We start from the raw sequence: 56,593 nt of genomic DNA on the forward strand, positions 1-56,593 counted from the left end.
CTTCGTACCACAAATGAGCGCGTGTCCTGTAACGAGTGACTCTTCCTTTAGCTTCATATGATGAATGTTACCACCACCAAGTTGGAATGGGTGGTATAGGATAATGAGGATATAAGAAAACTTGTACGAAGTGATTGCAACATGAGTAATAGCTATTTCTCGACGCTCATGGTTTGGAACTGGAGGAGTTCTTAATGGCAAGTGAGTAAAACAACTCCCAATATTCTCACCAAATGTATGAAGTACAAGATTGTACCTTGATGCGATGACAATTCCCAAAGGTATAGCGTCCATCCAATATATTTCTGGTGCCCACTGCTCGAAATAATTCAATGAGAATAATAGATTGGTTACCAAATTTGGATCTAGATAAAGTTGATCATATAGATCCTTATTTTGTTGATTCTCTTCTATAAGCTCAAATCGTACTTGAACCCAACCTTCTTCACCATACCCAATTAGTGCAGCTATTGCCCTGAATCCACAATGACCATTAGGTTGAACATCAACAGTGTGAGAAATATAACGCTGCAGAGGCACAGGTAATTTCTCAATATAAGTATCACGGATGGGTGGAACTGTAAAGTGAGCATGGGTCGTTTGAGTATTGTGAACCTTCGACCCTCTTCCACGTCTTCCTCTCCCTTGAGTTGTTGCAATCGGTTGAGAGACCCTAGATCCTGAAGTGGATGCTTCTCCGAAAGAAGATATGCGGCATCCACTTTGCTCATCTCTACCCGTAGGTCGACCTCTATGTTTTGTGTTGTATAAAGGAGCTCGCAATGTACTTTGAGATGGATCAATCATATCAAGAAACTTGTTGGAGATGCGAGCTATACCAATACCTCCAGATGGTGTATCTTCACTAGGAACATCATTCTCAATTGACCAATTATCTGAAAATAAACCCAAATAGTCATCCATATTTTCAGGAAGAGAGAAGGAGAGGCTGAGAGGGAGATAGCAGTGAAGGGAGGTGTGAATGAAGAGTGACTAAAAATGAAGTGTGAGAGGAGGATTTAAAGGGAGAGGTTTTAACACGTGTCAAGAGTTGAAGGGTGGGTAATTTAAGGGGAGGGGAGGTTCTGACATGTGTCAAGAGTTTAAGGGTGGATAATTTAAGGGGAGGGGAGGTTCTGACATGTGTTAAGAATTTAAGGGTGGGTAATTTAAGGGGAGGGGAGGTTCTAACATGTGTCAAGAGTTGAATGATGGATAATTTAAGGGGAGGGGGGATTCTGACATGTGTCAATGATTGAAGGATGAGTAATTTAAAGAAAGTGAGAAGTTTTGACATGTGTCAAGAGTTGGAAGTGGGGTAATTTAAAGGGATGAGAGGTTTTAACATATGTCAAAGGTTGAAAGGGGGGTCATTTAAAGTGATGAGAGATTTTGACATGTGTCAAGCGTTGGAAGGGGGGTCATTTAAAGGGATAAAAGATTTTGACATGTGTCAAGGGTTAGAAGTGGGGTAATTTAAAGGGAGGGGAGGTTCTGACATATGTCAAGCGTTGAAGAGGGGTAATTTAAAGGGAGGGGGGTGTTTTGACAGGTGTCAATGGTTGGAGAATGATGAATTTAAATGGAGGGAGTGTTTTGACATGTGTAAATGGTTGGAGGATGAGTAATTTAAAGAGGGTGACAGATTCTGATATGTGTTATATGTCAATGGTTGGAGGGAGGGATGATTTAAAGGGAGAGAAGATTATGACATGTGTTAATAGTTAGATGCGGGTAATTTAAGTGTCAAATTAGGAATGTAATTTAAAGGAAGGGAGTAATTTAAAAATTATATAAAATAAAAAAAATTAAAAAATTTGATAAAAAAATAATAAACAAAATTGATTAAAGAAATAAAACTAAATAAATATTAAAAAATTTAAAAAAATAAATAAAATTAATTAAAAATAAAACTAAATAAAAATTAAATAAAATTAAAAAAATATAAGTATTAATGAAAAAATAATAAACAAAATTAATAAAAAATAAAACTAAATAAAATTAAATAAAATTAAATAAAATTAAAAATATATATAAGTATTAATGAAAAATAATAAATAAAATTGATTAAAAATTTAAACTAAATAAAAATTTTAAAATATATAAGTATGAATGAAAAAAATTTAAAATAAAATTAATTTTAAAAATAAAACTAAATAAAATTAAATAAAATTAAAAATATATATAAGTATTAATGAAAAATAATAAATAAAATTGATTAAAAATTTAAACTAAATAAAAAATTTAAAATATATAAGTATGAATAAAAAAATTTAAAATAAAATTAATTTTAAAAATAAAACTAAATAAAATTAAATTAAATAAAAGTTTAAAAATATATAAGTATGAATAAAAAAAATTTAAAAATAAAATTAATTAAAAATAAAAAATTAAAAGTAATTAAAAATAAAAAATATATAAATATGGATATATAAGTATGAATTAAAAAAATAAAAAATAAAATTAAAAAATAAAAAAAACAAAAAAGATAGAGGGTAGAATGGTCATTTTGCCGATTGCCATCCTTCCCTACTTTTGTTCCTCCATTTCAAACTCAGCCTACCATGCTGCTACCAACGCGTCTTCCTCTTCCACAATGCACCATGGGGTATGAACCCTAAGACGAGAGCTGGTGGAGGAGCCCCAAAAGCTTTTACAAATTGCGAGTTCCCTTGCCGATTCGCAACTTCTCGCCATGATCTGTGCTAAACCTTCGATGGAGAAGGAGCAGGAGTTATCTACTGGTGCGAATGTGCTACAACTCTTAAACTAACGTGGTTCTCGATCGATCTGTGATGACATCTTTCGATGACTACTTTCTCTTCAATTTACGCCGAATGCTGCGAGTTCTCAATACATTTGCTTTATTGATGCAGACTTCCGTGAATGACGTTGACTCCAGGAATTCCATGTGTACTGTGATTTTATGGATCCCTTTTCTTATCACATCTGGAATCGAAAATTGTTGTTTGCTTCTATACTTTCATTTTTTTTTTTTAAAAAGAGTTTTAGTGTATTTTTTTCCTTCTATTTTATATACAAGCTTCAATTGGTAGGCTATTTTTGTTTTGCTATACTCACTATGATTCCAGAACGTGAATGAGAGAAATTTTTATGACTGTAGGCAGCCGACAGCCACCATGGTTTAATGGTTTGGAGTTGCTTGAGGATGCTAAACAGAATAAGCATGTTCTTCCCAGTGGCTGTGAAGGGTAACTTGAATTGCTAATCTTGATAGTATCATTCATCGTTTATATTCAACTATATACTTTTACTTGAATGTAATGATAATTCTAAGGCTTTATGAATGGTTTGATCAGGATTGACATCCTTCTTGAAGGTGGTTTTCGCATTGGTCAGTTGACAGAAATAGTAGGGCCATCATCGTCTGGTAAAACCCAGGTAAGAATGTCTGTATTTTGACATTCATACTAATTCTTTGAAGTACTGGCTGAAATCTACATGCTACTTGTGATTGTTTTATATTTTAGGTTTTCTAGTGTGCGGTTGTCTGTGACTTCATAGGAACTAACTTGTCCATCGTGTTATGCAGATATGTTTGCGCTCTGCTCTGGGTGTTGCAGACATGAATCTGGGTAGTGTTTTCTTCTTGGATACTTGTAACTCTTTTTCCTCAAACCGCATCGCATCCATGATTAATCAACATACTGCTACTTCGGTTGAAGAGGTAGTCATCCTTCCCTTTTACTCATCTCTTCAGAAATCTGTTCCCTTGACTTCATATGGCATTGATAATTTTGTTTACTAACTGAATTTTCTATTTGAGGAAAAATAACATGCACATATGTTACAGTTCATATAAATTATAATACATTACTCATTTCTTGGTTGACCTTAACCTCTAATTTCCATATGTAGGATGAAGAAACTAGAGTCAAAAGGATTATGAGTAGAATACTTTGCCAGTCAGTATATGACATATTTGAGTTGTTGGATATTCTGCGGCAACTTGAAAACAGACTAAGCTATCAGGTTGTGTTGGTATCATTTCAATTGTGAATGATTTTATTAGTGCTGTGGGTTAAATACATTAAAAAAATTTATGAAATGGACCAGGAAAAAAGTAATGGAAACAGTATACGATTGCTTATCATTGATTCAATTGCAACTCTCATAGCACCTATTATTGGAAGCAAAAATTCGCAAGGTATACACTTATTTTACTATTCTGAATTGGATTAGATGCATCTTATTGGAACATGTTTGCTTCACAACCTTTTTCTCCCTAGAATTCCTCCATAATATCTTGCATGCTAGTTTGTGAAAGTAGTAAATGTTTTTTTATCTTATCAGGATGATAGTTTATTTAGCTTTCCCATACAACCCATTATTATATTAGGTTTTTCTTTACCAATTATGATTTCTGCTTGAAGGGAGCCTTGGAGCAACAGTAAAGTTGTTGCCGTGTGACCTGGAGGTCACGGGTTAAAGTCTTGGAAACAACCTCTTACAAAGCAGGATAAGGCCGCGTTCAATAGACCCTTCCTCAGGACTCCGCATTGGTGGAAGTTTCGTGCACCGGACTACTCTTTATGTAGGACAATAGTGTTTCAGCAAATTCTTTCGGATGTCAAAGACGAGTTGCTACTAATTTAGATCCCAATAGTTGGCTGTGCAAGAGAAGAATATCAGTTTTTTGTACCTAATCTTATTATTTGGGGTTAAGTTCAGATCAAAGATGGCACATGAAGGAAATTCTGATAAATGATCACAAATCTAACTAGAAGTTTCTCAAAAAATTGCCACATAACCTTATTTACTGAGTTGATTTCAAGTATAGTAAATGTAGGGTTTTACTAGATTATATTGGAGAAACTATTCCCTAAAGAGCTGTAGAAATTTCTTTCTTACAAGGTGTGTAAAAGAGGACTTCTAGACATGAAAATGAGTTTATTGACAATTCTTTGTATATATGAGTAATGAATATATTAATGAAGATCAAAATAACACTAATTTTTTACTCCTTCCTGATTGTCAATGAAAATGAAAATAAAAATAGAAACGGCGATCTCGCTATCAACTTTATGTTCTTGCAATATTTGTCTATGCTTGTTGCCTTTGGGAATAATATCCATTTGTGCTCCCACATATCCTTTCAGCTGTGATGGTTCAATATGACAGATGAAAGCTGTATTTGGTTAGAATAATAACTAGGATGACCTCCTTTACATAAGTAAATAGACTACTCAATTGTGAGAATACTTGGATCTTCTTAGTTCCTGAGAGCTCAAGAAAAATAGAATAACAACAACAACAAAGTCTTGTCTGTGGAGTCGGCTATATGGATCTTTCTACGTCATTGGACTCTATCCCCCACTATATCATCATCTATATTTAATAAATTTTATCTTGTCTTTGTTTTCCTTGTTTAATATGCATATTTGTCATAATTTTATATTGCCTAACTGGAGCACTTATTGATCATTTAAGTACATATTCATAATATTTTAAATTTGTTTCTTGAAGTTTTCCTTCAATAGATATTACTTTGACATTCTCTCTAATATTCTCATTTCTTATCCTATCCATTCTCATATGTCCATACATCCATCTTAATATCTTTATCTCTACAACTCTCATTTTCTACTCATGCTTGAGTCATAGCCCAACATTCAATTTCATATAACATAGCAGATCTAATCGTCGTTTTGTAGAACTTCTAGTCTTAGAGGTACTTTACGATCACAAAGAACACATGATGCTCTTCTCCATTTTAACAATCCTACTTATATTTTATATAAAACATCTCTCTTAATCTAACATCCTTTTGCAAAAATGATCCTAAATAGTTAAAACTCTTGATTACATACAATTCGTCATTTTCTATTTTAACAATTACCTTATTACATTTAATATTGCTAAACTTAAATTTCATATATTCTGTTTTTACTCTACTAAGCCTAAAATCTTTCACTTTTAACATTTCCACTAAGATTTGAGTGTAGCATTTATTCCTTCACGTGTCTCATCTATGAAAATAATACCATCTGTAAACTTGATATAACCCTATATTTATGGAAAACACTTTGGTTAATCCATTTGAAGTCTTAATTCTTATCATTATATCCTCATTTACATCCTTAATTAGTACAATGTATGTTATCTCTCTTTTCTAGAGTTCTTCATATAATTTCCTTTGGAATTCTATCATAAACTTTTCTAAGTCGATGAATACCATGCGTAAGTCTTGTTTTTGTTTTTGTTCTTGATACTTTTTTAATTAGTTATTTGAGAAGATGTATTGCTTGTATTGTTAACCTTTTAAGCATAAATCCAAATTAATTTTCAATCACATGGTCTCGGTATGATTCATTAGTTTAATGTCTCTATAGTTTACACAATTTTGTATGTCTTCACCCTTCTTATATAAAGGAACTAAGGTACTTACCCTGCACAAATAATTTTTTTTCGTTTTGAATATTAGATTGAATAATTTTGTAAGTCATTCAATACCTTATTTCCCAAGGCACTTCCATACCTTTATCGGAATATCATTTGGCTCGATAACTTTTCCATTTTGTATTCTATTTAAAGCTAATTCTACTTTTGAAATTGGAATTCTATGACAAAATAAATTTTTATATTCATTTGACTTATTTAAATTACCTAAGTCGGTTACCTAAACCTTCATTAAAAAATTGATAAAAATACCTCTTCCATCGCTCTTTTAATAGTATCCTATTATATTTATCTTTAATACATCTTATTTAAATAAGATCTCTTGTCTTTTTCTCTCTCGCTTTAGCTATTCTATAAATGTCTCTTTCCCCTTATTTTGTATTCAATTTTCGATAAAACATTTAAAACTTTTATTCTTGGGTTCATTCATTTTTTTTTTGTCTTTTTCTTGGCTACTGTATACTTTTTTAAAGTTTTTCTTGCTCTTACAAATTTATAATACCTTATAGGCTATTTATTTTTTTCTTCACTTTTACTTGTACTTTCTCATTCCACTAGTAAGATTCTTTACTTGGTGGTGCACGTCCTTTTGACATTTTTGACTATTATTTTCAACTTAATGTCATCTTATCTCATATCATATTCAAGTCGCCATGTATTTTCCTAATACTTGTACTCTATCCTCTCCTTAAATATATTTTACTTCCATCCTTCAACTTTCACTCCTTAATTCTAGAAGCCAAGAAGAATAGAAATGAGAGCAAAATTCTTCAATAATTATTATGATAAAATTGAAGATGAAACTAGTGAGACATGTTGTAGAACTTCACATAAGTCCATAATAGCTTGTAATAAATGCCTGATCTATAATGCCAAATTGCATGACTCAAGACAAGATCTTCACATCCTTAGCTAGTTTAATTCTCATTGGATTAAAAGACCTAGGTTTCATTTCAAGAGAGTATAAGAACATGATTTTATATTCTACCTCTAATAGAGATTATGATGCATGTATATATAATCTCTTACGCTTAATGAATATATTTACAAATGATTATGAGACTAAATATAGATCTATTATTTCTAACAATCCCCTCAAGCTAGAATGTATATGTATCAATTATGGATATCCTATTATAGAAAAAAAAATTAACTCCAATTAAATGGATTGGTAAGAATATAGGTAAACTAATTCCTTGTTTGATCTAGAGCATTTTCTGTTTTAAAAAAACTTTTCTTGTTTCCTATAAAATAGAATAAAAGTTGAAAAGAAAAAATAAATAGTTAGAATTAACTTTTTTTGGGCACATTTAAATTTATTAGAAGTTAATGATGTGATAAATATATATTTTAATTTTTAATGACTTTATTTTGTTTTTTGAAAAGTGTGTAAACAATCATTTGCTAAACAAGGTTTAAACTTCTATTTCAAGAATTTTCTTAAATAGCAATGAACTTCAATATGTGTTAGTGTCTTGATCACTTGTAAAACAGATGACCACTTGATTAGGTTAGTGCTTTTAAATGTCATGTCTTGAGGTATCCTACCACTTGGATGAATTTTGACAATTCTCTAGAAAAATAGTATCTATAATGATGATTGTAAACAATAACACATAATGTGATAATTATATAACATAATTTGCATTTTGTTTATTTCGAAAAGCTCAAAACCTTGTTCAACTTATAAACAAGAACATCTTGTAAAAAGTGAAAATGCTATATAAAGAAGTACTTTTCTATAAAAGAAAATATAACACAATGTGTAATAACAAAATACTATACACAGAAAAGTGAACAAACTATTTATTCTAACTAGTTTCTATCACGTTTGGGTATCTCCGAACAACTCTATACTTTGGCTGAAACTAAACTAAACAAGACCCAAAATCTTGGCTTTCTTGTAAAGGGGCTTAAGAAAACATATTGTAACACAATTATTAAGTGGGTACAATAATAACAACCAAACCTTTATCTTGCAAAATGAGGTTGGTCATATGGATCCTCCTACACATTAATCATCAAATGTTGTAATTCTCTCAAGATTGAGATGGATAGAAACATTTTGTTTCCTTTTTATTTTACCTAAGTTGACTTACCAATTGACTCATGTCTCAGTCAACTAAAAAATACATTTAGTTGATTAGATCATCATCAGACCACTTCTAAAGTCTTGTTCGTGCTCAACCTAGTTATTATCCGTACTTAAACCTAGTCCCACGGATACTCCTTTGTACAATTGTATTTAATTTTCAACTTCACCTGAAGTTACATCCCAAGAAGATCCTCTTCCAAGACTTCACATGCCAAGAAGCCTTACTTCTAGATCTTCCTCATCTACTAGCACCCATTCGTCCTTGACTCAACAGTAGTTTAATTTGCCAAGCATTGAGTCATCCTTGATCTATCGAGACTTCTTTCATTGCACCTACAATGTCTATGCCAAGTATCTTGTACTTGCATAGTTGATACACCAATTTAGTAATCACAATATAATCTAATTTAAACCTTTGCCAAATATCAAAATCTCCTACATAGTGGCATGATTGCTCCAACAATATGTTCTCTAGACATTAATTTGGTTAGTATTTTGGGAGTTTTATAAAAATTAAACTAATTATTTGTTACAGATTCAATAAGGAATTCTTTGATTGGATAGTCTTTACCTACATGTTAATTTTATAAATCACCACTTAATTCTTCATTAACATGTGTAAAAAAACTAAAATTAGACCATTGATAATTAAAATTATTTCTCTAGGATATGTTATATGACGTTAAGACGGGAGGCTCTAGACTTTTAAGCTAGCTATTGTAGTAAACAATACGATGTAATTGTGATAGTGAATGAATATGATGTAATCACAGTAGTGAGCATCTTTATTTCATTGGTTTGAGTCTTCAATCTGCCATTACCAAAATTTGTGTTGATTTTTGCCTAGATTTTAATCTGATTTCTCATCCACGGACAGTACTTGCCATCTGTTTAAAGTTGCTGAAGCTCATAGTTGATTCTTGTATGGGCTAAGAGCCAGGATGCCTTCACTTCTAATGTGCAAATTGTTCATCCGAGAATGAGAATGTGACAACTATGTATGCCAGTGAAAGTATTGGTGTTTTCTGAGCAAAGAATTCATATTATAATGAACATTTCAAGTTTATATTTTGATTGAATGCAGGACGAATGTTGACGATATCAACTGGTATTCTGTTGAAAAGGATAGCAAATGATTACAATCTATCTGTACTGGTAAGTACTGAAAGTAGTTATGATGCTGCATTTTGTGCTTCGCTTCAAAATTTTGCATTTTCTTCAGGTTGATATGGTACATGCAATTCCATTATATTATCTGTATGATCTGATTTTGCTAGTTGATATTTCATTCATCATCAGCCAGACTATTTGATGCTTCATTCTTTAGCTTGACCTATTTTTTTCTTCCTTTTCCAATTTTCATTGATGTACAGAACAAATTCCTACTTATATTGAACTCGTTGAGTGTTGCAATTGTGAAGAATACAAACGATTAAGTGATCTAAATACAAGCACTATGATTCCTGTTCCAGGAATATACACCAAACACAAAGTTCAATAGTATTGTTAACTGAAATCAAGCATTTTCTTTTTTTTTGATAAAAACTGAAATCAGTCATTGATTGGATTCTTGATAGGCCACAGCAAAGGCTTCTCCTTGTTGGGAATTTTTGTCAGAAAATCCAAGTGATCACATTCTGTCAGTCCTTCAACTTCTGTTAGACCCAATTTCAAACAAAAAGTGTCAGCTACTTTCCTTAAGAGCCCAGCCAATGCCCCAAGTGCACAATATCACCACACACCCTTTGCCTACTATTGAAAGATGTCACTAAAATGCTAAACAATGCTTGCAACTTGTCCTCGGTTAACATTATCAACAATAGAGATGACCGTCACACAAACACAATATTTATTTGAAAAACATATAAGCAGAGACTATAGCAAAGTTTATAATAAGATGTCTATTATAATGTTAAAGCACACATATAACAAACTTAAGGAAAATTAGAAATGTCGTGCAGAATTTCAATCTCAGATTTAGCAATGTCCTATAGCAACAATAGAAGCTGTAAGTTGCCCCCACACGCTGACACAATTGACACGTGCATGTGGCGTTGCTGGAATAGGTCATGGGGGCGATTCCCAGTGCGTGTGAAATCATGGGTCACCTGACCCCATGCAAACGGCCACTGTGCTAGGCGAAGCCCCCCGTGACTTACATCCTTCCAGATCGCATGGGGTAGTCCTGGAGGGCCCCGGGGGTGAGGGTTTTTTGCTACAATAGTAGCTTTGTAGCTGTAAGTTGTAATGCCTAATGACTTGTCTCAAGATGATCTGGGGATGAGTGTAAGATGCAAATTGTAACTCATACTAGTAGGATAGTTTCTCAATAAAGAACAAGGGATAAAAATTGATAAAGAATAAAAGAAGGTGAATGCTATGTTATATCTTTCAAGTCTCTACATGAATGCCAATCTCTGTATCTTGAATCTGTAAATTGACTAATAGATATAAGTTCATGCTCAACACTTGAAATTTGGCGAATCACCCAAATTGACCTAGAAGGCTGCTTTGGAATAAAACCAAAACTTTGCAGATTCTTGTTAAAACCGACAGGCTTAATGGTAATAATTGTGCTTCTCATATACCTTTTATGATCTGTTTATTTGGCATTAATGACCCTAGTTATCATAGGCTCATTATTTCTTCATTCATACAATCTCTAATTAGAAAGCAACTCACTGTGATAGACTCACAACAACTCTAACATTTGGTAGCCATAAGTTTACTATTAGCAACACCATAATCCTCCAAGTCAAACATTTCATAATCTCTAGTTAGGCATAATCAATACCTAATCGCCATAATCCCCTTGCAATCGCAATATCTATAAACATGTGATCTCTAAAAACCTTACCATCACAAATGATAACTTCTTTGGTCATATAGTCACAACCATGATTTCCGTGCCTGCTATACGACCTGCCGACTAACACACGAGATGATTTCAGATTATAAACCATTATCTGTAGTTAGAAATTAGCGTCTTGTGCTAGCTGACATATTGGATATGAAATACAAACATTGGTGTTGTTATAAGCATCATCTTCACAATAATTTAATAAGAATCACAAAGTAACAGATGTATTAAGAGCATCAACTGATTGAGCACTAGCAGTATCTGTTCTGCTAGTATCAACTGATATAAACTTGATATCCATGACTTAATCACATAATTGAGTAGTCACAGAAGAGACAACTCTAAAGAAAACTTTGAACAAGAAAATACCACATAGTGATTTTGTTTGTCTCAAAAATTGTAGACAAGGAGCACAAAAGGTTCTAGTCATAATTATAAATGTTATCCACTAACAGATCTACTTGTTTAAGGCATACAAGAAACTTCACACAATCCTTTGATTACATCAAGATAAAATCATTTGGAGAGCAGCTTTCACGTATACACTAGACAGCAACTTCAGTGCATAAAGCAGCAAGGTCAGCCCCAACCTAGCTATGTGTCCTTAGCAATCCTTTCCGAATCAACCTGCATTATATAAATCAAATTGCATAAGATCCACATGCACTGCCACATGTCTATTAAACAAGGTAACAACAATTGGCAATGGTCACTTACATCATCAGATAGCTTCATGTTCTTAGTATGGAGGTCAATTTAAATAAAATACAATATTTAAACATACCATTGATTATTATGTCACCGATGTTGTCGAAGAAGATGAGTCCATTATAATGATTGAGAATTTCGACAAAAAAAATGCAAGTTAAATAAATACTTTATAAGTTTATAATTATAAATAAAAATCTAATTATATTTTTCTTAAAAAGAAAAACTTACCGCTTTCAAGTTTTTCCACATCCTCTAAAATTTCTTGAGTGGTTTCAAACTTATCCGAAGCCAATCTTGAGTACAAATAAACTTTCTACCATCTTAGGAGTCAATGAACTTCTAAAACAATCAAATACTTGACCATCGGTACTGAAAGCTGATTCTGAAACAACTGTTGATATCGGAATAGCTAATACATCATGAGCAATTTGAGCAAGTATAGGAAATTTGTGGCAATTTTGCTTCAACCATCCCAAAATATCAAAAGTATCACAATACTCTTCAACTATTTCATTAAGATACTTGTCTAATTCTAATATATTGCCATCACCAAAAACTTGTGCTTTTTGTTTCTTATACTTCGCAAAGATTGATTGTCTTTTAAAATCACTCATATTTTTTGAAGCATTGTCATTGTCAACTGATTCTAAAATAGATGGAACTCTTGAAGTATTATATTGAGGTTCTATTTTTTCCTTATAATTCTTGTAGAAAACAAATAAAGTGTCCTTTATTTTCTTTCCTACTCTTGCACCCTTCTCGTCTCCATATAATTCAATCAACATAAATTCTACAAAATCCAATTTATGCTTTGGATCAAGCACCATTGCAATATAAAGCAACTTATTCATTTTCTCGAGATCTCCCAATACTTGTCAAATTTATTTTTCATTCTAATTCCCATCGATCAAGATCTTCACTTTCTTGCCGCTCCTTCAAGATGGTATGAATGTAACTAATCCCATGTAAAGTATTGGATGTGACATACAAGATCCTGAAAATTTTAATGTTAGCTCATAAAAACTTGTAGTAGAGATGCAAAAAGTCTAACATTATTCTAATCTGCACTTGTTGGCCTCCCATCAAAAGTCTTCAATTCTCTTTTAGGTTTACCATTTGATTCAAGTATCATCTCTCCATTCTCATTCAAAACAGCATGCCAATTTGAATATTAAAGATCTAATTTAAAACATAGATCTTGTTCATCAAACCTACCAAAAGCTCTTTCAAATTTTTGACATGTATTCAACATCAAGAAAGCCAAGTTCCATTTGGTTGGTACATCTAAACATAATGAGTTCTTGCTTTCAATTTTTTCAATCTCTACACATTCTTTGAACTTGTTTAATTGGTTGCTTAATATTATTAATTCCATTCCTGATCACCTTCATCACAGATTGATTTATATCTTTTAAGCCATCAGCAACAATCAACTTGATTATATGAGCTACACATCTCATATGAATATATTCTCCTTTAAAAATAGTGGAATCCCAATTAGTCAGCTTTTTTTGAAACTATTGATAGTAATATCATTTGAACTTGCATTATCTGTTAACTCCCCAATCCCTCAAGCAATTTTCAATGGCTAAACTAATAGTCTCGCCTTTATGACTTGTAATTTGACAAAAATTGAGAATTCTTTTATGTAAATTCCAATTTGTATTAATAAAATGAGCTATTAAACACATATAGTTGTTTTTTTGAATCAATGTCCATGTATCAGTGGTCAAACAAACTCTTTGTGTTGAATTATGCAACAAATTTTTCCAATTTTTCCCTTTTTCCCTTTCAACTGTATAACTCTTGGAGGAATTTGAAACTTTACACATACCATGGCCATAAATGTTTTAAATCTTTTTCTTTCTACAAATTTGAAAGGGAATTCATCCATTATGATCATTCTAGAGAATACTTTTCTAGGTGCATCTTAATCAAATTTCCAAGAAGTCAGACACACCTCACCCTCTCTTGAACTTAGTTGTAAACTAATTGTGCTTGAGTTGTTTCAACAACATGAGGGTGTTTTTTCTATGAGGTAATATGAGATCTCAAGCTTGTTGTTTCATTCTTGTATGTATCACAAAAAAATTATTTATCACAATATTTGCATTTGGCTTTCCTCTCCAATGCATCATTAGTAAACATTATGAAATGATATCATACTTCACTTCTTGATTTCATTACTTTTCTCTTGGTTACTTTTCCTTTAGAATCTACGGTAGTTTTTTTCCCCACTGAAGGATCAATTTTAGATTGTGGTATCGAACAACTATTATTGACATCCATATTTGATGAATCTCCTTGCATTGATATCAAACAAATACTGACCACAGATGCATAAACACTGTTCAAAATATTGCAAGGTGTGATAATACTATTTAAAATATAATTGACTAAAACTGAAAGACAAATATGAAACTCAACTATGACTAAGCGTGATGATACTTATTAGGATATCTAGACACGGTTAAATACTTGATTTCAACAAGGAATTGATATGTCAGTACAAGATCAATGCAAAGATTACTAATTTCAAAATATTGAGCAAGTAGGTATCATAACTTTCATACTTACCCACACTGGTTGGCGGTCACTGACTATTGTGGCGTGAGGACGAGGAGACTTAGGAGGAATGAGCAAGAGACAACTAGAAAACAAGAGGAAAGGAGGGCTCGAGCCTACAGTAAGAGCAATACGAGGGAGGGTAGAACAAGGCAGTCCGGTGGATGCGGAGTCACAGGTGCTAGCGACGAGAGGAGGGAGGGCTGAGCAGGGCAGACCGACAAAGATGCGGAGTCGTTGGTGCTTGACGATGGGAGGAGGGAGGGCTAAGCAAGGCAGACCGATGGAGTTGCAGGTGCTCGGCGGCGAAAGCATTTGGAGCCATCGGCGGGGTTGAGGCCGGCGCCAGCAGCGAGTGCGACGAGTGTGACGGGAGTCGGGAGGAAAGTTGGGAGCAGATTGAGTTGCGAGCGGTGAGTGAGGAGATTAGGGATTTAGGATTTACGTAGGGATTTAAGTCTGGTTTGGGTAAAAAAAAATTGATTTTTTCATTGTAATTGAATAAGGAACTTTAAAACCGAAACCGGACCGATTTAATTGAAATAACCTATATTTTTTTTAAAAAAAAATGAAATTTCAAAATAACCGAACTAAATTTTTAAATTCGGTCGTTTGTTCAATTTAACCAAATTTTTGCTCACTCCTATGCCACTGGGTCTAACCCGTTGTGTTTCCCAATTTACTTAGCGGCGGTCCTTACGGGCTGGGTCGTTCACCTCTAAGTTAGTGCTGGATTAACATTAAAAAAAAACATATTAGAATTAATATCATATCCAAAAAAACATAATTCAACAAATACATCTATAGGGTTTTGGATTTTTTTTAGGATTTAGGAAAAAAAAATTTCTTTAATATATAAATAAATATATAATAATAATAATAATAATAATAATTTAATCAGATATTCGGGTCGGGTGTGAGATAGGATTCTACGAGACCCACCGCATCTATACCTAAACTCGAAAATCCCCATACCCGATTACCCATTATTTAATCGGGTTCAAAAAAATCACTCCATACCCTCCTTGGTCGGGTATCACATCCTCCACCGGCTTTAGAGGAAATTGTCATCCCTAGTTCTACCTTATCTATTTGTTAAAATTGATTTAATATAATTGATATGAACTTGGACATGACTTGAAACATAACAAGCCAAGGATTGATTTAGCTTCTATATTCTTGCAGTCATAAGTGGATACAATTTGGTCCCTCCTTTCTTAATCCTATGTGGCTGCATAAGCAGCTTATGTAGAAGCTTTTTATAATATTGATTGCTTTAATATTTTAAGCAGTTGATCTATCTTAGCTGAATCATTACAATACATTTAACATGTAGATGACTGCTTTAATTGTTTCAGTTGGTAATGAAAGTGAACAGTTAATAAAACACATTTTTTGTATTCTCTTATGTTGGCATCTTTTACAGCATTTATCTATATTTAAGACATACAACAGCTATCCTGAAGATTCTAACCTTTTATTTTATGATGTTAATAAGGTAACTAATCAAATGGTTGGAGGACAGCGGGGACATCTGAAGCCTGCTTTGGGGGAGAGTTGGAAGAGCATTCCACATGTGCAGCTATTGCTTTCTCGTGATAAAGGGAACACAATTTGTGGCATTTCGATATTAAAGCACACGACCATTGTAATGTCTCTTTTAGTGCTTATGTCATAATTATGAATTTGTTTATTTATTTTTAATATGTTTTTAAGGTAGTGGAATTCTCACTTATTGCTGAATACTATCAAAAGGTGCTCAGATTAGTGTATAGAACTAAACTCATTTAAGTTGCATAAGCACTTAACTAGTTTACTTTTTGGTTGATGACCTTAATAATGTGTAAGTTAAGATAGAATTTCATAGGAGGTGCTAGGCGAGTCCCAATAACTCTTTTCTTTTTTTTTTTCAACTAAGGTGTTAGGCATGCCCCAAGTTTTCCTAGGAGTAATCCTACCTGAAGAACTAAATTTTACCTTTGTAACAAAAAATTCATTTTATCTGGATGTCTAAATTATTGCAACATAGATAAATTAACATGTTTGCTCTTTCTCCCTTTTTATGCTTATTTATCAGAAAAATTATTTGTTATGAAGTTGGTGATCTTGATTCTCGATGCAATGATGGATCAGAATTTCAGAAGCATTGTGACCCTTCTCCTAACTTATTTCCCCATTCTTTAATGCTCTCCCTAATTTAATTTTCTCTGTCATCTCTTCTTGTGAAAAATCTTTTGCATCTCTGCAAGGATTCTCGCATGGTTATTGCTGCTTTGGTAATATTTTCCTTTTGGTTCTCTTAACAACGAATAGCTTTATGAATATATATTCTTTCTAATGTTATTAATATTCTTACAATTCCTACTTCATGGTTATAATGCATACTTAGGAGTTATTAGGGAAATTATTTAGGGTTTTTCTTACCCTAGCTAGTCCTTTCTACCTATCATATTATTCATTATTATACCTTTATATTTTAGACCCTAAAGTATATAGAATTTGTAATGTTTTCCTGACATTCTCCATCAAGCAAATCCTAAAATATCATGGAAACTTAGCGTGTAGATATATTTGATTCTAGGCAAATATGCTAACTAATCACTAGAGTTGATCTGCAAGTTGATAATTTCATTGGACTGCATTCTATCTCTAATATAGCGACACACACTTGTCTAATATGGATCACCTAAATAACATGAATTATAAGAGGTGAATATCAGAGAATAAGTGTGGTGAATAACATGTTTGTCTAAAATGCATTGATAACTCATTGTATTTATATGATTTATATATTAGTTCCTTTACACACTGGTGACTCATGTTTTGGGGTTTGGTGACTCTGTAATAGTGATTTTTTTTTTTATTATGGTCTCAAACTGTGGGTTTGTTAAACATTTTGATATAGTTTTTAAGTCATGTAGATTTGGTTTCTTTGGATACAACATTTCAATTTCTGAAAACCAATTAGTTATAATTTGACCTTAAGGGTGCGTTTGGTTCAAGTTATCATGTATAACCTTGGTTATGTGATTACCTGGTAATCACATAACCAAGGTTATGGGGAATAAAACATAACCAAATGTTGTTTGGTTCAACCTAGATAATGCAACAAAAACTTGTTTGTTTGAAGGTTTTAATGAATACCTTAGTTTAATATTTTACCATATTACCCTCAGTTACAAAATCAACTATACATATTATTATTATTATTATTATTATTTATTTTTTTATGTTTTTTTAGTTTTCTTTTTCTTGTATATTTTTTTTACTTTTTTATGTGTTTTTTTTTATTTTTTTTAATGTTTTTATATTTTTATATTATTAATATTTATATTTTTTTAGTTTTTTTACATTTTTAAATTTTACTTTTTATTTATTTATTTTATTTTTTTATTTTTTTATTTTTAAAATTTTTTATTTTTAAAATTTTTTAAAAATTTAAAATTTTTAAAAATTTGTTAAATTTTTTAAATTTTTTTTAAATTTTTTATTTTTAAAAATTATTTATTTTAAAATTAGTTATTTTTAAAAATTTTAAAATTTTTTAAACATTTTTTTATTTTTTTTTTACATTTTTTAATTTTTTTACATTTTTTATCTTTTTTCCATGTTTTTTCTTATCGGAGGGTATTTTTGGTAAAAAAATTCGTTAACCCCGGAATCAAGAAAAACCTTAGTTTTCTGAGGTTTTCCGATTCCGGGCTGCATGACCCTTTTGCTGATGTGTCAGGCATGGAACATTACTCGAGAATCATCGAATACCTAAACCAAATAAGGTTTTTGTTGATAACCTTGGATGGATAACCAAGGTTATCAAGAATAACCCCGAACCAAACTCACCCTAAGGCTTTTGTGTTATGACTTGTATTCATTTCTTGCAACCTAGTGTTATGGGTGATTACAATAGTGGTGGTTTGTTGAATATAAATTAGGGAAGGCGAGCCTTGGCGCAACGGTAAAGTTGTTGCTATGTGACCAAAAGGTCACGGGTTCGAATCCTGGAAACAGCCTCTTGCAAAAAGCAGGGTAAGGCTGTGTACAATGGATCCTTCCCCGGGACCACGCATGGCTGGAGCTTTGTGCACCGGGCTGTCCTTTTTTTTTTTGTTGAATATAAATTAGGGTGTGCGATTATTATGTGCCATGTTGGTATTGTTGCTATATTATATTAATTGCATGATTTGAATATATATGCAAATGTTGAAAGTCGGGAACCTCTAATGAAACTTTTATAAATTTTTATGTCAGCATTAAAGGAATAAAATTGCCATGTGATGTGAGATAGTCTATCTTGAAAGAGCTTCCTAGTGAGCTTTCCGGTCAGTAGTAGTATATGCTCACAGTCTAATGATGGCCTTAACCTTTAAACAAGAGACTTTTCTTTAGAACATTTTCAAGATGCCAGAACTCTCAAGCTACCTCCTAATGATGACTTGAAGGTTTAAGAAAATGACTGATTCACTATTGCAATAAAGATGTTAAGTCTTGTAATTGTAAGAGTTTTTCAATTACTTTTTTCGTTGGTTCCTATACTAATTAGCGATTACATACTAGGTTTAAAATTTCAAGTTGTGTCGGAGTTTTGGTTTATAATTGGAACAATATGGTTAAATGCTTATTATTGAGATATATTTGAGATATTGAATGGTGAGTTTAAATTTTAATATTATCTTGTGAAATGATTGATGCTTATTGAGTAAAAGTTAATTTAGGCTTAATTGAAGTCCACCAAGTAGGCATATCTTGATCAAATAGGTTTAAACTATATTTAATTTGGATTTATTTTGATTAGTTTAAAATTAAATCAATTTTATATATAGAATAATTTAGTTCATTAATAGTAGTATATTTTATAAAGTTAAAAATTATATTATTTATATATTTTTATCTTTTTTGATAATCTTTTTATTTTTTTTCTCTATGAATACCTCGTGGATGGATGAAGAAGGGAAAAAGCATCTTAAAGTGTTTAAAATGTTATTTTTTTCTTTATTTACCTTGTGAAGAGATGAAGGAGAGGAAAAAAATTAACTTATATTTTCTCTTTGTATACCTTCATGGACGGATGAAGGGGGAAATAATTAATGAATGAAGGAGGGAAGAAATTAACATGAAGAAAAAAAATTAACAAGAAAGAAAAAAATTAAAAGGGGAAGGGAATAGAATTGTTTTTCTAAAATTAAACAAGTAAAAAATTCTAAAATTAAACAAAAAAGGAAATAAAAAAATGTAGGTCATGGAGACCCTGTAGCGGCCTTCATGAGGTTGCAAAGGTTGCTACCAGGTTGTCGCGGGGTTGTCGTAGCCTTTGCTACCTTGCGAAGCGCTGTGAGTCGCAATGGTTGGTAGTGCCAATGTTGATGTTGGTCGGTGGATGGAATGGTAACATCTGTCTGTGTCGATCGATATGGCTCGAGATTTAATACGTTCCATATCGAAGGGACATATACTTATTGGATCAAGAGAAGCGTGCTAGAAGGGGAGTTGTGAATAACATAACATCATTTAAAAATAAAAAAACTTCATAAGAGTTATCTAAATGTAGTGTGAAACTGTCTTGAATACTTTGAAGAATTTTTTTTTTGAGTTTTTTTAAAAATGCTATGGAAAAAGTGTTCTCAAACCTTCATGTAAAGACTCAAAAATGGATCTAAAATATTGTGATAAAATTCCTTTTAAAGTGTGAAAAGAATATATAATGGAAATGTTGATTTTGAAAAACTTGCATAAGTAGAGATTTGTATTTGAAAAACTTGCATAAATGAGATGTAGAGAAATTCATGCGAGTGCTTAAAGAAATACGAAAGCAACAAATAAAAGAAAAGAAACTAATACAGGTATTTTATATGGTTTGAAACTCTAGTTTCTACTATAGGACCTATGGACTAGTAAGGTGAGTTGTCCCTCGAAAACCACTATACTTTTTACTTCTTGGAAACCTTATGATGGTAGAGAAACCTTTTTACAAAGCCACTTATAGCAAAAGAATGAAAAAACTCGAAACAAAGAAAACAGTTGGACTAGTAAAACGAAGACAAAAAAACCTGCAATGAAGAACTCGAGTGCCATAGAATCTCATTCAAGATGGATCACTTGTGGCTTTTTCTTGAACGTAGTAGAATGTACGAGGGATTTTCTATTTGAGCTACCTTTGCTTACTATTTATAGAGTTAGATAGATCACCATTAGTTGACTAATTAGTATTGATAAGTCGATCCATCCATTCTTGAACTTTATCTGCAGTGGCCGTTATCTGATTGTTACTGCCTCCAAAGGAGTCTGTTCCATTATCAGTTGACTCAATTTGATTATCAATTGACTCCATTAAATCAATCTTGATGCATTCTTTGTTTCATCTGGATTTGGACTAAATTCATCTGTTGATTGGGTTATCAGTCGAGTCAAGTGCTTATTCTGCACTAATCGATTGCACTGGATAGAGTTGTGACCGAATATGTGGGATTTCGATCTTAATTTGTTGTTGATTGTGTCCTTTGTCGTCTTTGTCATTAGTTCCAAGTTTAATCATAACTAAGTTTTTGGATCTCAACTAGGTCATTCACTAATTGTGTCTTTCACTAATTGTATCATTAGTCGGCTCTTCCTTTGTCATCGGTTGACCGACCCAAGTCATATCCTATTTAACGTCTACATTAATTGAATTTAAACATCAATCCATTAGATTAGACTTGGAAAATAATACGATCTGTTGTAAGTCTTGGTCAACTATACAAATTAGTCAACTGCTCATTATTATCAGCCAACTAGTCCGTTGACTTTGACCTTGAAACACTTAAGTTTTCGCCGGTAAGAAAATTACCTCGCCCAAGATATCGATCACTTTCTCACATTTCACTTGCTAAAAGATTGCCTTGTGGACTTCTTCCTTGTTAGGTATTCGATCGTCCTCGACCTTGTTGGTGCAATTAGTATTTATATTACGTAAAGGGTTAAGTTAGAATATGTATTTAATAAGTTTGTGACAAGTGTATACAAGAGCATGTCACACGATAAGAAGAAATAGTGACATATTAAGAATGATTGGATGTCTGGCAAGATGAACACTCTATAGATCAAGGGTGATTGAATGTCTGGCAAGATGAAGTGCTGATAGATCAAAGGTGTTTAGATGTATGACAAGATAAAGTTCAACACATTAAGAGTGATCAGATGCCTAGCAAGTGTTGACAGATCAAGGGTGACAACAGGCTTGACAAAGTGAGGAAGACTCCAAACAAAGGTTCTTGAGAAGGGTATTCTCCAATGAATTAATAGATTTCACTCGTGCAACAATGAGTGTGAGTGCACATGTAAAGTTAAGGAATTGAGGGCTATATTAGACAGGGACGAAAGCTTTAAAAGTGACTTAAGTCAATGCTCTAGTCGACTGAATTGTGTTAACCAGTCAACCAATAGTGAGTTGACCCAGCAAACAACTTATACTATGTGTTAATCGATTGAAGAGTTAATTGAATGAGTCGATTGAGGAGTCGTTAGCTAAGGGAATAGAGCGTACCATTTTTATCGTCTCTGTTCACTAGTAAATTCGCGATTCTTGAGACAACTAGGATGATGGTTAATCAGTTATAACAAAATCATTACTTAAATATATCAATCATTTCTAGAAGATACAATTGAAGGTGAAGGCAGCCAACTAATGGCTACAAAGAGTGGATTAAAATGATGGGTAAAATTGTTGAGCGCCAGCGACAATCTACTAACACTGAGGAGCAGTTGATTGATACATGGTAGATTGGATAATTCTAGAAGACACTTGGAAATTTGGTTAAGGCCTGTAAATATAGGACATGTTGGCTACGAGAAGCATTCAACTTACAACAAAGCTACTCTTCCAAATTCTCTACTCAAGTTTTTTCCCTCTATGTGATTTTTTTCACACTGTTGTAATCAAGGCATTGCTCTAGGAAAGGTTTTGAGAAGGAGAAAGCTAGTGAGATTCGTGGAGTGACCTATCGAAAGGTCATAATTGTTGGTGCAGTTTGCCTATGTGGCAAAAAAGGTGAAATCGCTCGCCCCTAGCGCTCCCGCCGCACCCGACCCCAGGCCATCAAGAGGGAGGTAAATCATGGCAGCCGAGAGGGCAAGTGGTGGTGGGGTGAGTTGCACAAGGTCCAGAGATTTACGCCCCGACAACCCTGCGGTTCGACCCCGCGACCTCATGTGGCAAGCATGCCACCACTTACTATCTCGGATGACCCGTGGGGTCTGGTGCAGTTTGCCTATGATCCTACAATAAGTTGTGGAGTAGGAGCTTGGGAGCGCCGAACCATATAAATCATTGAATGCGCTTTGTCTCTCTCTCCTTTTATTCTTTTTGGATTTCTTTTATTGTGAATCGCCTTTGTTTTTTTTTTGTTGTGGAATAATTTTTCTTATTGTGTATAGGTTTTATTTAAGGCTATTCACCCCCTCTAGCATTTTTTCGATCCTGTATTATCTTTTAGGCTTCTCTTCTAAGCTAGGTATTCAGTCATCCTTGACCTATCAGACTTCATTATCTCTATAAGGCATCATGCCCATCTTGACATGTTGGAACTTCATTATCAACCAAGTATTTGGTCCATATTGACCTACGAAGGCTTCAAATGAGGAGGTATGTATATAACTTTCCCCTTCGATAAGTATGTGATCGTCAATAATAAAATTTTTTGATAAATTGAGATATAAAGAGTAGAAAAGAATTCACAATCACCTTCCATATGTTAAAATACACAAGAATCAAGTACCCAAGAAGTCTTGAAATTTCCAAAGAGGCAAGTTTAGAAGTTGAGGTAGTTGTTGCAAAATTTGATGAGGTTCCTAGTAATATTTGGAATTGCTCACATTTGGTAGAACTAATAGTTACTGTCGTGGCCATTGGAGGAGTTTCCATAGATGGAGTCATGATTCCTTTTGTAATTGCTTTGCTATCAATGGTCATCCAAATTTATCCTAGAAATGTTATAATGGATGGTTGGTGACTTGGTGCAACCACAAAAACACAAGGAAAGTATAAAGAATGTTTGGGTTCAAGTCCTCACCCTCCACCTCCATGATGCTATCCTCCACCTCCATGGCTCAACACTACAGGTTAAAGTTTCAAGTGGAGAAAATGGGTGTGGTGGCACATGTTAGTGTTGCATAAAGACTTTTGCAAAGACATTTGATAAGATGGTACATTAACATCGACAATTAATTATGAGTGAATTGTACGGTAAGAATCATTTAATCCAAATAACAATTTTGCCATTTGAAATTATTCGCATTGGTGCTTTAAAATCTTGGGATCCATAAAAATGGTATGACATATGACTAATTCATTGCACTTGTCATAAAGATCAACAAAATATTTCTACTCTGAATGACCATCTTATTTTAAATTGAAAATATCTATTTTTTTTTTTTGTGAGAATACTTCTACCAAAGAACAATCAATATTTCTTTGAAGGTAGTAAGAAACATGAGTGATAATATTAGTATTGGTATTAATATTGATAATTCAGAAAACTTATATCAAATATATGAATTGAAATTGGTAAAATGAATTTTTAAAAATAGGGAAAAATTGTATGGACAAAATTACAATAATAAAACAATAAAAGATATATTGAAAGTCTAAAATAGTTATTCATCTATATTTTATTCAATTAAATAGTCTTGATTTTTTAAATTAAAGTAATTAATTATCAGTAGATTATTAATAATTATGTAATTTTTTAATTGAAGGGGAGCCTCGGTGCAACGGTAAAGTTGTTGTGTGACTTGGTGATCACGTGTTCGAGTCGCGAAACTGCCTCCTACAATGCAGGATAATATTACATACAAAAGACCCAATGTGGTCCAATCCTTTCCCGGAACTCTGTACTTTGCATTGTGTGACTTGATGTGTGGTTCTCATTTGTTGATTGTGTGCTCGTCTACAAAAGGTTAATACGCAGTGGAAATAAAAACACGGAACAACAACAAACAGAAGAACACCTTAATTTTATGTGGTTTGAAACTTCCAGTTCCTACTCCACGGCCTAGAGTCTTAGTAGTAACACCACTATTCTTTGTCCTTACTGAACATCTTCCGGAGGTGGAGAAACCTCTTACAAAATCTAACATAAATCAAATAAAAAAATAAAGATGAAAATGAATACAGTATAAAAACTATTTATCACAATGGAACTTTGTTTTGATTGCTATTTGTTGCTTTTGGATTGCTCCATGAAGGTTTGGAATGCAACAACACTCAATCCATAAACCCTCAAGTATTAGTCCTCGAACTCTCCATGACAACCCTCTTTTATAGGGTTGCTGTCGTGACTAGAATCCGTCTAACAATAGACTGATAGTCCTCTACAATTGATTGTTCTAGTGCAATTCGAACGTTACTCTGTGTTGTCAGCTCAATGGCTCTATCTAGCTCAACATCAATCCCCTATCAGTCGACTGATAATCATCAATCGATTGTCGCAATTGACAGCAAAACCTTCTATGTATTTCATAATGTCATTAGTCGAATGCACTATTCAACTTCTCAACTAATGCAATAGTTGATTGCTAGCATCTAGTAATCGATTATTCATACCAAAAACCACCTCAAACCTCGAATTTGCGGTTTTAGCCTTACCAAAGCTGAACTCTCACCTTACCTAGTATTCACTTCAACCTACCAAGACTTCTCTTGGCTAGCATCTAATCAACCTTGACCTATCCGGACTTTACCATTGCCAAACATCCTATCTTCATTAACCTATTCTGTTTAGACTTTCCTTTTCATGCTAACATCTATCCTCCATAACCTATTAAGACTTCACTTACATGCCTAACATTCGATTCTCTATGATCTGTCAGGACTTCCCTTTTTATGTCTAACATCTTGTTCTTCATTACTTGTTAAGACTTTACTCACATGCCTAACGAACGGTCCATAACTAGTTAGGACTTCCCACATTACTAAGTGTCCAGTCAATCTTAATCCACTTGAACTTTGCTCGCTTGCCAATTCTTTGTTAGGCCTCCAAATACCAAGTCCTACTTTGACTTCTCCATTGTTAAGTATCTAATCAATTTTGACCTATTTGATGTCTCGCTTACCCATCAAACATATGGATCAAATATCGAAAGCCAACTCGAGTTTGGTCAATCTTGATTTGAAGTCAATTGCACCAACATTAAATTGATAATTTATAATGTTAATTAATTATTGAAGTTAAAAAGAGGGAAATTTCATCAGAGTTTGTTGTGATTGTTGCACTAGAACAAAGATGAAGGTGAGCTTCGCCTCTGCCTTCTTTCCTCCTCGAGGATGCTAGAAGCTAAAGAAGATAAGAAAAGAACGCCATCATCTTATTCCTTGTGTTAACGCTAGCAATTTGGCATATCCACATGTAGTGTGACATTTGCATTTGCCTCTCCACTTTCGAAGTCTAAAGGATGTTAAAATCTAAAGGCACTACCAAATTCACCTTTTCCATCGCCTCTTTGCCTCTGTCGGCCTCTCTACTTCGGATTGCTCTCTTCTAAAATGCTTGAAATCATGAGTAAGGCTTCTTGATCTAGATCCATTCTTCTTATCATTAACACAATGATCCACATGTGGTGTGGAAAGTCCCCACTCCCATTTCTCTTTATCTGAAAGGATTCCCGAATGGGTATCAGAGAAATCAACCAAACTAAGCAATTTGACTCCAATTCCTTGAGTGTTTACCTCCTATAATTATGAATTTAGTATCAATTTTACCTTGATTAATATAGATTTTATTAATCTCAAAGGAGTGTCCAATTTCTCGCTCATAATCAATCAAAGTTGGCTGATTCCAATCCAACTTAGCCGATCCAATAGAGATTGGTCAATTTTTTCAACCATGGTAAGAAACATCACAGATAAATCTATTGTTAGTTCTATACATTTGAGAAGCCATATAAATGCAATTAAATTTTTTCGCAAAGAAAGTCATATCTTTCTCAACTGGAGGCAGGGAAGTGAATAACTATCCTTCTCATAGGAGCCACAAAATCTTCAATTTATCAAGTTGGAAGCATTGACTTTAATGTTGTTCCGATAGACTTATTTGATTTAGGATCATTGGCAGTGGACACAGTGATTATTGAGAAAGTAACAAGGGGAACATCAAAATACAATTTTTTTTTTTTTATTTTTACTTCTGAAAATTATTGCAGATTAATTGGAAGGTTACCAAGGACTCTCAGGCTCAACTTTCAGTCAATGGAGAAGCAACTTAAATCTCTACTACGCAGAGGATGTATGTTTGGTTATGCAGAGGAAAGGTAATGAAGTCTTGGTCTCGTACAAATCTTTGGACAATGTAGTGGGACAAGGAGGAATTGGTGATGAAGACAAAGGGTAGGGTGATAGGAGCACTAGTAGAGGATATGGCGCAGATGCCCGGAGATCTTGCTGCAGCAGAGATGCTGTAGCTTGTGAGATTGGCTTGGCACAGTAGTAGTTGGACATGGAGGGATTGGGGGTTGGCATGTTGCAGTGGAAGTGGGCATTGGGATGATGGTGTTGTAGAACGCCACAACGGTTGAGTGCGGCGGCAGTTGAGCTTAGAGCAATGTCTCGATGCCCTGCCAAACAGTGAAAGAACAATAGGGAGGACAACAATTGAAGGAGAAGGAAGAGAGTCAGAGAAGGGCGATAGAGCTGAGCCAGAGAGGTTTTGATATCAGATTGAAAGGAAAAGCTTTATTTTATGTATGTCAAAGGGATTTATTATCTACATATTATACATATTGAAAATAACTTGGTCTCCTATAAACTTACTCAAGTATAAGGCTACATAATTTTTACGATCTATTCATTCTAACTCTGCACTGGATAATTTAAGATCTATGCATGCTAACAATCTGGAACTGGAATTCTCACCAAAATGAAATGTCATGCAGCTCATAAGGATTAGGGGCCTATGAACGATAGGCACCTGAAATATACAATATTTTTGCATTTAATTGTACTTATTTCGTTTCAATAATATCGTCCTAAAACTCCACTTTGTGACTGCAGGGTTCAGGTCGCACAGGAAAATTTGTTATTCACAATTGAAGCTGACTGAGAGCAAGTATCGATAGGCATGAAAGAGCTGAGGAGAAAAGATAGCTTGACGGACAAACAAACGAATATATCACTGAATGAGTTCCAGCTAACTGCAATGTATTGGTTAGAAGTGCAGACCTTATGCTACTAATCTAAATTACCTTTGGAGATCATGAAATTCACGTTCAGCTGGAGTTCTTACTTTAATTGTGAATAACAAGAAGAATAGCTATTCTTAATGGTACAAGGTCTGTTAACAGGAGGATATATCTTATTAAAAGGTTGTCTCTGTTAAACTTTAGCATGGATTCCAAGTTGTTGATAAATCATATGCTAAAATCCTTGACTGGTTGTTATGCACATCATGAATAGCAAGATTTGAAGGTGGACAAAATCTTTAAAGTGTTTTTTTTTTTTTTTTTTAATAATCCAAGTGTTTTAGTTTTGCTCAACTAATCTGGAGGTAGACCGTCTTTGGTTCGGTAAATTTGGAATACAGTTTATGCATACCCAGAACTGACCTCTGGGATATTCATCCCTTTTGAGATTAAAAGAAAGACCCAAGGTCAGGTACATTTGGTGGATAATTCTACTAAATGGAAAGGTAGGGGGAATCCGAATCCCTCGCGTGGAGTTGAAGTCAAGGGCATAGAAGGACAAGAAAGGCTATCGCTTTAAATGCAAGAAAGATGTAGTCTGTTATTTACGTGTGAAATTGGTACGTCCACTAGTTAATAAAAATTAAAATAATTATTTTTGAAAATATTCGCTTTTAAATACCGTTAGGTATGTTGTTCATGACGTGTCACTTTAATGTTCCATAATCGCTATCCGATTAGAATTTGAAAGACGTACTGTAATACTTAGGACATCTCCAATAGAGATATAAGGTGAATAAAAATCATCAGATATAATTTTATGTCTGATGATTTTATTTTAGGTGGCATGCAAATGAGATCCACACTGGATAATGATGTGTCAATATAATTTTAGTTTTGATATCTTTAAATAAAAATATATAAAATAATTATTTTTTAAAAATTACTGTGCCTATAAATAAATAAATATTTTATTATATATTTGTAAAATTAAAATAATTAAAATATATATTAAATTAATACAATAATTTTATTAATCAAATCTTAAATTATCTTATTAAAGTTGAATCTATGAGTTGTATTCCAATTTATACCGAGCGGTTTAATCAGTTTACAAACTCAATTAATTTTGAGTTAAGTATTTTGGACTAGTAGTTAAGCATAACAAATTAGTAGATTAGTTATCATATCTTAGCATGCCATGAGACTAGTTAGTTAGGTATAATAAAATAATGGGTTAGTTATCAGGACACTAAATCAAAATGATTTATGCCTGCCCCATGGATGTCGTACAATTATAAAGCACTTAGAGAAATAAGAAATAAATTGCTAGAGATATTTTTTTTGGAAATAATAAAATTATAGAATTTAAATCGCTAAATATAAAAGTCTTATCTAATATATTGAGATGATCTTGATTTGCTTATTCAAGATTGTCAAGATGGAAAGAATGAGATGTTTGGGACGATTAAGTTTCTTGTAAGGTTGAGCTGCTGAGTGTTCGACCCGTTCGAGTGCTTGAGCCAACTGTCGAGTGTTGAGTGGACGGAGCTACCGAGTGCTCGAACCAACTAAGTATCGAGTATTGATTGTCGAGTGGCATTGTCATACCGACAACCTATTGCCAACTGCCGAATGCTGATTGTTAAGTGCCTGCAACCGACTATCAAGTGTCGACTGCCGAGTGAGAATCTGAATTGAGTTCCGTTGAGACTAGCTGTCTTGTTGTCTAATAAATTGAATTGAGCTTGCAGGAACGTCCTGTAGGATCGAAAAAAATTTAAATATTTCTATAATAGTATGATATTGTCCACTTTGGACTTAAGCCCTCATGGTTTTGCTCTTGGGCTTTACCTAAAAGGTCTCATGCCAATGGAGATATTTTTTCTCTTATAAATCCATGATCTTTCCCATGTGTTTTTAATGTGGGATTATGTTTGTAACCTTGCAACCCCAACAATCCCCCCTCAAACAAAGGATCACAGGCTTCCCACGTCCGATCCTTGACCCACCAGGTCTTCCTGCCCCTCGGTCCACCCGGTGAACCTACTAGGACTTCCTGTCTGGTGTCTGGTCTTCTTGATTCGAACATAGGAGCCCCACATTCTTTGTTCAAGGTCAATATTGTACCCACATGGCTCAATCAGACCATAGCTCTTATGCACAGTCGACAGTTAAACCTTCTAGCAGTCCGGGCTCTGAGACCAATTGTAGGATCGAAAAGAATTTAGATATCTCCACAATGGTATGATATTATCCACTTTGGGCCTAAGCCCTCATGATTTTGCTCTTGGGTTCTACTCAAAAGGTCTCATGCGAATGGAGATATCTTTTCTCTTGTAAATCCATGATCTTTCTCATGTGTTTTCAATGTGGGACTATGTTTGCAACCTTGCAACCCCAACACGTCCTAAGTACTCTTAGGCAAAAGTCCTACTGCATTCTAGGCAGGTAGAAAATCCTAGGGGGAAGTGACCCTTGGTCCTAGGGGGAGGTAACCCTAGGTTATGGAAAGTCCTAACTGTGGCTAGGCAACGAAGTCTTGGTCCGAGAGATTGGGCAAAGTCTTGGCGGATCGAGGACGTTGGGCAAAATCCTAGAGTCGAGAAATCTATGTGAAAATCCTGGAGGTCGCGGACACTAGGTGGAAGACTGAATGGGTCGGGATCGGACGTTCAGCATGAAATCCTAACGTCTCGGGCGCTGAGTAAAAGTCCAGTCGATCTAGGGGACCGATCTGTCAAAACGTAATTTCTCCTGAGAGGAGTAGGTGAGGGTGCATTCTCCGTTGAGAGAACAGTAGGCGTCGGTTCGACGTAGGATTTTCGGAAAATTCGAAAGTCAGAATCGGATAGTCCAGGACTGTCAAATAGTTCTATTAATCATTATGTATTGTGCTAACTTTATTTTGCAAGATATGTTTAGTATTTTGGACTAACGTATCTTGCAGGAAGTGAAAAGGACATAAAAGGCTCGGATAAACATTGTTCAAGGCGCCTCCCAAGGTACTGGAGGTGCCTCGGAAGGCTTGGTCGAAAGCCTACCTAGAGAGGAGTGAAGGCACCTTCTAGGCGCCCTGGAGCTGGGATGGAAGGCGCCTTTGAAGAGATAAAATTCGTAGAAAGCGGATGTTATCGACGACCGAAACTATGAGGATAAGATCCGAACTGGAGGCGCCTTCAAAGAGGTTGAATGCACCTTCAACAGCTTATAAATGTCCTCTTCGAGCAGTGCATCAACAAGAACTTGAATTCTAGTTTACTCTCTTGCACATTGCTCCAAAGACGATCCAATGAAGTCGTAATGCTACTCCGACGACCAGAAGCTCTCAATTTCAACACCGTTATTATCGATATAATTTTCAATTGTAGTGCTTTAATTATAAATATGTTGTATTCATTTTTGTAATATTCCAAATTGATAGTGAATTGCCCAAAATAAATACTTAACGAGTGTGAGTCTTGGAGTAGGAGTCGTCACATGCTCCAAACTAAGTAAAACCAACTTATGTCGTTGTTTCTCTTATTTGTTTTTATTCTGCTGCGTTGTTCTCTGTGTTTTGCAAAAAAGTGAAAAAGTCACGAGTGTTATTCCCCCCTCTAACGTATCTCTATCCTACAAATAGAACTTGTGCCCAATTGCTATCACTAGAAATGACAAAAGTTGCCAAGCTAATCTGGCATAGAGGTGGAGATTACGAGAGGAAACGTTGATGAAATTTTTTACGTATTTTTTCTTCCTGCAAAAGGTGGAAATTTCTTATATAAGCTCCGATTCACGATAGTAATAAATTTGTTGATTAATGTTTGAATAAAGGTCGTTATTTCCTTCCTCCGCCCAGTTTGAAAACGTTAGCAATCGATCATCAATAGCTAGTCATTTCCATCCGAATAATTATAGATCTATCATTAATCGTCCGACCATTTTAAAGCAATCATTAATGCGTCCGTTACACTTTTGAGTGGGTAAGAAAAAATTGATTCGGATGACAAACCGTAAGCTCTCATTCTCTTGGGCAAACTACGAATCTCGTAGGCAAAGCTCGCACACAAGCTTAAGTGCAATCCGAACTTTAGATTTATATCCTTGTGGCATGCACATTCATGTTCACAACATTCATAATTATGATTCCATTTAAATCAACAAACATACCACAAAACTCTTAAACTCTCACACAAATTGGGAGTCCATTTTTTCATTTCATTTTCATTCATATTTCTAACATAAAATCAGAGGACTAAGATTCGAATCTTAATAGAGATGAATATTAGATATATATAGATGAATTAGAAAGAAGGTTATCTACTTTCAAAATTAATTAGAGGATAAACATTGAACACCTAAATTATTCTTATTTAAAAAATAAAAAATAAAAAATAAAAAATAAAAATTAAAAATGATCCAAGCCTTCCTCCTTGTGTATAGTTGTGTGTTTTACTATTTCTGGCCTCAATCAAGCCCAACCCTCCTGGATCCACAGATGGATAAATTTCGTGCCACTGTCGTGCTCCCACAGTTCTTCACAATTGGCCATGGCTTTATCCCTTTCATGCATTCATTCATTCATTCATTCATTGATTTCAGTAAAGGACACGGCCTTTCCGGCCCCATGTGGTGCGATGAGCTCTGTGACAAAAACCAGTGCTTCTTCACTCGAACAACTCGCTTTACTCTGAAGAAGCTAGCGACCGACGAGCAAGCACAAGCAGTCGTTCTCCTCGATGAATGCCCGCCCAGAATCGCAAGCTGAAGCTGGCTTTTGAGATCGCGCGTCACTGAGCTACTCACTGCAACCAGAGTTTCGATCTTCATGCTAGCTAGTTGGAAGCTGAGAATGATCTCTCTCTCTCTCTCTCCTTTCGTCCCTGTTTTTCATCTTTTGATGCTCTAACCCGGGTGGGTGGTTGATCTCGGAATGGAATATCCTTCGATCTTGGCTTCATCACCGGAGTGGTCCTTGGTTTGGTTTTGGAAGGGAGCCGAAATTTATGAGCGTTTTTAATGTTCCTCCATATGATTCTGCCTTAATCTGAGCGACATTTGTCAGAGTAAGTCGCCATAATTACCTTCCTTTCTTTCCCAATTTCTCATCAATTCTCATGCTTTCACCCCGCAGCCGGTTAGGGTTTGGCGAGCAGTTCGCTGCCATGGTGTAGTGCTGAAGAAGAAGAAGAAGAAGAAGAAGAAGCAGAAGAGATGAGAGCTCTGGGCTGTTTGGGCATTGCCTTGAGCCTTCTGTCGGGTTGCATTTTGTTGGCCATCGTCGCGGAGCTGTACTACTTCTTTTGGTGGAAGAAGAGAGTGGCGGAGAGGGACTCGGAGGAGGATGCCCACGCCAGCCCGGTCAGGGATCTCCTGCAGCTATTTAATTGGAAGAAACCATGTCCGCCGCCGGCGGACGGCGGCGCGCCTCGCTCCGAGGACTTGCTCCTGAAGCTTTCAGAGGAAGAGGACGACGCCGCTGAGGAGGAGGAGGAGGAGGAGCTGATGATGACTCTGGCGGCTCCTCAGAGATCGCTCTTCACCATCACGGAGGAGACGCAGGAAGATCTGGAGGCGGCGGGAGGCAGCCGCAGAGTGAGGAAAAGCAGGGCCGGCTCCAATGGCATGAGCTTGAGGGATTGGCTTCAGTCAGCAGAAAGTCCAGTCCTGACGCCTCTCTCCTCGCCTCCTTTCTTCTCTCCGCCGACGGGATGCTACAATCTGAACGGCGTCAATCCACTGTTTGAACCCTCGTGGGAAGACGACTCCGGCTGGCTGTGGCCGTCCCCGCCTCCGAAGCTGAAGTTCCTCATGGCGGCCGAGGCAAAGCTGCACAAGAAGACGCTGATGGAAGAAGCAGTCAAGGGAGCGCAGTAATGCATTACGACCTTTCCTTGGAAGACAGCAAACGCCATTATCTTCCTTGAATTATTAGACAGATGCTGTAGATGGGAACAATATTTGATCATACACCAATTCATCTTCTTGCATCAGTTCATGTTGTTGCTCTTCTTAGAAAGATTTCTAAAGAAAGAAAGAAAGAGAGAAGAAGGAGCAGTCAGTCGTCTTGAGGATTGGATTTCCAAACACAGTCTTCTTCTTCTTCTTCTTGGAAGCATGTTTAAGGTCTTGTCATTTAGGGATTGACAGAGGCAACATGTTTAAGGTTGGAAGCATGTTTCTGTACTTGCAGCTTAGTGTGCCTGTAGACAGCGCTCAGGGTTTGTTTAAGGCAAAATCCATTCATAATAATTTCTAAAAGAAAGGAATCAGATAGATGAGTTCATGATCAAATTTGGTGTTCGATATAATAAAAATTTATTTATACTTTTTCAATATATATAAAATTAATTAAATGAATAAATTTGGACAAACAAACAAACAAAATTAAGCTGGCTAGCCAACTCAGACGAGCTTAAAAATATTGAGTCTAAGTTTGAACACATGTTTTACTTAGCTTAGCTTGTTTACCTTTTCCAACAAACTTAAACAACACATAACTTCACTAGACTTTGCTGCCTCATTATGAGTGACAGGGAAAGAAATTGCTTCTGTCTAGCTGTTCTTCACTGTATACTGATGTTAGTGAACCAATAACCAGAAAAATCTGGAAAAATTGTTTATTTTCTCAAGAAAAATGCAGTCTCGTTGGTTGCCATTGAGATGGTAGGGCACAAGATTACAAGAAGACACCAGGCTGTATAAGGGTAGAGGTCATGTGAACCAGGTCATCATCTTTCTCATCCATTTATTTCCGGTTTATGATTTAATGCGATGACTCTGATATCGAAATACTCTCATTTCCTCAAAATGAAGCATAATGCTCTGATGAGAGGGGAGGTTCTTGGCAAATCTTTGGTTTTGAAAACTTTCAATAAAAAAAAATTGCCCCTTTAGTTTTGATTGAATTTCTTTTATCATTTTAAACAAATGAGGGTAGTATTGAATTTGCAAAATTAAATTGAGATCTATATGTTAAAATTGATTTGAGTTGAGATTATTTGATTTGGTCCACCATTTGATTTGTTAGACTCTTAGGAGTCTATTTATGGTTTTATAGTTTAAATTAATTTTAGCAAAAGAATTAAAAGGGTACTCATTCCACTCATAATGTTATTTTGGAGCAATTTTGATGAAAATTGTTCTACCTTGGAGATATATTGTTCTCCTGACAAAAGTGGCTTTGATTAAAATAATTCTAAAGTGGAGTATAAAAAGTTATTTTGGATATTGATGGTAACGTAAATTTACATGCAGTCCCCAATCATAAATTCAATTTTGCATACAACTTCCATTGACTAAAATCTTTGTTTCCACTCTCTAGTTTAAAATAATAGATATTAATTTACCTAATTATCTCTGATATTTTCAGGTATAAAAAGTCCAAAAATGAGTATATTTTTTTAAAAATTCAGCACATTAAACTAGAATTCAATATATTTTTTATTAAATTGAGCACGACTCTTTTTTCACTTTAATTAGATGAAAAATATATTAGATTTTCTTTAAATAATACTCAATTAGATAGAAAATATACTAGATTTTTTTTTTGAATTGTGCTGAATTTAGAAATAATTATATTAAGTAGGAAAAAAGCATGTTCAATTTGATAGAAAATATACTAGAATTTAGTTTAAAGTGCCGAATTTAAGAGAAATTATACTGATTTTTTAGATTTTTTATACTTAAAAAATATGAGGGGCCAATTTTGATAGAAATATACTGAATTCTTATTTAAAGTGCTGAATTTTGATAGAAATATATGTTGGTGCAATATCCCTAGGTCAAGGTTGACCTGGTTGACTGAGCTTGAATTGAGTCAAGCTCGAGTTTTGATGTTTGACTTTCGATGTTTGACAATACATGTAGACAACACATGAAGATTGCAGGTGCAATTGCTCATGTGGTGAGATTGAGAAGGAGAGTTAAGTAGGTCAAGGTTGATTGGATACTTGACTGGAAAATCCTGGTGAGTGAAGCCAGGTGAAAGTCCTAACTGGGAAGTTAGGAAGAAAGAAAGTCCTAGTGAGTGAAGCTAGGTAGAAGGAAATCCTGGTGAGTGAAGCCAGGTGAAAGTCCTAGTGAGTGAAGCTAGGCAGAAGGAAATCCTGGTGAGTGAAGCCAGACACGAGGAAATCCAGATGGATCAAGGCTGATCGGACATCTGGTGTTGGAAAGTCCAAGTAGGTCAAAGGAATTGACCGGATACTTGGCACGAGTTGGAAAGATCAGGTAGGTGAAAGGGATTGACTGGATACTTGGCATGAGGAGGAAAAGTTCAAGTGGGTCAAAAGGATTGACCGAACACTTAGTGAGCGAATCCTAGCAGGTCAAGGGTGACCGGATGCTAGGCATGATGGACCAACAAGTTATGATTGACCGAATGTTGGTTTATGGGACTTTGGACTTGTTTTTGGGCAAAAACAAGGAGCTGCATCGATCAGCCGATCGATTGGGTGAGTCCTCGTGACAAACCTTTTCCCAATCGATCAGTGGATCGATTGGGGAGAAGCATCGCGCGAACAGAACAGCTCTGGATTGATCGACCGATCGATCCAGAGCTCCAATCGATCAGTCGATCGATTGGGAGGGCGTTTTCGCGCGATGGAACCTGGATCGATTGATCGATCGATCCAGGCGATTCCCAAGAGCACAGAGGCACTCTGGATCGATTGGGAGTAATCCAATCGATCGGGATCCGACCGTTGGCTCTGGATAAAGTCGTTGGCATGCGATTCCTTCGGCGGAACTTGCACTGTTCACTCCCGATCTTCACAGCAGCTTCTCCACAGTATTCTTCCACTCTCACCACCAGTTCTTGAAGGATCTTGGAGAGATATCCAAGTCAAGAGGCGTGACTACCACAAGAAGAAGAAGCCAGGGTTAGGACTTTCATTGCATATCTTGTAAGATACTTCTTGTATTTGTCTTCCCTTGCTTTCTTGTTGTATTGAGAGTATTGTAGGACTTCTCTGCCTTTGGTAGTTACCATAAAGGAGGATTTTCATAGTGGAGGGTGCGTGAGTGTGTGGATCCTTGGATTAGTCACCTCTTGTGAGGTGGATACCAAGTAAATCCTCTTGTTAGCGTTGTGTATTTTGTTTCTTTGTATTTTCCGCTACATATCTTGAAGAAACAAGCAACGAAGAGGACGACGAGCGCACCGAGCTATTCACCCCCCCTCTAGCTACATAATCGGTCCCAACAATATACTGGATTCTAGTTTAAAGGGTTGAATTTAAGATGAATTATATTCATTTTTGGACTTTTTTACCTAAAAAATCTGAAGGGTAATTAGATAATGATATTTACATGAGGGAGTTAAACAAATGAAACTTTGCATGCAGGGAGTGAAAACAAAGTTTTTTAGACATAGGGACTGCATGCAAAGTTAAAGTTATAATTAGAGATTTTTCTCTAATTTACCGTTGATGCTATCCAGATTATTTCCCGAGCACTTTGATTGGATAATCAAATACTAGCTTATCTTGCATCTTGCCTCAGTGCACTGATACCAGATCCCCAAACACTCCGGTTCAATTCTCGAGCACTAAATGTTCCCCCAAGCACTCGAACATTGTGCTTGGATATTGGATCTCTTGAAAGCTCGTGCTTAGGGCTAAGATATTAGATCTCTTGAACACCCAAGCTTAGGGCATCTCCAATCGTTAAAACTTTGAATGAACTTTTTTTAGGATTCTAACATGCCACATCAACATTATAAAAACTCATAAAAACATTTCCAATGGTTAAAGCTCTAAGTAAGTTTTTTTTTTTTTTAATTCTCTCCACATGTAGTTGCATGGCTCCATGCATATTACATCAATTTCAATACAAATATATTATTCTCTCCACAATTAAAAAAAGACATGCATACAATTTTTTCCATTTAATATCTTTATATAGTTTTCATTTGATATTTTAATTAATTATAATCTTTAATTTAATGTATTTATAATTAGCAATTAATAAATTAATAAATTAATAAATTTTTAATTTTTAATTTAATATAATTTATCATTTTATTTAATATTTAATTATTTTATAAATTTAATTTAATTATAGTCATTTGCATATTTTTTTAACTAATCTCAAATATATTTATTTTTAAAAGAAAAAATATATAATTTCAATTATTACTAATTATTTATAAACTGAAACATTATAATTAGCTCATCAAATAATTTATTTTTTTGATTATTTAAAAAGGATCAATCATGTACATTAATTATTGGCTCCACCTTCCAGATAAAAAACAAGTTTGAAAACTCAAACCTGCTCTTGAATTAAAAATCCTAAACCTCACCTACACAATCATAAAAGCTTTTTTAATGAAGTTTTTAAAGTTTACAAACCTTTGACAAAGCTTGCATTGGAGATGCTCTTAGGGCTCAAATATCGGATCTCCTAAGCGCTCAAATATCAATTAAATACTCGGACTTAGTGCTTAGATTTCGATTTCCTCGGGCACCCAGATTTAGTGCTCATATACTGCCTTTCTCGAGCATCCAGACTTGGTGCTTAGATATTAACTTCTCTGAGCACCCTGACTCAATACTCAGATATTGGTTTCCTGAGCATCATTGTTTCTTGCTTAGAGATTGGCATTTCTGAGCATCGACGCAATCAAGGACTCGTCTTTGACTCATGGTAACCTACGTAGAGATCCCAGTTTTCATATCTGTTCCCTGGGTACCTTCAGAGGAATATGTGGCATTTTATTAATAGAGAGGCAACTAAAGGTTGTCGTATCTGGTTCCTTATCGCTTTCAGAGGAAAACATGGTGACTGGTGTGTGGAGAAGCCTTTAACGATTGTCAGATTTAGTTTCTTTATCGACCTTTACGAGGAGGACAGAAGAGTGTGTAGCGTCTGACGTGGAGATACTCTTCCACAGTGGTGTAGCCACATGGGGAGGGGAAGGTGCGCCACCCCCTCTAGATTTTTTTTTTTAAAATAACACTGTATACTTATAAAGCCTTCACTGTTACTTTGACTGGCTGATTCACCACTGTACATCGCTAAAAAACTTAAATTGATTACATATTGGGAAAGCACTTGACCTAAGTTATCTATTGATACCACTTTTATGAAGGAATATCCTGACTTAAAATATTAAATATTAAGTTTTAAAAATAAAATATATAATAATAAATGGATGAATTAATCATAGAACACGAAGTTAGAGCGCTAAATTGTTGGGACTTTCGAGCCGCAAAAATCACTTTTTGTATTGCGGAAACCTCGAAGTCTTGCCACGGATCCATGTGAAGATATATGAAATAAATCATGTACATGTTTCTAACCTAGATCTACCTTAGATCTACATGGACAAGAAGCGTTACTCTTGTTGCGAAGCCCTTCGTTTATCTCGCTCGTCCAAAAGGGTTGTCGGATCTCGAAAGTGTCAAGCATACACTCCTCTATATGTATCCACATGGACAAGAGATGGAGAAAAACCACCTAGAGTGTGCTAGCACTCTTGGATGGCTCGACAATGGAGGAGAGGAAGAGAACTAGAAGAGAGGAAGAATAATGATGATTCATTCATCATGAAAAATAAGAGTAAAATGGCTTAAATATTTTCATCTAATGAAAATACTTAATGCTCATTAACTCCATTAATGAGCCTCATTAATGAGTCTTAATGAGTATTTAATGAATATTCATTTTTCATTAAATGGCTATTTTGAAACTCCTCTTCTCTTCATAATTTGAATCTAATATTCAAATTGAATTCATAATTCAATGAATATCATCATTAAGTCTAGCCTCACTTGAGTCTAACTCAATCGAGTCTTACTCAATTAATCTAATTTGGATTACTTTTAATCCAATTTGGTTCATCACATGAACCTAATCCTCTTGGTCCATCATATGAACCTAATCTCCATCTAATTGCCCTTTGTGTGTGACCTTATAGGTTCTTGAAATGTTGGCAATGCTCCTAAACCCATTTAGAGGCATAAGTAATGAGCGATATCTAGCAACACATCATTACTACCTAAGTTACAAGAATGTTGAGATCCAACATCACCATTGTGACTACTAATTGTGACTCTCACAATATGTGACAATGTCCTTCTATCATTGACATCTAGATTGATCAATTGAGGCATAGACTGTGTCATCCTCATCAATCTATATCTTGAACTCCAAGTAGACTCACTCTAATCAAATGAGCTCAATATCTCATATTGACTCATTTGGGCATGACCATGCACTTAGTGATCTCACTCTATCAAGAATCATGATTTCACTCCTGTCATATATGAGTGATAGATCTCATCTACATCACTCACATCCGTCCGCATAATTTATTACATACCCAGTAATCGTCTTTATAGTCCACCCAGTTATGGGTGACGTTTGACGAAGCCAAAGTATGTAACTCCTTATGTAGGGAACCATGATGACTTCAGGTCCAAGGACTGATAGTCACACTAATAGTCACATGAGAAAGTATATGACACTCATATAACGATCCATGATATTTTCTCATGGCGGGTCATTCAGTATACATTCTCCAATGCATACCCATGTTTCAACTTGATATCTCTATATCCATGACTTGTGAGATCAAGTCATCGAGTTGACCTATATACTAGTCTCATCGCATTAACATTGTCCCTGAATGTTAATACTTGACTAGGATTGATTAAGAGTAGTGTTCTCTATATCATCTCACTATCAATTCAACCAATTGATTGATATAGATAAGAACCTTCTACTCAAGAACGCTATTATACTTAGTTATTTAGCACCAATACAAGTAAGTATAATAACCATAAAGAAATGTCTTTATTAATATATAGGAATATGATACAACGAGTCCATACAACAATCATCATATGATTGACTCTAGGGTTCTAACTAACATAAATTAAAATAGGATAGGATTCAAACTAAATCCAACGGGTAAGTGCAGAGAAAAGGATTACATAGGTTCAAACAAGAATTAATTTGAAGTTGATTTGATCAAGTTATGGTGAACCAAGTTTAAGGTTTAAACGAGTTCGATCGATTTAAAATGAATTATGATATTTTTTAAGAGAACCTTCTCTTTCATTTTTTTCTCCCTTTTCTCCTTACGCATGTTGCAGCCTCGCCGTGTCATACACCACTATCATGCCTTCGCTCATCCCTCTTTTTTTTCCCTTCTTCTTCTTTCCCATTTCCTTCTTTTCCTTCTTTTCTCCGACGACAGTAAAACTATAATTTTTTCCACTCCTCTTCTCAAGCACAATAGCTCTGCTTTCTTCTCCTTTCTCTTTTTAAACAAGCAAGAAATGCAACATCAAATGTTGCCCTCTTCCAACAACAAGAGCAACCCTCAGTCCTCACATCTTCTTTATCTTCTTGTGAGTTTTGTTGGCACCATAACAATAGCTCTGTTTTGTCTTACTTTGCTCACTTTGTGTCGTTGATGAGCTCACTGAAACTAGTCGGGGTTGCTAACGAAAAAGGTAAAGCTCTCCTCTTTTGTTTCTTCCTCCCTACCTTCTCTTGTATGTTTTTCTCAAAAGCAATTAGAACTGTAAATGAACCCAGCGTTCACGAACAAGCTTGGTGTTCGGCTTGGTAAGAGCTTATTTATGTTCATTTAATATATACAAGATTAATTAAACAAACAAGCTTGAACAACGTGTTAAACTAAATAAACAAGCTTGAACATATATGTATTCAGCTCGTTAACGTTCGTGAACAATATTCGTGAACCATGTTCGTGAACAATATTCATAAACAATGTTCGTGAACAACATTCGTGAACAATGTTCATGAATCATTTTCATTAATAAAACTATTTTCAATATGCTAAGTAAATAATAAAATAATATAAAATAAACAGTTAGAAATGAGGAGCTAAGCCCCATATACCTAGCCAACATTTGGGTCGTTCGGGTTTGTCTTTTATATCTTGGCATAAGTGGAACAATAAGTCCTCTCAGTCCGACTAGTCCTTAGGGTCGGCCGACTGTATACAGTAAGACTTGTACCCAAAGAATGGGGAACTAAGTCCCTTAAATTTGACCTGCTATTGGGTTGACATGCTTTATGCTGAGAACCATAGCGCTAGTCCCTGTCAAGCCCTCAATTATGACAAAAGGTGATGCCTCATCCCAAGTGCCCTTCCATGTCTGTTCCAAGATATTTGGAAGTGAAGTAAATCATGGTGATCGAACGATGTCTCTTTAAATGAGAGGAATTTTATTTCTCAAGAGATTATTTTTTCAAGGATTCGATCTCTGCTTTCTTGTGATAATCTACCACCTGAGTATCAATTTGGTTATGCCCGTGGGGGCCTATCAAGTTCTTAATGATCCTATATTTTTTTTAGAAAAATGATTTGTAGAAGGAAAAATCTCAAGGAAAAGCTCAATAATAAATATATAAAATGATAGTCCCACAAAAGTGAAAATGATGGATCATGAATTTATGTGTCTATCACTGAGCTTTTACCTGAGATTTTATCCCTTTGTGTATCATTATTCTTTTTTTTAATTGACATCAGATATTCAGTTCTTCGAATTGACTAATTTTGGTGTGACCAGACTGGTCCCATAGAAGTTTTTCACTGACCATCAAGGTAAATTAGGAATCACTAATAGAGACTCATCTAGATAACCATCATTCTTAGACCTACTTTTCACTAGACAGAATTTTTTTTTATAATGTGTCATAATTAAGAGTCAAATTTTAAATTCCTTGTTAACGATCCCATAGTTGATATTAGAGTAAGATTCCAATTTATTTGATTTACTACCATTCAATGTGCAAAACAAGCCCACCTTTCTTTGATGAGATACATTTTTCTTATTGGAAATATCAATAAAAAAAAAGTGTTACATTCATATAAGTTGTCACATTCAAATACGTTTTTTTCTTCTACGAGTTAACATTTTCTTCCTTGCTATTAATAGTCTCTGGCTATTTTTTTATCATCATATTAATGAAGTGATATATCAAGCACAAGGAAAATAATAATTATAATTTTGAATAAAATTAATATAATTAACTTCTAATTACAATTTTAGAGATTTAAATGATGATTCTTAACTTGGAACTCGGAAGATTATTTCAGCAACTAAATTTTGGAAAAAGTTTTAATAATAATAATAATAATAATAAGAAAAAAAATTATTAAAAAAATAAAGAAAGAAAAATTGATCTCACAAGATTTGACGGTATTTTCTAAGTAATCATGATGGTGATCCACCATATTTTTTGGATTTACTTAGTTTTTAAATTTATTTGATGAGTTGAACGTGAGTGGGGTTGAACTATCTAATCCAAAATTAATCAGATTATAAAATAATAATAATAAACAATTTCAAATATTATTTATTATTTAGTCAATTTAGTCGATGGTTGATATTAATCAGATTATAAAATAATAATAATAATAAATAATTTTAAATATTATTTATTATTTATTCAATTTAGTCTTGATGGAAAAATAAATAGAGAGAGAGTAAAAAATAATTTCAAATATTATTTATTATCACCTAAACACGGTTTTTTAAAGAAAAATCCTCCCGAATTATATCTAACTAGATTGTGCAATCATATATATTCTTTTATATATATCTTCATCACGTAAAGATTTTGCAATCCAATTCAGATCTCAATTGGAGTTTGAATACCATATATAACTAACTTAGATTTTGCAATCCAATTCAGATCTCAATCGGAGTTTGAATACTATATATAACTAACTTCTCTCGGGTTGGTTTGTTCGAGAATTTGGGAGTGGCGATGAAGAAAACGAGCAGAGGCCGTCAAAGGATCGCGATGGAGGCGATCGAGAATGCGGCTGCGCGGCAGGTGTGCTTCTCCAAGCGCCGCGCCGGCGTGTTCAAGAAGGCAGCCGAGCTCTCCGTCCTCTGCGGCGCCGAGCTCGACGTCCTCGCCTTCTCCCCCAGCGGCAAGCCCTTCTCCTTCGGCTACCCCTCCGTCGACTCCGTGTTCGCCCGCTTCCTCTCCGCCTGGCCTGCTCCCCCTCGGCACCGCCCCCTCGCTGGGGCCCCTGTTCAGTCGCTCGGCCGGGAGGAATCGCAGCTCGCGGAGCTGCTCGAGGCGGAGAGGAGGAGGAAGGCCGCGCTCGAGGCGGCGATTTTCCGGCCTTGGGGCACCGTGGCGGACCTGCTGGACGCCGACGTCGAGGCGCTCGGGATGCCGGAGCTCAGCCTGCTGCAGAGAGCGCTGAAGTGGGTGCGGGCGGAGGCGGCGGGCAGGGCGGAGCAACTGGCCTTCGAGGCTTTGCAGCCGTCGAACGTGACGGTCAACGAGGGAGCGACGGCTCCAAATTTGTTGGAATTTTGCTATGCACCTCAAGGCTATGGCTTCTAGTGTTCCACTTAATCTTGGTTATGGTTTTTAATAGTTTCTACATTTGAAAGTCATTTGTAAGTTTTTTTAAAAACTAAGTTAGATTGTTCCAACTTCCGATTTTATTTTAATATACTATTTTATCTGATCATGTCCGGACGGCTGACTCAACGGACGCTGGGCACGTGTCGCTCTCCGGTTGCTGATGTGGGTCTTCGACTGGTCGTACGAAGTTCCGGCGACCCTGCACAGAAGTCGGGCCGGGAAGGGGTTTCCGGCGGCGACCCTCCGACGCTCAAGTCAGGCAAGCAAGTGGTAAAGAAAGTGGCTCCAAAGCTTGTAGAATGCGTACCTCCGGAGAAGTAAGAGGCTCTTTATATAGAGCGGTGAAAGAACTAATGCACGTCCACCGAGGCGCATACGTGTCCGCAGCCCATACCTCGGTATGCACTTGTCAGAGAGCTTACCTGATACCATACTGCTACAGTCCAAGCATTTCTTCGATGGGACAAGAGAACACCTGGCCGTCAGATTAGGAGTATGGCCTAGCTCTAGGACTTGACGGCTGTCAGCAGATGTTTCTGTCCTTATTTACCCACCGCCGGCCAGGACGTCCGTCCGGCCGGCTAGACGAAGAGCGCCGTCCGGACGGCCCTAATTTCCTGTGCCGGCCGGGCGGCGCGCCCTTCCGCTCGGTCATTATTTACTGTTTCATTGAGCGTCGGAACCCCGGTCCCTGCCAGGGTGCCTTTTACTATCAGATGTTTATTGGCAAACCGATCGGCCTGCCGTTTTCTCGTGAGTCCGGTCGGCTCACCATTCTTCGACGGATCGCCTGGCCCTTTGACCTCCACGTGGCGTTGACCCCTCGTTATGGGGCCCCGGATTCTTACCACCGGATCACTTGCCTTCCCCTCGAGTCTAGTCGAAGGAGGCGAAGTCCGACTGACTGGACTGCCGATCTGACTGAGCAATGATCATTGCATTAGGCCGCTCGGCCAGGCATAGGGATACTCATCCGTTCGGCGGTATCTTGTCCGTGCCTTGTGTTCTCTTGGAATCCATGTCCAATGCTCTCCCCTACTACCCATCACGTGCGCTGCGCACGGTAAGGGGAGCTCATTAAATGCGGCCAATATTCTGCTGACACGTGGCGATCGTACGTTTGTCAGCGTATGGCGGTGGCGTCACTTCCGATGGGACAGCCGCCATTTGAAATGAACGGCTGGATGATGACCTCGTTATCGACGACCTGGATCGAACGGTGGAGGTTGCTCCCGGGCGGCGATATAAAGCCCGCGACTCCGTTTCCGCCACATTGTTGCTTCATCCTCCTCCGGCGCTCCTCTGCTCGTTTTTTTCTCCGGCGACCTCGCCCCTCAACTCTTCGGCAACCCCCAGGCCCCCGTCGATCATCTTTCTTGTTCGTAAGACCCTCTTTCTCGTTCCCAACGTTTTCTTCTTTCTGTTAATCGTTTCCTTCAGTCGGTTTTCCTCCATTCCTTGCTTAAACCTTCCCTTTTGGTCCCGCATTCTTATCTTTCGACCATGACTAGCACCTCGCAGTCGACCGGCGGCGCTCCGGGTCTATGGTACACGACCATGGAGAGCCGTTTTGACGAGGAGGACGCGTTGCGTCTCGCTCGGACTTACGACATTCCTTCCTACCACCAAATAGTATTAGCCACACCGGCCGATCGGCCTCATGAACCGCCGCCCGGTACAGTTCTTTTTTTCCGAGACCAATTTTTGGCCGGGCTACGCTTCCCACCCCATAAATTTTTCTTGCAAGTTTGCAACTACTTCCGCATCCCGCTCGGCCAACTAGTTCCGAACTCTGTAAGGCTGCTGAGCGGGGTGATAATTTTATTCAAACTGAACGGCATCCCCCTCGACCCTAAGATTTTCCACTATTTTTTTTATCCCAAGCAAGCCGAGTGGGGCACCTTTGTTTTCCAGTCTAGGATAGATTTCGTCCTCTTCGATAACATGCCGAGCTCCAACAAACATTGGAAGGAGCATTTTTTCTATATACGTTTTCCCGAACGGCCAACTTTTCGCACCAAGTGGCAGACGGCGATGCCAGCGCAACCGGAGCTCGGCAAATTTAGAGGCGACGCAGCCTACCTTCATGCAGCCGAACGGCTGGTTGGTCAGCGCTATCATATTGACAAGCTGCTCCTTCCAGGAGTAATGCACATATTCGGCTTGTCTTCTACCCCCGCCGATCTGCCCTGCAGCATGAGTAAGCGATTCTCATCTCTCCTTTTTCTTTTATTCTAACTGATTTAATCTTTGTTTCTGCAGCTGAAGTTATGTGGCGTGCTAAGGCGACCGAGAAGCTCAAATTGAAAGCCGCTCAGATTGAGGCGGTGAAGAACAAGGAGGTCGCCGAGCGGGGCCTTGATCCAGCCGATCCGATCGGCGAATCAGGCGAAGGGACTCAAGATGCCCCTGAAGCCTTGGCAGCTACTACCTCTCACGACGAGGCAGCGGGCGACACAGAACCTTCTTCCCCAGCCGAGGTGGAGGGTCGTTCGGCAGATGATGCTCCGCTACTCACTCGGAAGCGCCGACGACCAGAATCTGCATCTGCCTCAACTCCACTTGATGAGCCACAGCCCGAGCGGGGCGCGGATGCTCCAATGTTGTCCGGGACGGTTTCCCTAGAGAGCACCCCGACCCCACATGGCTCTCCGAGGGCAAGCTCTGTTGAGATCCCGAAAATCTATGCACACTCTCCACTTGTTGCCTGGCTTGGAGACTAATACTACGTTAGCCAACCAGCTCGGGAACTGCACCTCGCGTATATGGCCAGCCTCCAGAAGTTTTTCCAACTCCGCTCGGATGATGGAATTGTGCTCGGCACTGAAGTCCCTTTTTCGTTGCTTTACTGGCCGTGCGTCTGGTCGGACATGTAGCTCGTGCTGCGCTATGCTCGGCAAAATTCCGGGCAGCTCATGTGTCGACCAGACGAAGACATCATGATTTCTTCGGAGGCATTGGATCAGTTCTTCTTTCTGCTTCTCCTCCAGATCGGACGCTATAAAGGTTGTGGCCTCCGATCGGGTTGGGTGAATCTGCACTTCCTCTTTTTCTTCATAAATTAAAGAGGGTGGCTTTTCGGTGATGGCGTTTACCTCGATCCGGGGCGTTTTCCGAGCGGAATTGGCTTCTGCTCGGACCATCTCGATGTAGCATCGCCGAGCTACTAGTTGATCTCCCCGTACTTCTCCCACTTTGTCCTCCACGGGGAACTTGATCTTCTGATGGAAGGTTGAGACGACCGCTCGGAATTCGCTGAGCGCCGGTCGTCCCAAAATGACGTTGTAGGACGAGGGAGAGTCGACCACCACGAAGTTTGTTGTCCTTGTCCTCCTGAGCGGCTCTTCTCCCAGCGAGGTAGCCAGCCGGATCTGTCCGACCGGCTGAACTTCGTTACCCGTAAACCCGTAGAGCGGAGTTGTCATGGGCAACAGCTCGGCTCGATCAATTTGCAGCTGATCGAACGCCTTCTTGAATATGATGTTGACTGAGCTCCCTGTGTCAACAAATACGCGGTGAATAGTGTAATTGGCTATTACCGCTTTGATGAGCAGAGCATCGTCGTGGGGTACTTCAACTCCTTCCAAGTCCCTGGGCCCGAAACTAATTTCGGGTCCTTCTGCTCGTTCTCGGCTACAGCCGACCGCATGAATCTGGAGCTGCCGGACGCTCGCCTTTCTGGCTTGATTGGAGTCTCCTCCGGTCGGCCCGCGCAGCAATAACGTTGATCTCGCCTCGGGAAGTATTGCTTCTATTTTTCTCTTCCCGAGCGGACGGTCGAGACCGTTCTCTGGACGCCCGGCGATTCCCCTGCCTTGGAAAACGATGCCGATCGGGCATCTGTTGCTGTTGCCTATCAGCTCACGTCCGATCGGCTTCATGAATTCTCTGTCGCCTGTCGACTGAAGGCGACCGTCGTCCGGCATTCCGGGGTACGGGATGAGCCACGAAGGGAAGACTTCGGCAATCCCTTGTGTTGTGCGTATCCGTCCGGTGGAAGGAGCAGAACATCGGGGTCCATTTCTTCTTTGGCTTGGGCCGGGCGGCGGCTACCTCTTGAATGTGGGGCCTGACATGGGGGGATCGGATTGCTTCGGCTCTTGGTCCTCTGGGCGGCTGATGTGTGGCGTGTGGTTTCCGCTCGGCCGGAGGAGCCCTCTCGGTCGAAGTTTCTTTGTTCCTAGCCGCTTGTGCCTCTTCCATGTTGATGTATTCATTCGCCCGGTGTAGCATGTGATCATAGTCTCGGGGCGGCTTTCGGATGAGCGATCGGAAGAAATCCCCATCCACTAGGCCTTGTGTGAAGGCATTCATCATGGTTTCCGAGGTGGCCGTTGGAATGTCCATCGCCACTTGGTTGAACCGCTGGATGTAAGCTTGAAGCGATTCACGGGCTTCCTGCTTGATGGCGAACAGGCTCACGCTCGTTTTTTGATAACGCCGACTGCTTGCAAAATGATGGAGAAAGGCCGTTCGGAAGTCCTTGAAACTTGTGATGGATCCGTCCGGCAGCCTCCGGAACCACCGTTGAGCCGATCCCGAGAGAGTGGTAAGAAAAACTCGACACTTTACTCTATCTGTGTATTGATGGAGAGTGGCTGTGTTATCGAACTTACCCAGATGATCATCCAGGTCGGTTGTCCCATTGTATTCGCCGATCATCGGAGGCACGTAGTGCTTGGGCAGAGGGTCTCGTAAAATAACCTCCGAAAATTGGCGATTGATCCGCTCAGGAGATGCGTCCGCTCGGGGGCTTTCCCTTTTCTGTTGTCTCGTTGGTATTTCATCCGAAGATGATCCCCGCTCTCGATTAGTTGCTACGGCTTCAGGAGGAGTGCGGAAGAGAGCCCGATGGAATGGCACTGTCGCTGGTGGTGCTTCCGCTCGGCCACCCGATGCTGACGTGGCTTGCTGCTCTGGCCGCTCGGCTGCTGCCTTCTGTTTTTGCTCCACAAGCTTGGCGGCCCTTATCTCGATCAGAGCGTCGAGTTCCTCGTTCGAAAGCGTCACCATGTGTTGTCGTCCAGCCTCGTCCATTGTTCCCGTTCGGATGCAGGAGCGTTCCCACAGACGGCGCCAAATTGATCCTGTCCGGACGGCTGACTCAACGGACGCTGGGCATGTGGCGCTCTCCGGTTGCTGATGTGGGTCTTCGACTGGTCGTACGAAGTTCCGGCGACCCTGCACAGAAGTCGGGCCGGGAAGGGGTTTCCGGCGGCGACCCTCCGACGCTCAAGTCAGGCAAGCAAGTGGTAAAGAAAGTGGCTCCAAAGCTTGTAGAATGCGTACCTCCGGAGAAGTAAGAGGCTCTTTATATAGAGCGGTGAAAGAACTAATGCACGTCCACCGAGGCGCATACGTGTCCGCAGCCCATACCTCGGTATGCACCTGTCAGAGAGCTTACCTGACACCATACTGCTACAGTCCAAGCATGTCTTCGATGGGATAAGAGAACACCTGGCCGTCAGATTAGGAGTATGGCCTAGCTCTAGGACTTGACGGCTGTCAGCAGATGTTCCTGTCCCTATTTACCCACCGTCGGCCAGGACGTCCGTCCGGCCGGCTAGACGAAGAGTGCCATCCGGACGGCCCTAATTTCCTGCGCCGGCCGGGCGGCGCGCCCTTCCGCTCGGTCATTATTTACTGTTTCATTGAGCGTCGGAACCCCGGTCCCTGCCAGGGTGCATTTTACTATCAGAGGTTTACTGGCAAACCGATCGGCCTGCCGTTTTCTCGTGAGTCCGGTCGGCTCACCATTCTTCGACGGACCGCCTGGCCCTTTGACCTTCACGTGGCGTTAACCCCTCATTATAGGGCCCCGGATTCTTACCACCGGATCATTATCATAATCTCACTCGATTTTTATAAATAAATTTATGATTTTATATGAGTTTACAAGTTATTAACTTAGCGATTTTAATAACATCGGTGACACCCATTAGTTTATTACTGACAAATTATGCTGATGCAATTGAGGTCAGATTATGTTGGTTGGTCAAAAAACTGAAAAAGTCTTCAGCATCAACTCTCATTTACTGGTGGTAAAAAGTGAATTGTCGCTTTGACCGTCCGACCTCCACGTATGACCTTCCTAGACATGACAGGGTGCGTCATCTCTCAATCTAGAAAAGTAATAGTATTGGATTGCTGATCAAGATAATTGTGTGACGTTAAGGTCTGTATCGATTTCTATTTTCAACGTGCCAGATTGAGCTTTCTCAGCTCTAAACACTAGATAGTACGTATATTAAAAAAAATAAATAGATAATGAGAAATATCATCCGAGATTTGAACTTAGACCTTCAGTTAATATTATCTCATACGCTAGTCATTAGTCAACTAACTATTATAGTTGACTAGATGAATTTTTGATCTGATCCATCTAATTCCTAATTCAAACTTAAAATTTTTAATTTTTTTATAATATTTTTTATTTTCTAATGAGCTTATGCGCTAAGTCCACTTAATCCATAATACACCTTGAATTAAGTTGGATTGAGAATTTCTCAACCCATTCCATCCTACTAGATGATGATTTTTGATGGACAAGTTCGTCCCGCTCGGAGCTGACCCGATAGCCATAGTGCAAAGGATACTTTTTTTTACAAATTCAAAATAATTTTATGGTCTTCAGAAATAGTGGCGACTATCGCACGATTTAAGTAAGTGCAATGGCAAAAGCTTTCGTAATGTTGTCGTTAATGAAGTTTAAAATAAATATTATTTAAATTTTTTAGTTCAAATGAATCGCAAAAGATAAAACTAACTAACGGGTTAGAGATCCTCAACTAATCGTGATGAGTGGACAATGTGAAATAGACAATGGCTGCATGCAATTGCATAAGGTTTAGCATGAACTCAATTGATTGGAACTATTTTTAGTCGATTAAAACAAGATAAAAGAGAGCCATTAGAAGCTAACTTATAAAAACCTTAGAGATTGTTTGAGTGGTCAAGGGAGCACAAAATTTATTGAGATTTTGTTGCAACCAAATGCTCAAGTAAAAGATCACTTCAAGGGCTTGAAATCTAAGACTACAAGCTCTTTGTAATTAATCTCTTCTCTTTAGCTATTCATTTCACTTTTTATTGAGAAGTGAACTTCTTTTAGATATCTAAAAAGTTTGAGACAATAGTTTGAAATCTCGAGCCATATACACGTGATCATCTTTGATTGAAATGATATTGTTTTAATATCCCCGTTAGTGGCAAATTAGAGATGGAAAGAGGAATATTTGAAAAAGAAAAGGATAAACAACTCTACATTTATGTTTTCCATTTGAAATGCTATCATTTTGATATTGTTTAGAGATATATTATAAAAAAACAGCATTTTCATAATTTTAACATGCTAATGAGAATTGAGGGTTGACGTGAAATATTATAGCAAAATATTAGGTTCATTTAAAATATTTTCATAGTCCGTCCTTAAATTATATAAAGAAGAATAAATTATAAGATTAATTTATAATTGACTGTCAAGTGGTTAGATGGTGAAAGAATTTTTTTTTCTCGAGGTATATATCAGTCAAAAATTAACCTTTTACCTATAATAACAAAGCTACTATGCTCTAATTAACTGGAGACATGTTGACATGAAATATTACTTATTGATATGATTGACATCGTATTAGGTATCGAGTAGCTAGTATCGATTTTCTACAATAAAATATTTTAATTGTTTCAATTAACACCACAAGATAACAAACTACGATTTGGGAGTATAAAAGAGTTGCTCCATTGCCTTATCTAAAGGATTGACCGACAATAGAAATATCACAAGTGACTCACCTTTTGAATCATATGATATGAAGTATGAGTGGAGTTCTTAAGTCCTTTTGGATGGTGGTCTAGTGGCTAACACATAAGAAGTTGTCAATTTAAGATCTGAGATTCAAATCTCGATATAGCTGAGATAAATGTCTCCCTCCTATGTGTTATTATTCTAAAGACTAGTAACCATTCATGATTTATCTCCTCCATGTTAACCTTAAGACGAATTGACAAAGGAGATACTAACACTGAAACAAGCACAGTCATCGTTTACCAATCTGAGCAAAGTCCTTAGAGTACATACCAAACTGATAAGTGTTTGCATAGTTGCTTATTTATAGCAAGTTCAACTTTACCGTCTCTATCGGATCGCCGAATTTAGACTTTAGGTTGCTTGGATCCTTTTAGATGCACTATAAAAACTTCCTTTTCATATGAGGAGAAGCCTTGTACAAGCTCAAAGACAAGAATATAAAAGAGAACACGAGAATACAACAAGAATAAGGAAGTAAATACAAATACAATGAACACCTTGCTCTTGATCTCTTGTTGCTAGGAAATGCCTCTTGTTGACTCGGAAATGCAGCATCACTTCGCTCAAGAATCACCAAGAATCGATGTGAGCAACTCTATCTTCAAATCTTCATGAAACACATTTTCTAGGGTTACTTCGACATCTCCTAATTGATTGACTTATCCCCAATCGATTGTCACGTCAGCTTGACCGTTCAAAACTTACAAAATGACTCTTGTTCGTCCATCTAATTGATTGGTGAGTCATACCAACCGATTCAGGAACACGATCATTAATCGTTTTCGACAAGCAATTCACTATCAATTTGTCTATTACAACAAATTACGATTGATAACAAGTTTACCGACCTTATAAAACACAGTATGAATACAATAAATGAAAGAAAGCATTTGTTGGAGTAGTGTTTTAGCTATCAGCATAGTGTTAGCGTTTCTGGAGTGAGACAGTAATTGGAGCACTTGGAAGCTTGATTGAAAAAATTATGTAGATCTCCTAGTCCAAGGTGCTTTTTATAGGTCATTCCAGGTGCCTAGATCGATCATGAGAGCCTCCACTAAGACATGTCCGATCCACCTTCATCGTTGAGTTATTCACTAGGGTGTTTGGACCACTGATGTGACTGCACCAGGTCGAAGCTCTATCTACGTCAACTCTATCCCTTCCCAAGCGCTTGGATACCTCCCAGTCACCTGGAAGTTGACATGAGTTGGCTAATCAAAGCGTGCCAACTCAGCTACATGCATGGCTGGATTTGGGTCTAACCAAGCGCTTGAACCCAGTAGGGGCACTCAGACCTCCAGTCACCTGGCTCCACTCCAAGCTCCTAGAAGCCCTTTTTTGGCCAACTTCTAGATTTGATTTCTTGCATCACAGAGTTAGCAAAATAGATATAATATAAGATGTAAACGATTCGATAGTCTCAAGATTGTCCGATCCTAATTTTGGATTTCACTGAAATCTTAAGAGAACAATCCTCATCTACTACTCTAAGGAAAAGTTATCTGACTTGTCAAACATTTGGTCATCCAAACCGGACTTTCTTCTTGGCATCTGATCCTTCGGCCCCATTACTTCCTCTCGATGTCTAGTCCCCCTGACCCATCGACCTGCTAAAAGTTTAGTTCTCCAAATTCGTCTAGACTTCCTTCCTGGTGTACTTGATCTGTCAAGTCTTTCTACCCAGTCCCACTGACCATGACTTTCTTACCTAGCCACAACTTAGTTTTTTTTTTCTTTGCATAGTGTCCACTTAGGACTTTTGTCTTACCTAGTCAAGTCAATTTGACCTACTAGGACTTTCTGGTTGAACTACCTACACACTTAGTCAACTTTGTTAGATCATAATACAACTTAACTTTGAACCTTTTGTCAATATCAAAATCAGGTTTGATTATCTGTGCTTTCAACTCTAACAATATCCTATTTTTTTTATTATGACAACATGATTTAAAGTTAAGGAAAGATATAAAGAACATGTTTAAAAAACAAACATAAGAAATAAATCATTTAAAAATACTTTCTCCCCATTAATGAAATAAATCATTTAAAAATACTTTCTCCCCATTAATCTGATCTCTCCCCCTTAATTTAACCTCTCCTCCTAAATTTAGTGTTTTGAGGTTTTAAAAATACCTAACTTTTGACCTCTTTATATTCTCCCCTATATATATATATAATTTTGAAAAAAAAATATAAGTAAAAACTATTTTTTAAGCTTGAAAACACTTTACAAGTTGCACGGTAGATAAAATATTTCAAACAGATTTTACAATTATTTTCCAAGTAATCAAAAATTATTTTTTTTAGAAATATCCAACAAATGCTATGTGTCAAAGAATCTTTAGAAATGATTTTTAAAAATAATTTCCAAAGACATTTTGAATTTGAAAATAGCTTTTTAAAGTAATTAAAAACTATTTTGAAACAAGATTTTGCAAGTTCTAAAATGATATTTTCAAGAAGATATTTTGAAAGAAGAATTTTCAAGTTAAAAGAAATATTTTCAAGTAAAAGTTTTAAAATTATTTTTAAGTCAAAGAGAATTTTTGAAAATAATATTTTAAAGCACTAGAAAATTTCTGAAGAAATAGTTTTTAAGTTACAGGATAACTTTCGAAGAATATTGTTAGCCCTTATAATACCTATTCCAACTTTTTGAAACAAAAAAAAAAAGAACTTTGGTACTTAAAAACCTATTCAAAAGTTGTATCAAAATTTTAAGCAAAAAAATATCTTGCAATAATTTAGCAATTAAGACTTTAAGCAGGTTAACGGATTCTTAGAGTTCAAACATGCATCCCATTTAATGTTAAACCTTGCTAGGGAGGGATTAAAGGATTGCCTGGGTTGATCATTTTTCAGAAAGTAAATAACTAAGTAATAAATAAGTGCATGAATTTAGATTCCAGATTTTATTTATTAACACTTTGATTAATTTGATCTAACTTAACATTAAATTTAATTAAGTTTGAATGAAGGAATTAAATTAGAGCTTCTTTAATTTAGTTTTGATTAAGTTTTTAAGTTATTGAGTTTTATTTGTTAATTAGGGTCAAGTTATTTAATTTAAGCTAAATTAAATCTGATTTTAATTAATTAAGTTAACTTAAGTTAGGTTTATTTAAGGTTCAATTTTGGAGTCATTTAAGTCTGTTTAATATAGGTTTAAGTAAAAAACTAAAATTATTAATTAAGATTTAATTGAATTTAGTTAAATTAAAGTTCTAAGTTAATTTTTGAATTAGTTAATTTAGTTAGTTAGTTTAGGATTAATTAAGTTGATTAATAATTATGTTTTTAAGTTATAAAGAAAATAATTTTTTTAATTAATTGAATTAATTGTTTAAGTTTAATTAAATTGATTAAGATTACTTAAGTTTTAAATTTGTTAAGTTTATTTAAGTTTTAATTAAATTTGATCCTCTGACAAAATTTTTTGATGCTCCTTGAGTGTACAAAGTACTCACTAGGGATAACTTCCCTAGATATCTTCCTAATGACTTTCTTAGACTTCTTAGAAGCCTTAGTCATACTAGTCTCCTCAAGGTCAACTATAGGGATAACTTTCCTTGTAGACTTAGCTTGACTCCCTAGACCTAGGTTTAATTCTATAGCTACATGGAATTTTATGATATGAGGACATATTTTCCTTAGACTTAGGTTTGTATCTCAAACCCTTCTTGTCCATAAATGACTCTTATCTCTGTAATCCTAAGTTTTGCTTCTTAGACCCTTTGACATTATTTGTCATTTTCTCTAAGGTCATCTCTAAATTTTCAAGTCTTGACATCATGACTTGATTTTCAAACCTTAAGTCCTCAAACATTGATTTTTCATTTTTGTTTTGGACATTTCTTTTTCTAGGCATGAGTCTAACTTCCTTATGGTTCTTGCCTAGATTATTTTCTACCTTCCTATCCTTAAGTAAGATAGTTCTAGCATGATACGATTTATAATTCTCCTTAGAAATATCATGCTTCTTATTTTCATGATAACATGCACTAAAATCATAAAATTTAAGTCTAACATGCTTATTATCTTGAAATAGAGAAGTACCATTAACTAGTGGTACCTTATATTTGTTCTTAGAAGTACCCCTTTGATTTGATCTTCCTCCATTATTTCTTCTTTGATGTCTCCTTCTTGGATATTGATTTTAATAATGCTCCTTTTGATTGCACAAGAAGTATACTATATGTTTCTTGCCCTTTTGTATCAAGATTCCGGCATCGTTTGATTTTTCTTTGACTTTGGGTGACACTTGAACCTTCTTCTTAGTCAATTTTGGATACTTGCTCTTATAGTGTCATTTTTCCCTATACTCAAAATAAATGATGTGATCTTTATTCTTAGTAATTGAAATTGGTACACCTTTGCTTGTAGGGGTAACACATGATCCTTCTTCATTAGTTCCGGATGTTGAGACTTCTTCTTGTTCCAGTATTAATGATCTATCCCCCTCAATCTTGAGGTGGATGCTTCTTTGATTTCCTCCTCGGATGTTGAACACCTTTCAACCTTTGAATGTTCATGTTCTGGAATCAAAGAGTTGCCCTCTTTGAATTTTTCTTCACTTTGTGTTGAGGATAGATCTTGATGGAGTTTGGCTAATTTTCTCCATAACTCACTTGCATCC

The 56,593-nt window shown here is 36.6% G+C and overlaps 3 protein-coding genes across 4 annotated transcripts; all 3 read left to right on the plus strand.

Moving 5' to 3' along the window:
* The first annotated feature begins 2,552 nt into the window (after nucleotides 1-2,552).
* On the plus strand, nucleotides 2,553-28,090 carry LOC122042920 (DNA repair protein RAD51 homolog 4-like). Of its 2 annotated transcripts, XM_042603317.1 has the most exons (10): nucleotides 2,553-2,744; nucleotides 2,877-2,913; nucleotides 3,125-3,212; nucleotides 3,321-3,402; nucleotides 3,554-3,688; nucleotides 3,880-3,993; nucleotides 4,078-4,168; nucleotides 9,600-9,670; nucleotides 16,150-16,299; nucleotides 27,667-28,090. In XM_042603317.1, exons 2-10 carry the CDS (start codon nucleotides 2,910-2,912, stop codon nucleotides 27,703-27,705), a joined length of 774 nt encoding a protein of 257 aa, XP_042459251.1. In that variant the 5' UTR covers nucleotides 2,553-2,744; nucleotides 2,877-2,909; the 3' UTR covers nucleotides 27,706-28,090. The 2 variants fall into 2 exon arrangements, with proteins under 2 accessions (XP_042459251.1, XP_042459250.1); XM_042603316.1 differs by lacking the exon at nucleotides 2,877-2,913.
* Nucleotides 28,091-32,349: 4,259 nt separating this feature from the next.
* Nucleotides 32,350-33,921, plus strand: LOC122042925. Its single transcript, XM_042603330.1, has 2 exons — nucleotides 32,350-32,842; nucleotides 32,911-33,921. The coding sequence occupies exon 2, from the start codon at nucleotides 32,991-32,993 to the stop codon at nucleotides 33,651-33,653; it is 663 nt and encodes a 220-aa protein (XP_042459264.1). The 5' UTR covers nucleotides 32,350-32,842; nucleotides 32,911-32,990; the 3' UTR covers nucleotides 33,654-33,921.
* A 9,611-nt stretch (nucleotides 33,922-43,532) lies between these two features.
* On the plus strand, nucleotides 43,533-44,126 carry LOC122044187 (agamous-like MADS-box protein AGL61). Its single transcript, XM_042604717.1, has one exon. The coding sequence runs from the start codon at nucleotides 43,533-43,535 to the stop codon at nucleotides 44,124-44,126; it is 594 nt and encodes a 197-aa protein (XP_042460651.1).
* The last annotated feature ends 12,467 nt before the right edge of the window (nucleotides 44,127-56,593 follow it).

The sequence above is a fragment of the Zingiber officinale genome, chromosome 2A (assembly GCF_018446385.1).
Source record: "Zingiber officinale cultivar Zhangliang chromosome 2A, Zo_v1.1, whole genome shotgun sequence".
NCBI classification, from domain to species: Eukaryota; Viridiplantae; Streptophyta; class Magnoliopsida; order Zingiberales; family Zingiberaceae; genus Zingiber; species Zingiber officinale.

Bases quoted from the DNA above. Each gene is read 5' to 3' on its own strand.
- LOC122042920 (XM_042603316.1), top strand. From the start codon at position 2,696: ATGATCTGTGCTAAACCTTCGATGGAGAAGGAGCAGGAGTTATCTACT. The intron at 3,689-3,879 runs GTAGTCATCCTT...TTCCATATGTAG, and splicing joins CTGCTACTTCGGTTGAAGAG to GATGAAGAAACTAGAGTCAA. The intron at 3,994-4,077 runs GTTGTGTTGGTA...GAAATGGACCAG, and splicing joins AAAACAGACTAAGCTATCAG to GAAAAAAGTAATGGAAACAG.
- LOC122042925 (XM_042603330.1), top strand. From the start codon at position 32,991: ATGAGAGCTCTGGGCTGTTTGGGCATTGCCTTGAGCCTTCTGTCGGGT.
- LOC122044187 (XM_042604717.1), top strand. From the start codon at position 43,533: ATGAAGAAAACGAGCAGAGGCCGTCAAAGGATCGCGATGGAGGCGATC.